The following is a 60948-nucleotide window of genomic DNA, read 5'->3' as shown; positions in this document are numbered from 1 at the left end:
AAATTATTTTTACAAAATGGTTATTATTAAATTTAATTAAAATATATTTAGTTTAATAATATTAAATGACTGAATCAATAAAATGTTTATGATTTAAGAAATGTAAATATTATCAATTTAATAAACAATCAACTAATTTTTAAATTGTTTTAATGGATTAAAAAAAATACCTGATTGATTGCATATTTATTTAAATCAATACTTCATAGATAGGTACCAAAATTCATGTAGGTAATCATATATATCCCACAACCCACTAACCATATATACTTACAATTTTTCTATATCACATTATGATCTATAGTGAAAAAAATAACCAAGTTTATTATATTTTAATGAATTTGTTTATTAATAATTTACATAATCGCAGATTTATTTATAAAAATAATAATCATAATAGATATACAGTTTATTTTAAATGTATAAATACAATTAAAGATGCATACATAAAAAATTTAAATCTGTAGATAGGTAAATATAATTGTTATACAATACAATATTAGATCAATCTACCTATTTAGGATGTAGGTATTACTTTGTTATAGATGTGGGGGACGCATTTTAAATAGGTAATTTAAATAATTATATACAAATTAAACGAAGGTATCTGTAGTTATTTGAAAATAGAAAATGTATAATGTCTAATAATACATTAAATAATTATAACAAAATAAATATATGTTGAAAAACTAACAGCTACTTGTTAGTATTTAATTAAACATTATAAAGTATTATATTATAATATTATACAAAAGCAAATTACCTTTAACTCATAAATTATAACACTAACTTCATTAGAAAAATAATTAAGTATATGTAAATAGTAAATACCATTAAAAATGAATAAGTTTTGAAAATTATAAATTATACTATATAAAAGATAATATAGAAAATAAGTTGAAAGAAAATAGTTAAATAATAATGAATGGGTTATGCCCTAGAACCTTTAATTTCTGAAGAAATTTGTTTTATCAAGGCACATGACTTGTCATACTTGGTATTAATATTATAAAAAAAAGTTTGTAGAAATAACCACATATCCTCTGATTCGCGTGGATATTCAACATTAAAAACGTGAAATATTTTGAAGCACACATCAAATGCTTTTAAAATTGTAAAGGCCATGTATTTGATTGTATCAAAATATATCATTATTTGTTTAGGCTCAAATAATGAACCAACAATTAATATACATGGTTGTATAGGGCCCTCTTTCTGTACCATGTTTTTTAGAAGTGTTTCCATCTCTAATGTTGTTTCACAAATTTTAAGTACTGAGTTTTGTGAATCTTTGATTCCATATTTTATGATCGATTTTTTTCCGTTTTCATCTTTCGTTACTTTCCTTGATGAAGGAATTAGTACACTGTGTAACAAGTACATAATTATGAGGTATTTTGAATCTGAAATTACAGTAATTTATAAATGGTTAAAACTGAGCTGAATAGTATATGTAATTTAGTATTCAAAATGCTGACTTCAGTGAATAATACTAATACCATAGTATGCAGCTCCCAGTATTAATAGGTACCTAGATATTTATTATATAATTTTAAAATCTTATCTCTTATTTAGTATCGATTAGATACTAAATTATGAAGTCTCTTGTTTTTACTATATATTGTAGAAGTTCTATTTAAAAATCCCCTTTCATAATATTGTGAATTTGTATAAGCACAATCATTTACACAGACCATAATAATTTAACAAGCATCTCAATATATCATTAAGTATATATCATGATGTTTGTTACAATAAGTGTGAAGTGCCTGAACGTGACTGAATATTTAAATTTGTAGTTGTACACCAATAAAATAAACTAAATATTTTTTAACCTTACCATTAGTTAAATCTGGTGTAGCTTTCAATTTCTCTAAAATGATTCTGCTTCCACTATCTTTAACCCGTTCATCCAATATTTTAATAAGTTTTGAAGACACTTCTTCAAATTTTAATATAAAACAACTGCTTTTATTATACATTTTGCGAAAGTCAATATCTATCTAAAATGTAAAACAACAATTTTTATTAGTCATTTTTAGTTAAATATTATTATTCAGTTGGTACTTTAGTGCCTGTATCTATATAACTAGGGACCGGATTTATATGCACAAAAAATCCTCAAAATATGCTTCTAAAAATGCTGTAATATGTTATAAAATATGTATTTATTTCTAAATATGTATTTAAATATGCACTTAAAATTTTGTTTAAAACTATGTAAAAATATGTAAATGTATTATGTAAAATTATGTAACAATATTTATTAATTAATATGGTATTAAAAAAGTATAAAAAAGCTTTTAAAGTATTTTTTCGTCTTCGTCGCCATTCAACATTCTGTATCTTCAATCTATAAAGTATTAGCTCACATTAATAAAAACTGAAACAAAAATTGAATTCATATATTACCTTATTGCATTGGATGATCAGAAGTTCCTTAATTTTTACTTTAGGCATTTCAAAGTTCCGAATTAAAATTATATCTAAACTCACTAGACGCACTCGGGCACAATTTTAAACATCAAACGCAAGACACGGACTGACATCGAAAACTGACCGTCTAACACTTAAATTCTATTATATGAGCAACGAATTTATCTATATTTATATATATATATATATATGCTGCATAAGAGTATATGACTATATGAAGTATGTAATCTTATCTTTGGAAATAACGACCGATGTCAATTTTATCGATTTTATGTGTCTGTAAACGTGAAAATACGACGAAAAACGAATATATGTGTTATAAATAATAATATGCACTTTAAAACTACAAATATGCATGCAATATGTATTTAATAGGTAAAAACGTTGAAATATGCAAAATATGCAAAATAAAATTGGTGTTATTTTAATAAGAGTGATCGAAATCGGGGAAAATTTTCATCAAATTTCGAAAAGCTTATTCCAATACATATATGCATTTGCATATAAATCCGGTCCCTATATATAACCTACTAATATTATATTATTATCTAAAACCTTATAACAAAATTAAAATACCCAAATTGTTTTGGTGTTAAGTTACTTAAGTTATTTTACTAATTATTATTAATAATAAAATAATAAGAGAAGGCTGCTATTTAGCATTTATATTTCAACTACTGTTTTATGACTATTAAGTAAATTTTAGTTGTAATTAATTTAATAAATCCAATATAGATACTTATATTATTATAGTTTAATTTCAGATATTGTATCAATAAAATATTTCAGAGTTGTAATCAAAAAAATTGTATGTATTTAATTTTTTTGTGTTGGTTGTTTTTATTGTATTGATTTGAATTAGTTTAAATTCATAATTGTATTTCAAACATGAACTTACAAGCTTATAACCCATTGGTTTTGTGTAGTGTTGCCATTTATTGAATATTGCTGCAGTATTATTTTCTTTAATATACTGTAGCCTACAATTTACAGTATTTTTCCAAATGGTTTCAATCTCTGGCCATGTCATTTGTTGATCTGATAAATATGTAATTAAATTTTCGGATTCTGTTTCAATTTCTAAAAAAAATATAAATAGTCAATACGTTAAATAATAAATATTATTGTTTTTTAATATATCAAAACCAAGAGATACTAAAAATTATAATTATATTAATTTAATAGTATTGACCAGATTTTAGATAATTATGACAGTACCTAATGTTGTTTGTAAGTTATCCATTGTACGAGTCAACTTTTTGTTTGGAATGCTGCTTGAATCTTTTTGTGTAGTTGATATTAAGCCATTTTGTTTCATACAACGCATTGTATTAAAGTACTTAGAATATAATTTTCCTTTAGGACATTTATTGATACTATCCTTAACAAAATACACATCCTGAAAATTGAACCATTTTATAATTGTTTTTGTATTTTTAAACATTTATTTCAAATTATGTTATTAGGGTTAATACTTACTTTTATTTCGGATTGAAAAGCTGCAACAATAACATCAGCTATATGGTTTGCAAGTTTTATTGTCATATTTGTTTGATTAGTTATTAAATTGTTAATAATCATTTCAACCAATAGATTACGACAACTTTCATTTAAGACCAAATTTGTCTTGTAGTAATCTAATATCAAAGAACCCTGTGAATTATTTAATAATATCTTGTCGAGTTGAAATGGCTCATTAATTTTTTTAGCATCTACTATCCCAGGTAAAATCGAATTTGACATAGATTGATTTGCATTTGTACTAAGATGAGAATTTAACTTTGATTTATCATTTTTATTTAAGCTTATTTTGTACTGTTCAACATAATGCTCAAATTTAATACGAATTCCAAGAGAAAAGTTCATTAGTAGTATAGCTATGTGGTTCTCTTTTATGTATTGTAATGCTTCCATATCTATTTGTTGATCTGAAAACAAAATTGTAACATTAATTAAAAAAAGAAACTAAAAATACTTAATTACAAATGTAAAAACTAGTCTCTAAAATAATTCCTGTATAAAAAAATAAAATATGAAATTTGTAGTTAATTTTTATGATTTCATATTTAAGTGAAATATTTCAAATATATTATATTGTTTTTTTTTTTCAATATTTAATATAAAATTAGTAAGCCCTATACCTCATATAGTTGGTATAATTAGTTATTTTTTTTTTAATGAATTAAATTTAATACAATTTAACAAAATATTTGATTCTAGTTATGCTTACCTAAACATGTTTGGTACACAGTTTGCAATTTCCATTCTGTTAAAAGTTGTTTTAATTGAGCATTTTCATCGTTGTTTGGCATTTCAATTGCAGGCACATTACTGTTGTAATCATCAAACAAGTTGTGTTGCGAGGGATGAAATGTATTATGATAGCTACTTGATTGTAAATTAGTAAAAGATTTTTGACTGGTTAATGATTCATCATCCACATTAAATAGACTATTGTTTAAAAAATTATTTTCATAACTGTTGCCATCCATTTTTGAATAAATGCTATAATTTATATTACAAATTTAATTCAGCTAATATTATTAAATATTTATACAGAAGGTAATTAAAGGGTTAATTATGAATCTTAAAACAACACAGTAGATACTTATTTTCTAAAATAAGAAAATATAATAATAATTAGTTACATACACTATATACAGCAACTATAACAATAAGAATTAAACATTTTTTTTTTTTAATATTTACAAAATAAATTATTAATATACATAATTATATTATTAATTAATAATATTCTTTTAATCGGATCATTGAATTGCCATTATACGTTATATTTATATTAATTGGTGGTCCACTACAGTCATCTGGGATCAAAATATTTTTTAAATTAATATCATTATTATCAATGTGATATGCTCTTAAATGTGAATTGTAGTTATGTATTTGAAGTTGACTGACAATAAATTTAATGCTACAGTTTTTTTTAATGAACAAAATATCTAAAATTTCAAATAAATAAAGTTCATCCATAAACTTGGTTACAAAATAACCTACTTTGTAAGTTGTACCTTTTAATTTTATTTGGGAATAACAATCAAATTCATCTAATGACAAACCTAAATTTCTTTGAATTAATTCATTATTTTTACTTTTTATTTTATGTTTTGATTTAACTTCATAATCAATGTTACCAAAAGAGTTTAATAATATGTTGTTTATAAATTTATATTGAAATTTTTTGGCCAGTGTTAGGGAAATATTCTTTCTAGAAGTTATTGCATGTGCATATATTTTCATTTCTTTATGTTTAGCTTCATATCTAAAGCACCAAAAATTCCTAGGAGGTCCAGAGTTTAAAATTATCATTGGATAATGAATCAAAAGGTGGTGTTTAGGTTTTAACGTGTCCTGAAATAATATAATATAGTCTGAGTGATGTTTCTTAATCAATTTTTTTAAATGAAAAACTAAACTTTGTGTAAACTGGCCAGAGAGTAATATTTCTATTATTTCCAAAAAAATTAAAAAAAATTTCCATACTTCATCATCCTCGGGTACTAAGTCTCCAACCATTAAACTAAAATAATATACAAAAGTCATCATCTCTCGAGCTGACATTTTTAAATGAAACTTCTTAAGATGAGACATTTGAATAGGTGGAGAAATATTACCAAATTCAATACAGCCATAATTAAAATGTTGTTTTCTAAAATTTAGAACATCTAATGTAAAAAAGTTTGCCACTCCTATATAATAGTTTATAATATGACACATATTGTAATGGCAAATCCCCTCAAAAATGTCATGCATAATATCTATACTATAGTTTTTTACAACATGGAAAGATGAAATATTGTTTAATATAGAATTTTTATAAATTCCTGTTTCTTTAAAATCATTTTTATCTATGTCTTCTAAATAGTTTGTATGGTTACGAAGTAATATACTATCTTCTTCGCATAATTTGTGAGTTTTAGATTTATGTGCTTTACAAAATCTACAAAAGAAATTCGCCGAAAAAGATTTACTAAATTCACTAACACTATTTAAAGCTAAATTGTCTCCAAGAAATAAACCTAAAATAAAATGTACTTCTTTGAAGCCATCTTGTGTATTAATATAAATACCATTTGTCTCTAAAATATTTAATTCTTGGATTAATTTTTTAAGGCATAAATCATTACCAAAATCTTTCATATCTACTGTTTTTATTAATGCTGCTAAATGTATATTAGAAAGTTGTGATTGGTCACTTAAAGGGAAGCTATAATAAATTGCAGAAAGGGAATGGAACGATGCATGAGATCCTAAAGGGTTGTTTAACTCAAAATCATCAATATACATAAAATATGGCACTACTATCTTATTTTGGTACTGGGCAATTTTATCTTTCCATAAGCTACCTTGGACAAAATTTCTTAGTGACGCATTTTTGTCATTCATTAAATCTGAATAACGTGTTAGGGTTTTATTTAAATTGTTATTGGATTCAAAAAACGTTTGAAATTGAAATTGTAAAGGTAAAATAATTCCTTTAATATTATTATCATTATAAACTGTTTCACCAGAAACAGATACCAAGTTAATTTCTTCATTTATAGTAAACTGTTGAATTTGATGAAACATGTTATTATCACTTAACCATTTATTTAAATTATATTCTGTATTACAAAACTCAAATGGATTAGATAATGCTTGTGTAATTTGATGAAATGATGATAATATTAATGGATCTTTTATTTTGTCTTTTGTGAAACTATTTAGTAAATCAATTATTGGTTGTATTAAAATTTTTTCAATTTCTCTTTGGATATTAAATGAGTCTTTTCTAGAAAAATTATTGTTACTTAATAAGGATATTGTAAAATGTACAGCAGAAGTATGAATACGATTAATAGCTGTAATTAGATCAAAAGAATTATGATTTTCTTGAGGTAAAGACTGATTTTTGTTGAAAACTTCATCACACGTTTCATGAATTTGTGTTAAATTGTTGATTATAATATTATTATCATCATGTATTTGAAAATCATCATTATGAGCATTATTTAAATATAACATATTGGAATTAGAAGGTTTATGTGAAGCTATACTATGTTTTCTGGCCAGATGTTTTTTAAAACTACTTAAGTTGGGAAATATTTGTGTGCATTGCTGTTCTATACATTGATATGTGCTGGATGATTTCAGTAGATGTATACATTTGTAATGAACTACCAATGCTTGTAATTCAGAAAATGTTTGCTTACAAATAAAACAAATCATTTTATAACTTTAATAATATAAAAATGTTAATAATGTACCTATCTAATAATTAATTTTTTTAAGTGTATTAATTTATAATTAAGATTAAAATTAATTTAGCTTAGTTTTGAAAGCATAATAAGTACGGCAGAATATTGATTACTTGTATTTGATGTAACTGTGTTAGTCCATTCTCCTAACAGAAATCAAAATAAGAATTATTTATTCATTCAAATTTTTTTAATTATTTACACAAAATAAGTAAATTGATCAAATAGCTTTTGTATTGAAAAAATAATATAGATAGGTACTAAAAATAATGTTGGATAGTTATATTCTGTATCTGCAAAATAGGTAGGTACCTAATTCTAGAATACTGAAACCTACTACCTATATATAAGTCATTATATTATTAAATTATTTATTAGGAATGTTATTGTATCTTATATAAACCATTAAAACCATTATTTAATTTATATTATTAATGTCAATTATTCCTAATGTCAAAAATATGTACTACCACTACTACCTATATATTATTGTAAATTTAGATAACAATGTTAGGAAACCTTAAAAGTATCATAAATAAAAATAAATAAATATATTAATCAAGGGAAGGGGGGTCCACGTCCATGAATGGCATAGTCGCAACGTGGACAATTTTTTTGTGGGAGTGGGCTAAGATTGTATCAGCACTACAAACCCTGATAATTAATATCTTATAGTAAAAAAATTTAGAAACTAGCAGGGGTCTATGGATAAAACTGGGGTCTAAACACGCTCAAGCCCCCCTAATTGCGCCTATGCTGGGTACATCACTGGGATAAAGGCTAAATTTTGAAACATATATAATTACATAAGTAGGTACTTACAAATTACAAGCAGCCAATAGGTAAAACAATTTATTCACAAATGAAATAAGTTTAGTTAATAAACAGACAACAGTTATGTTATAGAAAAGTAAGTACACAATACCACGATTTAAAACGATGAAACAGTAAAAACTCTGCAGAAATTGAGGAGAGATGATTCTTCGTCAAAATCAAGTAGAAAAGTGTTCAAAATTGAAAATATGGAAAAATAGTCATAATATAGATACGTATAATAATCACATGAAATACACAATGCTCGATTGTTACACTTGGATTCCAAGTATAATTTATGATCATTCCCGATAATGCTTGATAATATTATCCATATACCTAATATAGGTATTAGGTACCAGCAAGGTATGGAAAATAATCTTTTATAGGAAATCATTATGATTTATATAATCATTTAATTAGTTTATTCGTTTAGTGGAAGGCTCAAACCAAGAAATTTAGTACCTAGAAGCAAAAGGTGGTTATAAATATCAAATTATTTAATAAATATGTAATAATAATATATAGATATTAACATAATACAACAAAAGTTGTATGCTTACAACTTGCACAAGATATATTTACCTGTTACGAAAAATACAAAAAAATATTGATAAATTATTATACTTACCTATAGGCTATAGTTACCTATACTTTACCTTTTGAAGTTTGATAGTCCCTCATAATGAGTAACTTTAATATATGATTCTGTATTTCACCAATCACTTTGAATATTAATTAAAATATTAATTAAAAACAATAAGCTGTACCACACGTCTAAATTTCATGTTTATCATAATATAACAGTAAATAAAAAATATATTAGCTACAAAAGTACGGATATCAAAATATATGATAGGATTTATATTTAATAATATTGTGTTGAATTTAACAATAATATTGTTATATTAAATATTAGTATGGTTATTTCGATAAATACATTTTGTGATTTTTATGAATTTAATAATGATTAAATTTATTAAATCCGTTGTATAAAATTAACAAAAACCAATGTTGATTTAAAAATGCGTTTTTATAAATTTAATAAACTATTTATTAATTCAATGTATTTCTTTCTTAAATTAATGTTTGGGTATATTATTAATTATACCGATAAAATTTGTTGATTTTACCTATGAACTTTCTTAACTCAATAATATATTTTTCAGACTAAAAAAATAATTATTATTTTAACATAGCAGTATTTATTAATAAATGATAAATAATCATTATTGAATTTACTAATGAATTTTCGTTCAGTGCAATGGGAATGCATATGCAATTAATGGTCTTATTATTGATGTGTGTATCAGAAGTGAGCTTCAAATCTGATTTTTTAGGGGTTATAAGACTTTCAATCGTGTATAGGCTTGGTTTAATTTTTTATTTATATACATTTTCCATGCCAATTTTTCATCAACGTAAACTCCGAGATACTTGTATTTAATTAATTGGTCTTTATTATTCTATAATAATAATAATAGGCTGATTTTTTATTTTTAATTGAGTTAGATTTATATATCTCTGTACACGTGTTATAATACCTTAAAAAATATATAAAGGAACAGATCAATAGATTATGCTGTACCTATAAACTATTAGTGAGAGATCGAAGGATATTTGAAAATAAATATATTTTCTCAACTTGTTACGATAAATATGATAATAAATCATTAAATCTACAGCACGATAAAATATAATAAAATATAATAATCGATAATAAGTTAACATAATATATTGATATAGGTATTGATTTTTAGCGTAGGTATATATATATATATATATGAGAGGCAATATTCCGTGTATCAGATTTGAGTTTAGCTCAGTTGGTATACGTATCAGTTCTTATAATTATTATTATTTATTATTATTGAAATAAATAAAATAAATACAAATAAATCTAGCCTAAAAAATTCACTTGCCTCTATATTGAGTGACAATTCTTGTGCATTGCCATCTTAAACATATTTAGGTAATTGATGCATTTATAAAATCGGTGTATTTTTTTTAAGGATTTAACTACAGAGGTTTTTAGCCTTCATTAACTTGATAAGTTTAATAAAAAATCTTTTTAATACATGTCATTATATCTTAATACAAATACTGACATGTTAATTACAGTTTTTGGCTTGGGATTATAATTGGAAAAATGTACTGATTGTGACGTTGTTATCTTCATTGATTGCTTTGAGAAGTGTGAGAGCCGCGTTATTAAAGATCTTATGAGCTTTGGTGTATTTGGAATAGTTGATTGCTATATACTCTGTTGTTAAAATTGCATTACAAGTATATCGCAATATGGTGCTGGTTCCTATCTGATGAAATAAGCATGACGTGTAAGTGAGATTGGTCTTTTTTAACTCAAGTAATGGTTACTTCCTCTATTCTTTTAAATATAGTTTTATCCTATGAACTTAAGATAAAAATATATATTTTATTGGACTTATTATAATTATTATAAAATGTTTTAGCACACATAGTGCTATTATGAGTATTTTTTTTTTATAATATATTATTTTAAAAATTATCAAAAACTATGCCGATTATGGTAATTATTTATTAATGATTAATCATCACATTAATAGTAATCTACTTACCGACCTTTATTATGTATATATTATTTATTAGATTAGTATTATATTAAACTATAAGTTAGGTTTAATAAATACCACTAAGTCTTGTCGAATAATGTAGTAGAGTAGAACCTGCTATGTTATATAATTAATTTATTACACTGTACATCAAAGTATGACATGTTAATTATTATTATATACTAAGTATCTACTATGTTGGTTCAATATTTCTTACATTTATATAGTGGTGTTATATAGGTACATATCATTACGAAAATATATTGTCTTAAATTAGTGCCGTTTTCACACTTATGAGCAGTATTATCATAAATTCGTCGATTAATCTAAAGTTGGAACCAGCTGTTTATAATAAAATATGATTAAACAGAAACCTTGTGTCTTTGAAAAAATTAAGGGAAATGTAATATGAGATAACATTAGGTAATGAAAATTAAATACATTTTTAGTAGATTTGTGATTTATTTAACTTTCTGATTTGGATTTATTTGTTAATGTTATGTTTTTTTTTTCAATAAATATATTTTTAATGGAAGAAATCACCTTAATTCCCGGGTTAAATATACTACGTATCATTTTTAATTTAATTGAGAGAATATGAAAATGTGTGCAAACAATTTAAAAAAATTACAAGGGTAACTATTGTTAGTAAATTTGTGCGCGTTATTATTGAACAGTAAATAGGTACATACTCTGAACTTACATGTCACACCTATAGTTTCTTGTACCTATCTATTATCGCTTAAATAGATTAAAGATGTCCGTGAACGTGTATATTTGCAGTGATGAAATTGTGGTAAAATTAAGAATATGGTTGTCTTCGGATTTTTTTAATTATAAAAAAAAAAAAATGTTCAACCAATATATTAATATAAAGGACTTCTTTATATATATTTATAATCTTATAATTTGTAGTTTGTACCGATAACGTAAAAATAATCTTTTTACTTTTATCAAATACTCAAGTTATAACCTAATGAATCATTCTCGTAATTAAAATTCATTTTTTTGTTTAATCTATTTTACTGTACCTACCAAATCATGTTGTATATTCAACAATTTATATGAATCGTATCCACGAGTGATAATTTCTCTTAATTAAGTACTCAAAATAAATATTATAACTCCAATACTAATAAAACTTATTTATATTTAAATCGTTTTAATTTCTAAAAAATATGATTTTTGTGGTATTTATAAAGCGAATTTTTGTTACTGTCTCTATATGTGCATTGAACTTGTAGACTACATTAAATCGACAAATAATATAATATAAAAACGCTCGCGGCGTCATTCTAATATAGGTACCACATATCGAATAAAATGTCAACCCATTTCGACAGTCGTATTTTTTTAAATTCTGTCGCTGACTTTGTCAGAACATTTTGCTTTGGTTCGGACCAGTGCCATACAAATACTGTCAGTGGCCCCCAATATTCAAAATAGGTAGACATTTAATACCATTTTTCAAAGATTAGATTTCATACGTATTTGATCAAAATGTTAAACACCCAGCAAACCCTCCAAAAAATAATAATACAAAAGCCAATAAGTATGCAATATATTTTAATTGATATAGATACTAAAATATACGCGTTTAGAATGCTCACATTTCTCATTCGACTTTATATAGAATTGCTTTAAGTACAATACTACAATTAAAAAACACAATAAATAAATAAAATAGTTTATACATTTAATGTATTTAATTCTTTAGGTCAAACTGCCTTAGGATCATGAGTTATAACTGTCGAATGTATTTTTAGTCGTTATACCTTTTCACGCATTGTTTAAAATAAACAGACATTGAGTATTAAAACTACTTTTGATTATAAGTTATAACCTTGATTATAGTTTATAAATTATAATAATATAACAACAAAGTTTTCAAATGTATTATTAATATAATATTTATTTATTAATTTTAATAACTTCAACAAGGAAATTATGATGAATAATTAATAATTAATGAAAAATTGAGAATAGGTTTTTAAGTAAAACTGTATAAGTGTTAACTGTCAGAATCTAAAATGACTATTTTATGTAATTACACTTTTAGTTTAATATATAACTCGTAGTAGTGATTTCTTAGAAAAACATGGCTTTATAGTAGTTTGCTATAAAGTAACAACAGTTGTATTGTACTTACGTCTTCATATTGTTATATTATAATTATTCGTCAGTCATGACTCATGAGATCAAACATTTTTCGATTTTCAAAAACCTCAAAGATATTAATGCAATTTACTCAAGAGTTGGTTAAAAAAATTTATTTTATTTCAAAAATAAATAAAATGATAGTTATAGCCTGTATGTATTAAGTATGTTTGATTAAGTGCCTCGCCATTTAGTAATTACTGTAATGTATTCAATTTTAATTAATAGGAAAAATCATTGTAAAAAAAAAAAAACGATTCTGAGTAAATACGAGCAATCACACTTCAGCCTATATTACCAAATACCTACCTACTGTAAATTGCTATTTATTTTACTATTGGTTATAGGGTAGCTATTATATTTTATTTATGACATTGCGTTTATTATTTTTAATTATTTTATCTAATAGCTTATATTTATATAATTTTTATTATTATTGTTATTAAAGCATGAATCGATGCCATCTTACCATAGAACGGTGAGAATAAATTCATAGTATAAAATAATATAGGTGATACCACTCCTTTCTTATTTCTAAAGAACTCGCTACAGTATGTGATGTATGCAAGGAAAACCTCTCGATCGACCACATCATTATCAAATGTAAAAAATGCGCTGAAACATAGAAAATCTTCATGAACCCGCAACATATCTCTGATTAACTGTAAACAAAGAAAACACCAAACCAATCTACATATTTATTGACACCTACATCTAAACTAAAATTATAAGAAACTGTGAATATTTTATTCTTTCTTTTCTCAACTCTTTATCTATGAGTTACAACACGGTAGGCTAATGAGTTGTTGTATATAATCCACGGTAATTTAACGTTATCAAGGATCAAACTTATGTATTTAACACTAATAACCAATGGTATGATATTAGTTGTCAGATAGACCTAAGGAACTACGTCTTGTATGAGAAATAAAGGCAATATAAGAAGATTTTTCAGTATTTATTTTTGTTTTATATTTGGAGTACCATATTTACATATTGTCAATAGAAATAAAAATGTCTTTTTCGTCGACTTCTTAGATGTCTGAAGAAAGTGGTTGGTTAACTGCATAATAAATTTAAATATTTTTTATCACAATATGATTTTGTGAGAAAATCCTCATTTTTCTTCCTAATTGTCAAGATAAGTAGGTACATATTTTTACTTAAGATCTTCCAAAGTATAAACTAATTTCACTTTTCTACCACCAAATATATAGAAGTTGAAAATCTAAAAATTTTTTTGATCAAAAGGGTGGATGACGGACACGAAAGAAAAAAATTGTACACTCGTCATTACAAAATCAACACATTCATTGCTCGAATCAGATTCTAAAAAATAGTAAATAGGTACTAGAACTACACCACTAAATTAAGAATGAAATAATAATATTTTACTATACGTTTGGGATGGGAGAAAAATTTTAATATTAATAAAATTAAATGTTTATCACATTTTAAAATAACGAAAGACAGTTGATATACAAAGGCAAATTAACGAATGTGATGTGAAAGCGCCATGTGAATGCAGATATATAACCATTATAGGATGTACTCTAGGTATATTTAATCTATCTGCGAGGGTGAGATACTTGTAAATATTTCAGATGTATGATATTTTATAGGTATACAGTACAATTACTCAAATTGAACCACATCGTATTATTATAAAATACGCGAATTATTTATCGGATGTTCGTTTATATCATACAGGATTTTGTTTGAAAATCGGTATTGAATTGAAAGTGGTGGGATCAATTATTATTCCGAAGCGAAATCCCGGTGCACAGCCTAGGTTTAATAATAGTTTTAATGTTCGTCAGTGACTGAGCCATCGCGGTAATTTATCATTTCCCACGGAGATAGCACTGCGCGAAGGCCCTAAATCCGACCGATATACACACAGTTCGGTATCCCTGCTTAATCGGATAAGATAATATTATCGTCGGTAGGCGTTTAAGTGTTATTATTATTATTATTATTATTTTCATTGTGTGTAATAACGGTCGGGGAAATATTATTATAAGCATCGTTTTGCAAAATTCTGCAATCATCGGTGGTACGAGATGATGAACGCATTTTTTCGGTCTTGGAATATCTTGATCGATCTCCGGTAATTATATACAGCTAAATATATTAATAAATTAAAGCCTAATACTACTACTCACTCGTCACCTTTGACGGTCGCGCGGGCTCGACGTAGATGTCTTTTCCGTTTCCGGTATCCTATACGGACCGACGATTCAATATCATTACATAGGTACACACACACTGATTGTGCGTTATTGCAAGGAGGAACTTACTGCACTCAGTGTTGTGGGTCTCCGCAGCTGCAACACACGCACAATATCATGATACAAGCTTATTGAGCTGTTATTATTAGGTACGGAAACCGGTAGAAAAAACAAAACCAGTTTCGTGTAATGTTATTTATTTTTTACTATTTTTGTCGCGGGTCGACGGGCGTAAAGGTCGCCGACAATCCTTCGCCGGCGGCCGTCGACGGCCAAGCTTATAGTTCTTCTCCCGCCACAGTAATCCACGAAAAATCGTTCTGACTGCACAGAATCCATCGTCTATGGTCTCTAGTGCCGGAATAGTTTGCATCGTCATAATCCGTCGCACAGTCGTAAGCCGACCGCGTGTACCTATATTGTTATTTTCATACCATTATATCGATATATAATCGAACGCATCGTATTATAATTTATAATACGTTGAAATCTATTGCATGACATCGTCGTCGTCACCGCGTCGCCACGTATCCGAATCACAAAGATAATAATAATATTGTGCGACCAGACGTGATAATAGTGTATTTAATCAATATTTATAACACCTGCACGATGAAGGTGTTCATTTCGAGTTACTATATTATATAATATTATTATAAAACAAACTGAAGAACTTTATCGTCGTCTTCTGCTGGTGACCGACGTATAAAATACACTTGAAATGCGTGGTCCACTAGTGCTATAATAATCGCTCTCTATATCAGAACACTGACGCCGATATCTTATTGTTAACATCGATAGTGTTATGTACAGTTCGATTTTTATTTTTTTATACCTACGCATCGACATCGTTATCACTAGATGGCAATAACAAAAAATTAATATTACATCATAATATCTCTTCCAAGGATAAATTCCTGAAACCGCGGTCGTTTCGGTTTTTGATTCATCGCACCGTGAAAGGTAAGGTATTTGACCTTTTCAATATCATGTTTGGTGTTGTTATTATTATTATTATTATTATTATCACTATGCGAGTTTTAATGATAATATTTCGTTGGAAATATTCACTGTTCCTCTCCTCTTATGTCATATATGATACTAAATATTCGTAGTAGCGTGCATACTAGGGCACTTACTCATAGCAGGTATATAAATTATTATTTGACAGAAAATGGTTACCTACGTACATAATATTTTGTTTGATGATGATAATAATAGTAATTACACGGAGAGCGATGGTGCATTTATGTAAAAACTTTTAGCCGATGTCCGATAGGTAATATGAAAACCACGTGTAACTTTGGCTCTGTAGAGTGCTGTAGGCAAGTAAACACCGAGTTATTACAATGTGCATAATTATACGGTCAATTATTTCGGTTCGGCTTAAATAAAAAATAGTGACGACGTGCAACCGAGATTTTTCCAACGATGTATTTTGATTAGATTATTGTCTTTCTCCGTTAAACATTCATGGTCACCACACAAGGTATTATTAGTTATGTAATATTTGTTGAAAATAATTACATTTTTTTTCAATTATATTGCGCTTTGTTCGTTTTTTTATAAATAAATGAAAAATATTCATACAGAAATATATTATGTTAAAAGATTATATAATAATTATGGTATTAACTCAAATGTGTGAATTAAAAAAAACATTATGATATAGTTTGTTTAATACATGTATAATGTATATGGTTTATTGAATTGATGTGTTATATGATTTAAAACGTTTTATATTTAATAGCATTATTTTATTTCTTAAAATAAACTATGAATAAAACGGCAAAAACATGTTTTATATAAAGCGGAAACGTTGAAATTTTGGTTTCATAATGATGTCGTGTGGTTATCTGTTCGTTTAATACTGTTCGAAAGAATCTATCTGATTATAACTTCAAGGAACAACAGTTTTTAATTAGGTATCTACCATTTATGTGGTAAAACACTTAACCGAGATCCATTCGTAATCTTTTTTTATTTATTTAAGAAGTTCACGCTCGGGCCGATCTGAAGAATCATCAATCTCTAGTAGTGTAGCGAGTGTAGACGTAGTGTAGTCATGTGTACAACTTGTTGATATTCTAGTATAAACTTAAATAATATGTAGAACATGTACGTTTTAATATTATTAAGTGAATTTTGATATTTTAGTTTTTATTTATCATAATAATGTAATATGACATCATGTATTAATAGTATACCTATTATGTGCGAAATTAATTACATTTTATATCACCTGTGTTACATATAAACATATTTCACATTTCATAGTCATTAGACTTCAATTATTTAAATTTTAAATTTAAATACTATTATTATTGTTATGCTTATTACATTATTTTTCATGTTCATATCTCATGATCATCAATCATCGCCAAACTAAATGTTGTAATTGATGTAAATATTGAATTGTCATTAGTATTACTTAATCAAATATTATGTTAAGTTATAAAATGTATAGTTTTTTTTTGGTACTACATAATATTAAATTTCCAAACGAAAAAAAAAAATGCTCAATTTAAAAATAAAAATAATATAAATTGAGGTTACGAAACGAAATATTAACCTTAACATGTCAAGTAAAACCTTATGACAACCAAATCTATCGTTCTAAAAATCAGAGGATAAAATATGTACACCATATACCTTACATACTTAGTAGTTAGTTGCTCCAATTTTTTTAATATCGTGTCAGTTTATCTGATTTTTTTTTTGACGAAAAAAGTGAATAATTTTTTATGGTTGGTCTTTTTGCCCATTCCACTCTTTCCCTAACTTGAAGGCATTGTGTAAACCCTTTAAAATGTCGACACATAAATCTTCTCCATTTTGGTCCCTGAATTTTGTAACAGTCACGTTAGCTAACCGAATATTAAAAATTCTCTTTTCATGTGCTGTCCTATGCAGCATACGACGTTTCATCATTTAACTACGCTGAATGTATACGCTATATACAGAATAATATTATACAAATAATAGCTATTACGATGTGTTGGCATATTACTTGCCTAACTTTTTATTAATCTCACTGTTGAGTTAGATCGAGTAAAAAAAAAATGTATTATTTTTCTATTACTTTAAGAAAAGACGGCATAATAAACCATTACATTATTTTATTGGTTCAAAATACTTATGACTAATGGGTAGTTGTAAAATAAAATTACAATATATGAAGTGAAATTATTATTAGAAATAAAATAGGTTATTATTTCTAAATTCTACAGCTGTTCATTTAATTTGAGTAAGGTTAGTATTGGATCTGACATTTTTCTATATTTTAATATTTTCTCTACTATAGCTAGAGCATACAGCACAAAAAAAAAGTTTTATTAATTTAATTATTATTTATTTTTAAATTATTAAGGTTAGAACTATGAAAAGCCATTTGTCAAAATCCGATGTAAAAAATAAAATTATTTTAGTATTTAGGATGGCCGCGTGCCGTCATTGATCCGGGATCGATATAACTTATCTTTTTAAGTTTAAAAATTACTCACTATATACACAATTTACCAATTTAAACATTTTAAATTTGATGTTTGATTTACATAATATATGTATATGTGTGAATTTTCGTGATGAATACTATAGGAGTATCAGAATGTTAATAAAATGTTTAGTTTTTTTTTACGGCAACCCAAGTAAAATGACATCACGCACTTTTATTCAATTATTTATAATTCATTGAACAATGTGAGAGAAAACGTTAAATGTATACCATATTTCTTTTTATAGAACATTCTTTCAAATTAAAAAAAATTATTTTATATTTCTTTAAATTGGCAATAAAAACAGTGGATATTTATAAAAAATAAATCGTATTTTTTGTTTCAATTACTCGTATTACTATTTTGTATTAGAGTAATTTAATAAATTATCAATACAAATTAAAAGTTGTTATTAGTTGGACGACTTAACCTAACTACTAAGCGTAAATAATGGGAAAGAAAATATATTACATTTCGGATTTATCACTAGACAATAAATCATGTGAAAAATGTAACTTAATCACATTCTTAAGCAAATTATCTTAGAGTAGGTCTACATAATATTATAAAATATATTTTTTTTTCATGCTGTTTAATTATAATATAATTGGTGGGTTACTATGTACCTATATATTTAATGTCTATAATTGTAAATTGTATATGTAAAGGCGCATGGAAATTAATTGGTAATTTTTTGCTAAATATATAATTTAAGATTGTTATAATTTATAATTCATGTAAATATATGCTTAGGTTAGTATTTCGTATTAATGTTAACTGTATATGTATGTATCTCTCATCGCATGTACTCATTGTGCCTCATAGGTACTGATTGTATATTCTAAATAATGAAAAAAATAATATAATATACTCGTATATATTATATTATTATAATATCTATGCGGCATTGAATTTAAACGAGCTTTATATCATACCATACCTAGTGTATTTTTATATTTTATCTATATACCTATTAATAGTAGTACTTCAACTTAGTAATAATATGATGCACTTTGTACATTCATTCAAGTTTTAATAGTATAAACTATCAAATATTAATATGTACAACTATCAGAGATCGCTATAATAATTGATAATCGGTTGACATTTAAAACGAGTTAAATAATAAAATTTGTTTTAATTTTTTAATTACATTTTTAATCAAACTAATTTGTACTTAATAAATAGGAAATTGGTCTATGGCTGTAAATATATTTTGAAATTTTGAAGTACACGATTTAATGTAAAATAAAATACAATTATTGTACTTGCCCTTGTAAAAAGAAAACTAATGAAAATTGAACTACATTTTATTGCATATTAACAAGTTCTCCTTGCTGAACATTAAAAATTATAATTATTCAACTATCTATATCTACTATTTATGTAGTTGCATAAATTGTATTCAATAATAGTAGGTTGCATAAATTGTATTCAATTTTGAAATTAAAAGATACTAAAGAGCCAAAGAGGTACCAAGTAGGTAGTTACTATATTACTATAGTATTACATACTCTTCTATGATCTGTTTCATAAATGGTATTCTTGGTCTACCTCTTCCAGGTGGTTTTCCGTCTATCTTTCCATCTATTATCGTCGTCATCTATTCATTGTTTCTCATAATATATCCGATCCATTTTTTCCTCCTTTCTCTGATTATCTTACATATTGTTTTTTGTTCGTTCATTTTTAGGTATTTTCTTCATCTCTGCTAACTTTCTCTGTCCAGGGAATTTTCAGTGCTCTTCTCCAACACCATGTTTCAAATGCTTCGATCTTTTTTCTTTCTGTTTTGAATATCGTCCATGTTTCTGCTCCGTTAAGGGCTATACTCCATACAAAACTCTTTAAAAGAGTTTTCCTGATATTTAAGCTAACGGTGTTTTCCGTAAATAGGTGCTTCTTCTTGTAAAATGCCTGTTTTTCTTGTGCTATTCTGCTCTTTATGTTCATTTCGCTTTTTCTATCGTGTGTTATTTTGCTTCCTAAATACGTAAAACATTGGACAGTTTCCAGCTTCTCATTTTCAATTGTTATGTTCGAAAACAATTTCTGTTTGCTGCATATTAATATAATCTTCGTTTTGCTCTTATTTATTTTCATTTTGTATTTTTTACAGCTATCGTTCATTTTTGTTAACATGTTGCCTAATTCTTCTTCACTTTCTGCTATCAATGCTATGTCATCTGCAAAACGCAACATTTGTACTAGCATACCATTAATTTTTATTCCTCCAATTTCTTCTTCCCTTAATTGATTCAGAGTATTTTCAATCTGCAGATTGAATAGTGTTGGTGATAAGTTATACCCTTGTCTAACTTCTTTTTCAATATTTGATTCCTCCCATGATTTACTTCCTTTGTCTGTTATCACAGTATTTTCATTTGGATATAACTTATGAATATTTTTTCTGTCTTTAATATAGATATTTATGATTTTCATAATATTGAATAATATGTCCCAATTAACGTTATTGAATGCTTTTTCTAAGTTAATGAATGCATTAATGAATTAATGAATACATAGACTTAATTACTCTATACATCTTTTCCATGATCATTCTTAAGCACAGTATCACCTCCTTAGTTCCTCTATTCTTCCTAAAACCAAATTGATCTTCCTTTAGGTTGTCATTTATTTTTGCTTCTATTCTGTTGTGGATCATTTTTGTTAATATTTTTGATGCATTTGTTATTAAACAAAGTCTCTTTTCATTGGCTTTCCATTGATTTTAACTTTTTTCCACATATATTATGTTACAATTTATAACTTATAAGGTATACAATTACGAGACGATATATATAATATATAGTTCCAACATAAAACAAATATGGCACATTCAATAAATATACATTAGAAAAATAACCAATTCCCCATGATAAGTTAGTTATAAAATCCTAAAAACACTAAGCGTCTTTATTAAAATCCTTAAAAATTAAAATTTTCCCTCTCTTAGTCTAAAAATACGATTCATAATCTAAAAAAAATATAGTCCAGATACTTTTTAACTTATTTAATAGTTATACTACCTACCATAGTAGGTACGTAATAATAACGATTAAAAAAATAACTCAAATAATTGCTGTACCTATTTTCATAATTATTAATATTATATACCTATAATATTCTTCCTCTTCTAAGTTTTAAGTATTTTTTTTTTTTTTTATTGATCTTTATAGCTTCGGCGACATGGGCCATTAGCTTTAAACATAATTTACATTATACTATTCTTAAAACTATATTTATTCTAATTAAATGTATTTATCTATTTTGGTTGTCCTGAGGAATGATATGATTTTTTCGGGTCGACAGTCGGGTCCGATTGATTCGTATAAGTTGGTTGATATATCTAGTTTTTCTCTTTCTTCTTCATTTGATCGGCATTCTGTCATCATGTGTTTTACTGAGAGGTTTACTCCGCATGTGGTGCATTCTGACGGTGGTTGGTTCTTCATGAGGTGTTCATGTGTGAGGTGGGTGTGTCCGATTCTGAGTCGGTTTATTATTATTACGGTTTTTCTTTAAGTATTTTTGAAATATCATCTCAAATTGTAAAAATTATAAACATGAAGCAACAAACACAAAAACCGTTACAACCCAACCTTTACAATAGGTGACCCCGCACTCAGTTCTAAAAAAATATAGAAATAATCATACATTAATATCACAGCTAGTGCATCAGTTCAACCAGAAAATACAATCTCTAAATTCCTCGAGAACTTAGGTCTATTACCCTCTATTCTACTATACTCTTATTAAAAACATTAATTTTCCCATCGCCTATTATTTAATTTCATAACATCTTTATCATTTTATTATTTATAAAAATCTATATATATAATTATCTACAACTTTTTATATACCTATTAAAATGTACAAAAAAAAAAAAATAATAATATGAAATGTATTATTTTCTGTGTATATCAGTAACTGTTGAAATATAATAGTTATAAGCTGATTTTTTAATAAATTATGAAAAAAAAATGAAAAGTACTGATTATTATCAATCAACGACAATTTTCTCTACTAATATCATTTTTGTTATTATAATTTTGCAATTAGATATTATGAAATGTAGTTATATTATTTTAATTATTTGATTTATAGTAATCATAACTTAAATTTACATTAAAACTTATTAATCTAAATATGTTGTAATTAATGCTGTGACATTTTAATTTTTGGATTATTCAATTTTATCAGTAGATATATTATAATATAATTAATAATTGTTATTAAAAAAAAAAATCAATTATTACTTATATTATTAATATTTTACTTGTTACTTTCTAAATGTGTACAACAAATTTAACCCTTCAAATACTATTTACTTATTCGAATTCATTAATTAGATTCTAAAAACGTTAATATCACACTATAAAGACCTACATAAATTAACATGACTGTAGACTTCTTAAAACTACTAATATTAAGTTCTTGTGATATATATATAATATTTATAATTTAATTTGGCATTATATATTATGATAATGCAACATTGAGAATAATATTAACTAATAAGTATGAAATATATATATATATATATATATATATTTAATAATATTACGGCTAGATTTAAACCGATGAACGTTATTAACAGTATTTCCGTAACCCTCAAGGTCATATTAAATTAATTATTTGGGAAATTGCATGTAAATATCCAGTATATAAACAAATAATTCATTCTAAAAAGTTAAGATGCATTGAAAAATACTATAATACTACTATTGCAATTAATGGCATTAGATAATATTGGAATAAAATAAAAATTGATGTATATTTTCAAAACTAGAAACATATGTATAATGGTAACTTTTGTTATCAATATTATCATTCATGCAACAATAATAGTAACTTAATTCTTACATAAATATTTAATTTATTGTTATTAACTATGCATTGTAATGGATGGAGTTGTAGGTAGTAGGTACACATTTTGTTAAATGATATTGATAAACGATTGTATAAATATAAATTAAAATTTTAAAATAATATATTACCTTAGTTCATATTATTAATAAATACCTAAAATAGTCAATAGTATTGTTACGTATTATTTATTATTACTATCATAGTTACATACTAATTATAATGTATGCTGGTATAATTTAAAACAAAAATAATTTTTTTTTTTTTTTTTTTTTTTTTATTAGGAAAAAAATAATTTAATAAAACAAATTTGAATCAAAAAAGCACATATTTGTATGTTGTATGTAAACAACATGACTTAATAAATGATATCCATAAATATATTATTTAATAATAAAAATTATTCTAAATATTGTACGTACTGGTAAAAATTATAATAGGTACTTCAGTTCTTCATGTTACATATTGAATTAAGTAGATTCTAAATTTATAAATATGTTTATTTTATCAAATAACTGCACTTTTTTATTTAATATAAAACATTTAAACATTTTTTTTTTAAACTGGCACCTAAAATTTGTTCTTTACTATAAGTTAAGGTCACGTAAAAATCCGTACGTCATTGTTTACGGTTTACGTAGTTTTAATTATAATAAATCGTTTAAATCGTTTTAAATAATAATTTAAAAAAACAATTTATTGTAATTTGTAATTTATTTCTGGAAGAAATAATAACGAGTCACGTAAAATGATACATATTTTAATTAGATCAAATTAGTTCAATACATTAAATAGTGGTAAGTATTCTATGATATGATTATGGTAAACTGAAAATTAGCTGTCACGTAATATGTATAGGTATGATTTTATCGTATACCTATTCACAATAGTTGGAAACTCGCATCCATATATTGTTATTAGATTTCAAATTAATTTTAAAAATGGTTAATTTAATAATCTTCTACTACATTTTCTTCTACTAATTTATCTTCATCTTCTTTATTTTACTTCCCTGAAAAATAATAATATGATCGTAATACACGTGTATATTGTATACATGTCCCGTTGATCACCGATCACTGAATATAAAATGCAGTATTGAAAAGTGAAACGCGCGGTTATCTGTAGCTCATTTACACGAGTTCTGTGTAGTCAAGTTTTAGTCACCACCCACCATCTACGACATATTGTGGTACGTACAATTATAATTCATTGTAGGAACATAGATAAATTGAAAATCACAGCATCGGTTGGCTTCTCGACTCCACCGCGTAATAATATTGCTTTACTTCCAACAAATGTTTCAAATGGTTGATTTCGTAGCTACCTGACATAAAATCTACGTCCTGCGTGGTCTCGTTGCGGGTGGGTAACAGCGTGGATTGTTCTGTGGTTTTTATTCGCAATAATACACACACGTACCTATTTACAACTCGTAATAATAATCTGTAATGTGCCGCATAATTCCAGCTCGTTGTTCGTGTCGTCGGCGAGGTCGACCGTACATATATATATATATATATATATATGAAAAAACAATGCAACTATAAAAACAACGTGTCAACATTTGGAGTAGGCGATATTTAGCTGATATCACGCGTGTCCGTTGTTCGAATATCACATTATTATTATACGCCGTATTCTCATGATATATTATATTAAATAACATTATATTAATATTATATATAGGAAGCGGCGCTCGGTGTAGGTACAACTACGAGTATGTGCATTTTATTTTTTCGTTGACCTCTAAAATACACGTTAGGTATCCGACCAGTTCTCCTCCGCATATATAGCTAACAAACACGTTCGGACTCATCGTCATCGCCGTCGTCATCGTTGTTCGCGGTTTCGACGACCCTCTGGAGTCCGAACCGCGTTTTCGTGAGCGTACATTTATCATATTATTATATAATCAACGAGTGCGTGTACGTGTACACTATACACGCACGCCGTGTGTCGAAAAATTATTGCTCTCGATAGCTCAACAATATTATTATAGTCAATTGTAATTATATCGTCTCGATCGCGTTTTGCAGGCTGCACGGAAGTCGTGAACATCGGAATACCGATCACCATCATGGAGGACATTGCGTTGGGACCATCGGTGAACCGATCGCAACCGCAGGCCGATGAGGTGTGCATCAAGATTAGAGACGCCGTGAAGATATATGACAAGCACAATGTCGTGTTCAGGGGTCTAAACATGACCGTGCCCATGGGTAAAATGTAAGTATTTTTTTTTTTATGTCAAATTCAAGCCGCTAGATAGAGCACGAGTTATCGTTGTCCGTTTTTAACTACAATAACACCAAAATTAAACCTATATAAAGATTGTATTGCATGCATATTGAATTGCTCGAATTCGCTTCAAACAGTCTTCAGCTGAAAATTCTGAATTTCAAAGATTTAGCGAATAAGAGTACCTATTATAATATGATTATGAGCTTACGGAAGCTAAAAAATGACAATTCATGATTTGCGTTACGATTTTATTTCTTAACTTATTTCCTAACCACCGATATTGTGTAACAAATAAATTTCAAAATATAATAATACCATATATTATATGTGCAACATTTTTGCAAGCATATTCAATACCAATATTAACTCATATCGTTATCGATGGAACATTATTAATGTTTGTGGGACAAAGTTTTGTTCACCTTTTTTTACCCATCCAACAAAGATAATATTATAAGAAACATTGAATATTTAAACCAAAACATTATGATGGATGTAAAAACTAAAAAATTTGTTTTACTTCCTATAGCGCCTATTTTTGTTGTCAGTTTTGCAGTTATAATCACTTAGCTGATATCTATTCAAATGAATTTTTATCTTTACCCCCCCCCCCCCCCCCTACAAGCAACTTGTGTAGCCATATTATTTTTTCAATTGGATATGATATAATAATACAGCTTTAAAATATATAATATATGAAACAAATTTAAATGATTTAAATATTTTATCATTATCTTGTCAATGTATGAATAGTTTGAATGAATATCAAACAGATATGATTTAAAATATTATTAAAAGGTTAGCTGATGTTACTGTAGATTTGTCCATTTCAATGGGCATGATGTAGTTATAATTACAAAACATAAAAAAATTAGATACCAGAAGGATAAATAACTATCAATTATAATCTATTTGGAATTACATTTTCAATGTAGGTCTCATTGGAAAGGATAGCGGACCTCTAGTTTAAGACTAATGCATAACACCACTCGAAGGACTTACCTGCAATATATGATATTATTTTACTGCTAGTAGGTAGTAATTGTAAATATAAATCGGTGTTCTTGATATTATTATATTTATAATATATCATAATTTTAATTAATTACTCTTATGAAGCGTATAATAACGCTGTATGTTGCAATCATTATAATATATTACACCGATGATTACAGCCGAATTTAATGGGATCTAGTTTTATACACACTGAAGACAAGCAAGTAGGTATCTATCTATTTTATTTTGGCTGTTTCCGATTGGTACCACATCAATCGTTTATAAGAGCTGAGAGAACACTTTGGTTATTTTTCCTTTTTCCAATTATTTTCATCTTGCCATAGACAATCAGATTAAATATTTGTTTTTTTTTTCATTTCTCACTGACATTTCGATTAAATTTGCACTTGACAATATTTTTTATTGCCAATTACTATATGTACACCGTAGACATCGGTAAGATGAGCTCGATAAGACTAGCTGAGGTCAATATTTATTTTAGTTTGAACCTTCTGATAACAACTCCAATGAAAATATATTTTAAACAATAATATATTATTTTTATTTTTATAATATATTATAGTTTTTTTCTCGATTAAAATTGTGTATGTTCAAATATTCCAAGATAGTATTATACAAGCCTCATAAAAAATAAAAACATTTATGTGATGAATGTGAATTTATTTAAACTAATAAACAATATATAATTTTTGAACTTCGTAAACTTAATTATTCTAATTGTACACAACGTTTTACTCGAATTATTTCTTCAATTTGAATTTTACAGCTAATAAGTCATTTGTTTTTTAATCTGAGCAAAATATGTTTTTATTTTTATCATGATAATGCCTTTGAGGGCAAACTGTCGAGTAAAAATATAAATAATTTGTCATACAATATAGAATACATATTTTAACATAATATGAAACACAGAGGAAATAAAATATAATTTTACCAACTATTATTTTGAATATAAATTATATAATATCTTGTCTTTTGAGGCATTAACATGATTGATGAAAAACAAACCTAAGTAAAGAGTTACACGAGTGTAGCAGATGGTTAACTGGAGAGTAATGACTATAATTTTTCCATTCAGTAGGTACATAAAACAAAGAGATTGTTCTTAAATTAATTGATGGAACTTAAAAATGTATATTATTAAACATTTTTAGACAATAAACTTTATTGTTCAATAAATTATAAAACCATTTTAATTAATTATAATTTTTCCTTAAAGAAAGAATTATTATACCGAGGTCACTAAGTAATATATAATTAGAGTAGTTTGCTTTACTCAACATAAGAGTTATTTCAAAAACTTATTAGGTAAGGATTTTATTTTATTGATTTTTTACTATGAACTAGACACGAAGTAATAGATGCATAATATTTTAGAAGAATAGGCCTAACTTAAGTGCAATAAAATATTTTAAGGCAAAATATATTATTACAATGTCCACCTTTTTGACACAAGGAACCTAGGAACTAGGGTACGTGATGCTTTATTAGAGATATTAATGATTATTTTATGCTCAGCTCAGAAAGAAAGTCACATCAAATATATACCTGATACTTTGTTGTTTTTAAATTTTTTTAAATTGGATTTAATTATTTTTTCCAAGTGAAAATAATTTAAGACCATTTTTTGCATAAGTTAACAATTATTAATTAAAGCCAATTTAAATCAAACTCAACTCTAAAAAGTCATAATTTGAAACAATTAGAATGCACAATTTAAGATCGTCCGTAGGAAAAAGATATTTAAAATATTACAAAATAGGTCGTAAATCATTAATGATATATGTACAAACACGAGAGGTGACAAATTAATACCCTAAAGGAACATCAGATAATACATGATTAATTTAAAAAATTAATTTTTGTCTATATTTACTTATGTTATTGGAATTCGTTAGTCACTGCCTAACTAATGTTAGTAAATTAATTTTTACAATGCATTTTCAATTACTTTTCTATCCGGCAATTTGTAACATAAGCCACATTTTTTTTAAGAACTCTTGAAGACATTCAGATAGAAACGGACAAAAAAAATACCACCACGATTAATAATATTACGAGATCATAATTGCAATTATTTTTATTAATTTATTATTCGATACATTTATGATTTATTTATAATATTTAACAAACAATTATAATATGTCAAATATAAAACTGAGATAAAATAAAATAATATTGCACGTATAGTCAGTGACGTTAACACTAAATAGTAAATTTAATAACTTAATGCTTTCGCAATTATTTATATTAAAATTATTATATAATATTAATATTTCAATATAATATATACTCTGATCAGTTGATTATTGTCAGTGCATACGTATTTGTCGAAAGCAAAATTTCCAGCGATGCCGATGATGGTCAGTTTAGTTGATCATGGATCGTCTCACGGACAACACGTGTTTGACGTTTAATCGTATTGTACAAAGATAAGCCAACAATTATATAGATAAAAACTAGATAAATTAAAATTTTCACAGTTTTTAAAATAGCCTAACTTGATCATATGCATAACATCATAAAATAGACAAAGTTTAGATGCCCCAGGGATACGACCTGTAAATGGTATAAGAAATCTATAAGTGTTTGAGTATACTTGAAAATTACAAAAATCAAAATCAACAGAGGCACAATCAAAGAATTAAAAGGGATATGAGAATAAACTGGCTAAATTGTATTGCATGTCTATAATTATTGTAATCATATACATATATGTGTACCGTGTATGTAATATGCGGAAAATATTCGTTGTGCACGAAGATGACAAAATATTGTATATTTTTACGATCTTTACGACCTAAAAATCACGCATTTAATACTATAATACCATGTCACCAGTAAATTATTAAGATCGTGCCGCTCTGAGGTTCATGGTAATAATTCTAAATATTTTACTATCCTGTATGATGAATGTGGTTTGTAGACCCAGCACTACGATCGTTCAATGACGTCGTGTAATTTTATTGGTATCATATTACCATACTAAATAATATAATGTTTAACGCGGGTGGCAATAAAAAAAGTGACAGCAAATAATAAAAATCATTCACTATTATACCTATAATTGTATATTATATAACGTTTATAAATGTAGGTTAGAACGACTGTGTATATATTGTAGATTGAGTAGGAAAAGTTAACGAACAGCAAATGGATTTTTCGATTGCCGGATGGCTAGCGGGTATATATACCAATTTTCCGTGTCACCGTAAAGTCATCCCCACGCGCGGCGGAGCAAAGTGAATTTCCGTAGACGTAAAAATGTCATTCGATTTTCTTACATTATAATATTATATATTATAATAATTACATTTAGTTTTTAATCGCCGCATCCTCTAAAAAACAATTTTCTTCAGGTTAATGGATATTTTATGGTATATAAATGAAAAAAAAACAGTACACACTAAATCTTAAAACTTTTTACTTTTTACTTTTTACTTATACCAGATTACATTGATACCAACCTATATATTGTGGTGATTCGTAAAATAAATATAACATTAATGTTTATTATTTAACTATTTTAACTAATCATAATACTATATTTTAGAAACGAACCTTCTACAAAAAATATAACTATATATTTATTGATATCATATTATTTATCTTATATACTTTTCTTCTTTATACTATAGTATCATTATGTAAATATAATTAAACTGTAACATGTATATCTTAAACACCAATAACCCTGGTAGTTGAGGCGTATTTTTAAATAAAAAAAAAAAAAAAATATACTACATTTTTCCCAGTACATCAATTCAATAACTTACTATTCTTTATTTTTATTCTTGGTGTTATTTGATTTTTTGTTAATTTGTGTCTGTTATTTTAAACGATTTAAATCAAAATAATTTATCACTAGGTAATAAAAACTTAAAAGAAGACTGACGTCATTACATAGGTCTTTTCTTAAATCTAAAAAATATTCTAATTAACGAAGAGTCAAAGAATAAACTACATCTACTGGAACTGGAGTAATGTATACTATGTATATGTTATATTATTTTAGTTAACGGAGAATATCAAATTTTAATAATATAGATAAATATTAATTTAAAAATAAAATTCTATCTTCAGTATGTTAAAAATAACATAAATATATATTTAAAACAAAATCATTATTGTTTAAAGTAAATAAAGCAGAATTTAACGACTATTTAAAAATTATCTTAAAAAAATACAAATTTAGCCAAGAAATTTAGTTTACTATAATGAAATTGCAATGGAAATCACTCTGTTATTTAAACTTACAAAAACGTGGAAAGTATTTATTTTGTACTTTTGACTAAAATCTAATGTTTCTAAATACTGTATATTCCAATATTACATAATATTTATAGATTTATATCACGCTGAACAAATGGAAACGTATTGGAAAATAAAAAAGCTGATGAGGCATTAAATAATGTAACAATTTTATTCATTTTTTTCTTTTTAAAACATTCGCACTATAGCGAGAATTTAATATTTATATAAAAAGACTTTTTTAGTAACTGAAATTTTAAAAATGTAAATATTATGATAATATACCTATGACGCAAACTTTATAATGTTATTATGTATATTATTTATTTTATTATTTTTGGATTAATTTTACATAAATCAAATTTAATGCCACTACTAGAAAATATAATTAATATTTTAGATTCTGAACGAATTTCATTGATTTTACAATGATGTATGTTTTTCATCTAGTTGGTATTTTTTTTATGAGGTTATGGGGGGGGGGGATTAAAAGTAAAAAAATTTCAGTAGTTTTCAAAATCGTCAGGGAAACCCCTAAGAAAGTAACGAAAAAACGCGAGTTTTTACGCATAGTCAGTTTTCGACAAAATCGATCTTTTTATTTTGTTGTAACTTAAAAACGAATCATTGTAAACACTTGAGATTTTTACTAAATGTTTATATTAGCGTTATATATTTACGATTAAATGTTCAAAATGTTTTGACTTTTTAAAGCTATTTATAGACAGTTGAAATTTTTGATTTTTCTATATATTTTTTTTTTTGAAATGTCCATAAAAAAATTTGGCTATCCAAACATCTTTAAAATTTAATACAAGTATTATTTTAAGTTTTAAATATCGTAGTAAAAAAAAATCAAAAATCGTTTGTCACAATTTTTGTTTATAAGCATTTGAAGTTCAAATGTTTACGAAATATTTCAAAATCCCAAAAATTTTCATGGAATTATGAAGTTGGAAATTTATAAAATTGTTGTGATTTATACCTAAGGTTAAAACCCCAAAACAAAGTTCTCCATAACTTTTTCTTCAAATAACTTTTTTTTTTTTTAAACTCCAGAGTTAATATAAAAAAACATTTCTTGAGCGTATAAAATGTATATTTAAATATTGTTCGCGTATAAAATATATTGTAGTTTAAATATAGGTAATATAATATATCCTAGACTAATAAATCATCTCCGTTCAGTATCGTTTTTTGCATACAATGATAACCAGCATTATATTCAAATTTAACACATCCATTATAGTGACTTAGTCTCCATCTCCATCTACTATACAGCAAAGCGATACCCTCTTGCCCACTTTTTTTATTTATTTATACTTCGAATGACAAACACTTTCAAGTGACCGCTAGGATAAATATATTAATCGATTCTAGTTTTATGAATTTCCTATCGTATTAACAGCACATTAACATATGGATACGAATGTGTGTAGTATACATTTTTCCTTTATAATTGTATGATTTCAATTAATTTTATAAAATAATGGATTATTATATTAATGCAATACGTTATAAATTGGTAACTGATATAGCGACACGTGTAATTTTGAATACAAACACGCTATAAAGCTATACATTTTTGGAATATCTCTCGTGTATTGATATAATAATATTATGTATCTTCAAACATCTTAGGCTTTGAAACCTTAATATATTCATATTATTCGAAATGTGTATTAAATAATTGTTATATGATACAATTATGCTTGGAGATCGCAAAATTTCAATAATATTAAAAAATATATACCTATATATTGAAAATATTGAAAATTTCAATCTTTTTAAGATAGATTTTTGTAGATACTAAAGTTCAACAAATTTATCTTATATTCATTGATGTTTTAATTGCGTTTTCTAAATTTAATTGTTTTATTTGAGTTAATAAAACAACTGGTGTCAACAATTTAAAATATTCTGCATATTTAGTATAAATTTACTTCAAAAACTAACAACAATAAAAATAAAATAATAATATAAATAGTCATTATTAGTTGATATTCTAACATGGTCTATTATTATGGGGTGGATGTTCCGATAATGCTATAAAATCACTTTAATTAGTTTAAATTCAACAAAATCATGCAGTAAAAACATGTCTAGGAAAATTGAGTTTTATGGCTAACTTCCTCAAATTTATAAAGAGCTTAGAGTTCTACCGGTCAGGTATTTATACAGGCAGTTCTCCATCACATTTATAACAGGTAATATTACTACTAAACAAGTTAATAAATGGGAAAACAGGGCATAATATGACATGTGTGTTAATTACACAAAAAAAAAAAAAAAAATAATATAGGAAATAAGTTCATAGATTATTTAGGTCCAATATATTTTAAGGCTATACCACTTTAACTGAAAAAAGGTATTTTTGATAATGATAAGAATAATAAAATTATGAATTTAAGAAAAGAAACTATTGTAAACTATATAGTTGTCACTTGATCTTTAATTGTATACCGTTTTATGACACAAGTATCTTAAAAAAAAAAATGTATTTTATATTTAACATATTATTTAGGTAGCAATACAATAAGTATTATAACAACTCATTTACCTCGCCACAAGCTCGGCTTAATTGGGTTTGGGTAAATTAGTTTATGATTTTGAATAAAATAATAATTGTAAAAAAAAAAAATTAATTTAATTATACGCTTATAGGCACTCAAAGTACGTAAATACATATTCTACATATAAAAAATCATTATTATGCAACTTTTTCAAATCAATATTTTTATAATTTTCAGTCCATTATAACTCAGCTAAAAATATATATCTTAATAATAAAAAGTTAATAAAAGTCTATACACAGTGTAATTCACTAAGCATATGACTACTTTTATATTTTTATAATAAATTTAATCAAATTATATTACATAATAAATAAGATAATAATATCTATAATTTCATATTCTGAATTCTGTAAATTAGTAGATATTTACTATTTAAAAAAAAAGATTATTTGTTTGAAAATATCAACAATTAAAATGTTAGTTCTTATTTGGAAAAAATAATGTCTGTGTCACCGTAGACACCCTTCAAATATTACAAAAATATACATTAGTATTTGAAAATATCTAATGGTCATACTTAAAAATTCTAAAAAATCATCATTTTCACCGATCTATTGTTAAAGGATAACATGAGGCAATATACATATTCAATGAATCTTCCTGTAAAAATAATAACTCGTTATATAATTGTAATGTGTATAAAACATGCACTATCCCCAGCTATAATAGTACACATAAACCATACCTACTGAGGAGAGAACTCTCTTTCAGTTAAACGATCTAACCAATCTGTCACTTAGAATAGATTAGAATTCTATACACCGATGAACACGAAGATTTGAAAACTCCATTTATATAGTACTATATATATATATATTTTTATATAAGGAATATATGCAAAATCTCTAGAAAAAATGTATTTTCAAATAGAAATATAATAAAGTAAACCCTCTTTATCTAAACGCCATTATAGAAATTGAACTTTGAATTCCACACGAGTTTAAATTATGCAACATTATGAAGAAATTTACTTAATACAGATGATATTATATATTTTATCTAGACTTCTAGAGACATGCAATAAATAAATAAACAAGTAGAACATTTTACACAAATCTTTATGATTTTGGGTTGGACTGCATATATATAATAGATCACTATTTATACATTTTATAATAGCAATACATAATAATACAACTCAATACTTATTACACAGTATGATTATTAAAAATCATGTTATTATTTTTAATTTAAAATATAATAATTGGTGTATTTTAAGCAACTAAAATGTATGATTTTTAACGAGAAATGTAACGAGTTTATTATAAATTATAATTCCCATAAATCACTGGTACAATAATCGTGAAAATATATGTGTATAAAAATAGAAATTACCAAAGTAGTTATGTATTAAATAAATAAAAACTTTATGGTTAATAATTATGCTGCGAGTATCATAAAAAATTGCATTAGACTGGTCCCATATTTTTTTTAATATAAGGTAACATATCTGTATGACGTTTAAATTTTAAATGTTGCATAATAATAATATTATGTTTATTAGCAACATGAATTAGAATATTTTATGTTAAAAGTGACTGTAATAAAAAACCATGTGCAGCATTATTTAGAATATATTTTATATTTAATAATAATATGATGTAATATATAAGGTTTTTATTACATTCGATAAATTATTTAAAAAAAATAAATTGATATAGTTAATAGTTATTGTAGTTAATGATTAAGGTCAAATGAGATATTTTATGCACAACTGTCATGTTATATTTTATTTTATTAAAAATGTGAGTCGATTAATTCCAATGAAACGATAACGACAAAAATATATAATAGAAGAAAAAATTAAGAATGAATTTAAAAATAAAACTGTATAAGTATACTCTAAGTTTGGACTAGGAAATTGCTTAGTATAGGTACCTACTAATATTATAATTCATGTCAGTTAAATGTTCTATGATAAAATGGATTATTGGTTAATTATCAAAGATATATAATAAACCATTCTCCCAGAAGTTTTTTTTTTATCAAAATAACGTGTATGATTTTCGTATTATTGCCAAAGTGTTTTTACTTTGATACTCTTACTAATTATTACACCAAAGGATTGAACTAAAATTAAAATTAAATCTCGATTATTTTTTACTATTCGTATTTTATTTAAAAGTAAAGACAATAATATGTGCTATAGGCTACTGCTTTAATCGTATTGAATGTTCGTAGAGATCAATTTAGGTATCTCAAATTTAATTTAAAGTGTAACTTCTCCTATTCACCGTGTTTATTTAGCTTATATATTATAATATTATATTTAAAAAAATGATTTCAATAACACTCAATCACATCATACAAAATTTCCTGTTGCGCTACTAAATATAATAGTGTGTCAGCGATGAATATAAAATATTATAGATTATTCCAATCCAAATATGAAACTTGGCACATACATGGCTGACAAGAATTTTTATTTAATTTTTTGTCATTAATAAAATAATACAATAATAAAATTACTACCATAAATAAAAAAATGCTTAAAATATTTTCAATGTGTTTTTTTTCAGTTATGGACTTTTGGGACCTAGTGGATGTGGTAAAACAACACTTTTAAGCTGCATAGTCGGTAGAAGTGAACTGGACTCCGGTGACATAATGGTGAAGGCGTTTAAAAGAGAAGATATCGGATATATGCCACAAGTAAGAATTCCAAACATTATTTTTTTGAAATCATATACGATGGGCGATAAAATAAAGTACATTTATCATAAGGACCAAATATGGCTATTGTTAAAACGGATATTATTGGATAGTGGATACCCATAAATGTCTAAGGGGTCAGTTTTATGTTTATCATTACACATTCAAGTGCTACCATAAGGGTCGAAAACCCGTAGAATTATTGTTGGTCCCGATTGATATATTTGGTGTGAATACATTTTCTAAATGATGGACACAAGTATATTATCTATTTAATCTATAGTATAATATTTTCATATTTTATCTTTTAAATTTTAGATTCTCAACGAAGTGATGAATGTATTGATTTTACAATGATGTGTGTGTTTTTTTTTGTATGTGTCTGTGTACAGCATAATTATAGTCGAAATATTGCTTCGATTTCAAACTTTGAGGGTGGTTTCCGATGTAAAAGTGAATATACTTGGTGCATTATAAAAGTAAACATTTTTCAACAGTTTTCAAAAAAATCGAGAAAAACAAAAAAAAAATGACAGAAAAACGGGAATTTTTACGCAAAACCAGTTTTCGACCAAATCGATATTTTTATATGGTTGTAATTCAAAAACTAATCACTGTAAATACTTGAAATTTTCACCAAATGTTTATGTTAGTGATATATATAGGTACAGTTTAATTTTCAAAAAATTTTGACTTTTTTTGAGTTATTTATAGACCACTGAAATTTTCGATTTTTTTGAGAATTTTTTTTTGAAGTGTCGGTAAAAAAATGTTGGATGGCCAAAAAAACTTGAAAATTTAATACAAGGTTCCTTATAAATTGTTATTATTGTAGCTAAAAAAATTAAAAATTAATAGTCACAATTTTTTTTTATAAGCGTTTATAGTTCAGTTTTTACGAAATCTGTCGAAAACGCGAAAATTTGCAAGTAATTTTGAAGTTGAAAAATTATAAAATTTTTTGTGTTTGTTTATAACTAAAGATCAAAAATACAACACTAAGTTTTCCATAAGTTTTCCTTCAAGTAGCTATAGAGAAAACTTGAAGCATAATTATAGGAAAAATTTTAAGTGCGTTTGAATTTTAAATTTTTACGAAATAGCGTAACGATAACGATTTATCCTCAAACGATTTTAAACATTTGTTATTATTCAAAAAGTATAGGTAAGTCATAGATACTTAAAAACTTTATCAGTTATTTAGATTGGTATTTTCTTTACATGATTTAATTTTCAAAATATTTTGACTTTTTTTGAGATATTTATAGACGACAGAAATTTTCAATTTGTTTGAAAATTTTTTTTTGAAGTGTCGATAAAATTTTTTTGGCCCTATCAAAATAATTGAAAATTTAATACAAAGTTCCTCATAAGTTATTCTTATAGTGATTAAAAAATTATAAGAATACATAGGCACGATTTTATGTATTAGGATTTGAAGTTCAAATATTGACTTAATACGTAAAAATTACGGCAATTTTCAAATTATCTTAGATCGAAATTCATAAAAGTTTATCTTTTTAATTCTAAGATTTGAGAATTCAATACAAGGCTCATAATATATATTTACAATAGCAGTTGAAAAATAAAATAAATGTATAGCCACAACTTTTTTTTTACATGTATTCAAATTTTAATTTTGACAACATACGTAAAAATCACGAAAATTCGTAAATTATTTTATCCTAGAAGTTCATAAAAACTTTTCCTGTTATACCTAAGATTTGAAAATTTAATACAAGATTCCTTACAAATTTGTCAATCTTTGTCACAAAAAAAAATGTCCACCGGAAATTCAAATTAAATTTTTATTAGCATTTGAATTTCAAATATTGACAAAAATTCGTCAAAACCACGAATATTTGCAAATTATTTTGTAGTTCAAAATTCATAATATTGTTTATATTTATATCTAAGGTTATAAAATTCAACACTAAGTTTTCTATAAGTTTTGCTTCAAATAGCTATAGAGAAAATTTGAAGCGTCATTATAGGAAAAATGTTTTGAACTTTTGAGTTTTAAATATTTATGAAATCGCGTAATGATAACGATTTATCCTCAAACCCGGTATAATATGTATATATCAATGATAATATAAGGTATTATGAATTATGATAACCACATGTAATGTTTTTGGAAAAATTGATTAACCATGCCTCATTCAAAATGCGTCCTAATTGAAAAATAATATATTTGTTTCAAAATAGAATTATATGACAATATTTAAATATAATATATCCTAGACTGACAAATCATCTCCGTTCAGAATCGTTTTTCGTATACAATGATACCTATCATTGCATTCAAATCTAACCTACCCTAGTCTGAGGTCCATCTCACCACCTAATGTACAGCAGAGTGATACCCACTTTCCTGATTTTTATTATATATTATACATATTTTCTCAACTCGATCTTGTTCACCTTAATTTTATTTAATTTTTTTAAGGACAAAAGTTTAACACAATTGTATGTTTGAATTAGTTATGGATATGCCTGTTACATATTGTTATATCTTCGATTTAGTTTGAGTAGGAAATCAGATCAGGTGATAATTAATACTTGTAAGACGATATTTGTTTAGGAACTTCTATCTGAGTTTATCAGTATACATAGTATGACGAACACAACTGAATAATTTATCTAGCCATTTAACTAGATATTCGATTTTAACACATTAATATAAATGAACATCGAATGACTGAAACAAAATGTAGATAGGCTATATGTTTATATTTTAATATTACCTATACATACTGACATAAAATTACTTGCATGTCTATTGTTATAATTAAAAATTACGATTATTACGTATTTTGCTAGAAAACGCGTAAGACATTTTAAACGATAAACCAATTAATCATGTGAATATTTATGTTATTTCAGGATTTAAATTTACATGAACATTTAACAATAGCACAAACTTTTAAGTTCTATGGTGGTATGCTCAACATGGATCAAGAACAAATCGCTAAAAGGACCAAAGAATTATCATTATTATTGGAACTTCCATCTGATAATAGATTAGTTGAAATTCTTAGGTAAATATTAATGAAAATCGTTATCAGAAAATATTCGTTTCAATTTTAGTAAAATTGTTCTTTTGAGTACTGTTAAATCAATTTTCTTTTTAAAATAATTTTTTTTTTCAATTTATTATTTACTATTATCATAAGTCGATACTTTATGAGAATAAATTACTAGTTTACTATGTATACGTTTTACCTCAAAAAATGTAATATGTAATTTAAAAAAAAAACACGAATACTTTGGATGTATAGTATGGTCATTTTTTTATGGTTCATCAAATATATTATAATATACGATATATATATATATTTAAAAAGCGTTTCATTCAAAATAATTTCTGGATATTTTAAGAGTTATGCTATGTTACTAAAAACATTCCTATACTTGTTTTTTGTCATTGATCTTTCAAAATAAAAAACGACATTCTAATTTGAGCTATATTTTACTATTTTTACATTTAAAACTACCTAATGAATAAAAATAATTATCTTGATATAAGTTTCTAATTATAATATTTATTGTTTTTGTAAAAATAAATATCATACATATTACATATTGTAATTACTAAACCACTAGGAATTTAAGATTATCGGTACTTCCAGGTTAACTGTATAACCTCTTTTTTGTTTTTATTTGCTACTAGGATGATAATTGATAGCTAAACAACAACAATTAATGAAGATAAATTATTCAATGTTATAATATTACACTGTGATTGAAATGATTAATATATTATGGAATATTATTGTTGGAAATAATATTAATGGAGAAAATATTAAACAAAAATAGACTTAGGAGATAATGTATTGTTCATAGTTCATAGTGATAAATACATATCGAATGGAAGAGAAAAGGATAATTTTTAAATAAATGATTAAATCAAATTAAAAATTAATTGTGACAAATATTAGAAATAGATTCTGAATATAAATTTTGCGTTTTTGTTTCTTCTACTTATTACTTCTTTTTTCATAAGGTATAATCTTAACAATTTATAATTTTAGATTCTGAGCGGAGCGATGAATGTATTGATTTGACCATGATGTGTGTTTTTTTTCGTGTCTGTCATCATGTTTTGGGGCAGTAAAAGTGCTTCGATTTTTGACTTCAGTACAGTGCCGTAACTAGAGAGTCAAAGACCCAGGTGCAAATAAATGCATATGGGCCCCCCTTTTTTGAGATACATAAAATGTCAGACTAACTTCATATTATTGGAATTTTTACTTCTTAGATAGGTTAGTATTTGTGGATGTGTTACGTTATAAAGAACCGATACATAATTCTCACGTTGAAACAATTATATGTAGAGCTTAAATGTAGTAGGTAATAGGTATACAGGATCAAAATTTTATATTGAGTAGATTTTATTAACACAAAAAACTTGTAAAATAATCTATATAGGCACATAGTATAAATATAAGTTAATATTTAAAATATATAATATGATTATTGTTCCTACAAACATGATTTATAATAAATATAAAAATAACAATTTTAGTTTTCATGTAACACCAAAAATAAAAATAAAAATAATAATTTCTATTATTATATAATATAGCTATTACATATTTTATATTTTTATAATGATTAAGTGTTAAAAAAACATTTTCTTTCGAGCCTTAACATTTGTGAAATCAACAATAATTTTTTCAATATTTATTTCATCAGTACGACCACTTTCAATGCTTAATACTAATAATATATTACTTAATCTTTCTTGGGAAGTAGAAATCCTCAAGTAATTTTTATTAATTTAAGTTTGGAGAAAGATCTTTCAGCTGATGCCACAGTTACAGGAATTGTCAAAAAAATTATACAAGCTGTTAGAACATCTTAATTTTTGTTTATTAAGAGTTACAAAAAAATGATTAGCCAATAGTTAAAACAATATAATTAATGTCGTATTGTCGTCTGACGATCGGTATTCGCCATTCGGTATATTATATCGACAGGAGTGAATAACGTAGTTACGTAGAACGGACCGCTCTGATTCTCGAGTACATTGTTAGTTTGTGTGTGCATAGGTATCGCGTATAATAATCAACAAATCTATTTATGTCACTCTTGGCTTAGTAAATTTTCTCAATATTTTGATTAACGATTCCAAGTAAAACCACAGAATATAACGAACCAGGCTTTACATTTTGTTATATGAAGTTAAATACAAGATAATAATAAAATTATTATGAATCAAATTTAAAAAAAAATTGACATCTATCCACCAAGGGCCCTAGGGGCCTTACGGGCCCCAGTGCTGTGAACCACCTGCACCTATGATTTTTACGGCACTGCTTCAATACCTTTTTCGATCACAAAGTGAATCTAGTTGGTACTTTGGGGGTTCAAAAGTAAAATATTCTCAATACTTTTCTCGGGATAAATAAACTAAAATTTAAGGAAAAAACGGGAATTTTTACGCACAATCAGTTTTCGAAAAAAATTATTTTAGTTTTTGATGTAACTTTAAAACACATGAAATTTAGACATTTTCTATATTTGATGACATTTTCAAAATATTTTGATTTGTTTTGAGCTGTTTACTGACATTTTAATTTTTCAACTTTTTTAGTTTTTTTTTCTATAAATATCGATAAAAATGTATGTGTTCGGTAGAAAATCTTGAAAATTTAATGCAAGGCTTCTAACACATTGCAACCATAGCAGTTAAAAAATATTAAAAATACATAGGCATGATTTTTTTTATAAGCATTTAAAGTTCAAATTTTGACTAAATACGTAAAAATTACGGCAATGTTCAAATATTATCTTAGATAGAAATTCATAAATGTTTTTCTTTTTAAATCTAAGATTTAAAAATTTAATACAAGGCTTCTAATATATTTTTACAATAGAAGTTGAAAAATAAAAGAAATAAACAGTCTCAAATTTTTTAAACAAGCATTCAAAGTTTGAATTTTGATAACATACGTAAAACCACAAAAATTCTTAAATTATTTTAAGCTTGAAATTTATAAATATTTTTATTTTTAAATCTAAGGTTTGAAAATTTTTAATAATCTATAATATATCTTTTATATTTATTATTATTATTTATTTATAATATAAACTGTCTCCACAATCGTTTTTCGTATACAATGATATAATATTATCATTAGATTCAAATTTAATTCCATCCATTACAGTGACCCACTTATAACCTATTATACTGCAGAGCGACATTCACGGCTTACCCGATTTTTTTCTTATTTTTGTTTTTTATTTTTCTATTTTTACCATTTATACTCCTTCAACTTATTAACTATAACGAAATCTGTAGGTGACATTTATATAAGTTTCAAATATATGAACTTTTATAATTTAAATCATGATAAGTTAAATTTGTGATTAATTAGGTTTTATTTTCCTGGAATTGTGTTATGTTATAATAAGTATTTAAAGTTACTATTATTAAACGGATTTTGGTCCGAACATGTGCATAGCTTAACGTTATAAAACCTAATGACCTTCGTTATTGTTATTTCGATGAAAATCGTGATATTTTTTTTTTTTATATAGATCCTAACATAATTTTTTTTTTTTGTAAGCTCTTAATACTTTTTCGTAAAATTTTTTGTCATAATTTATGTTATTAAAGAACGTGACTTTATACATCGAAAGAACTTACCATGAAATGTAGATATACTTATTTTAAGTTTGCTAATCCATAATATTAGTTATAACTTATAACAATTTATTACAGAAAATACCAAGACCGCCATTTTTAAAATAGTCATTTTCACGGAACACTGTGTAAGGCTACAGCTTTGCATTAAAATTCCAAATGTGTAATTATAGTAATACAATAAATTATAATTATTGTTTATTTTTTTAGTGGTGGGCAACAAAGACGAGTGTCATTAGGAGTTGCTCTTCTGCATGATCCAAATATTTTAATATTAGATGAACCTACTGTCGGACTAGATCCAGTGCTAAGTCATAGGTATATTATATATTGTTGTTTAAGGTGATTTATAAATTAAACTTATCGTGATGTTTTCAGTATTTGGAACCATTTAGTATCATTTGCTGAAAGAGGAAAAACAATAATCATCACGACACATTATATTGAAGAAGCGAGACAAGCTCATACAGTGAGTTTTTAAAATAATATAGTTTAATAGCTGTTTTATTATAATAATAATTTAATAAGTCACTTTTAATCTAAGATCGGAATGATGAGAGGGGGTATTGTATTGGCTGAAGATTCACCCGAAAATTTAATGGCACGATGTAATACAGCTACTTTAGAAGAAGCCTTTTTGACACTAAGTTATAAACAAGAAACATCTTCCAATGCTCAGGTGCCTTTAACTGCATATACATATGTGCTTAAACAATTATATAAGAAGAAGAACATGACCAATAAACTTTTCGGTTGTTGGATTTCAGATTGATGATTCATACAAAAAGTTAGCTTCCAAAAAATCCAACATAAAATTAAAATTAAACGATGGGTTCTTCCGATTAAACAGAATGAATTGTCTCTTATACAAAAACGTATCGTTGCTTGTGCAACAAAAGATGTAAGTAAAAACTCGATTTATCGAACAAACAATTAATTTGTCGAACGATAAATATTATATAAAAATAATGTATATTTTCAAATGCATTTATGTTATTATTAGACTAAACATTAAAAGCCACATTATAACAATCATGATTAGATATTTATTATTAGGTTTTTATTCGGTATTTAATACCTAAGTTCTACATAATATATGTATATCTGACTTAATAATATTTACCATATACAATATTATAATTTATTCAAAACATATTATTATAACAATAAATTAATTAATAATATGTGTATTACTTATAAATTTAAATAAATATATATATATTTTTTTTTTGTAGGTTTCTACTTTTTCTATTTCTATTGCCTCTAGTGCAAACTTATTTTTTTAACCTAGCAATTGGACATGATCCCAAAGGGCTGTATATTGCAGTAGTGAATAAAGAAATTCAACAAAGACAACCCGGAGAATGTAAACCTGAATACTACAAAGGATGTTTCCTCGATAATCCTAATGATGTAATAATGAGTTGTGCATATGTCGATCAAATAAAAAATAAATCAATGAATATTGTAAGTAAATCGTATTAGTAAAATGATAACTTAGCGAACTGGTTGCAATCATTAGATTAAGGTACTCATTTTATTGTTTTGATTATTTACCTACCGGCTACCTATGGACAAATGCAATAATAATTATTCTATTATTATGGTTACAAATTAAAGTATTAAATTATGTTTAAATACTGCAATATTTTTTAGTTTCAAAGTATTTTATTCGTCCTCAAGTACTATTTATACGAATTTATATACACGTATATTATATTTATAGGTCATTCAAATTGTACATTACAAAAATGCTGAGGATTAAAAGTTGGGTATAATAATATTACGTAGGTACTTAATATCATAACCCTTATCATTTGTGTTCGGTATAAACATTTGAAGGACACCCGGGTGGATGTGTGTGTGTGTGTGTGTGTAATAAATGTATAATATTCTTTGATAAAGGAAATATATGCACATAGTTGACAAGGTATATATTAAATTCCATTACTTTGTGCTGTGTATAATAAGTACAATGGAATGATATAAAAATATTTGCAACAAATATTCTGTTTATTTTTTTTTTCATTTCTTTTGGATCATATTTGGTTAACAACGTTAAGCCATGTGTGGTCTCAATGGAATTCACGCAAGGAACTACCATATTCTTCCAATGTCTTTAAATTTATTTTGAAACTTACAATATAAGATTTGTTTTCTTATATGGGTACATCATAACATTTGAATTGCTGATTTTTGATTTTCAATATCATAAAAAACAATTCAATACCTATAAAAAAATATATCAATACGTTGAATAATACAGTATCTATATTCTATATACATCTACCCAAAATTCGCTCAAAAATAATCCGGTGTAAATGTTATATGTTGTATTATGTTGTAATTTTCGGTTAGTTGTCATGTATTTTTCTGGTTTTATGTTCAGGATAAATATATTAATAACCAAATAATTAATTTATAAAACGTCTAAATTACAAATATAATATCATCATAATATTACGCAATTTTATTTATTCATAAATATTTGTTTGCATTTTTTATAAATAATTGTGATTCATTTATTATTATCTGAAAAATATTATGTAACCAAAATCATTAGAAAAAAAATTTGTATTCAATTTCATATTTTTTTCCTTAACAGTTACATTATGACGATATCGATTCCGCTCTAAAAGCAGTGAAGAAGAATGACGCTTGGGGTTTATTATATTTCCCGACTAATTATACCACATCCATGGCTGTACGTTTCATAAACGCCTCTAGGACTTCAGACTTAGATGTCGAACTAAGTACAGTGCAGGCTTGGATAGACTTGTCTGGTAAGTGATTGAAAGTTTCCATGTTAAAAGCACATTACCAGAAATAAAGTTTAAAATACATAAACCCTTAAGTAGAAATTGGGAATCCTAGCTATTTTTTTTTTTTTTTTTATTTAAATAAACTTAAAATTAAAAATATTTAACATAATGGCATTCAATAATAATAAATAATCAACTGTAAGTATATATATTTTAAATTATGCATTTTATTTAAACTTTAAAATGTCTTTAAATAAATAATATATCTATTCCATTTAAAACAGTCAAGAATAATTTATAAAATTAAAAACAATTCAATTTGGAATATTTTTACGTTATAATGCGTTTTTTTTTTAAACATAGATCAATACATTGGGAATATGGTAAGAGCAAATGTTATTTTTGGTATGCAAGAGTACTTGGGTATAGCATTGACTAAATGCAATGTTAGCACTAAAATTGGAACCACTCCTATTTCGGTTTGTATATTTATTAAAAAAAATTCACGATAAAATTAAAAATTGAAGTATTAATATATTTTTTGTATTATTTTAGTTTAGAGAACCGATATATGGCTCGGTAAATACAACTTTCATCCACTATGCTTCAGCAGCTATACTGTGTCTGTGAGTATATTAATATTATTATAAATAAAATATAATAAGGTAGTTATAAATCTGTAATCGCATAGAATATTAAATTTTAAGCTAAAAAAATTATAGTTTTCTTTTATGATGCGGAAAAAAAAGAAAAGATAATATGATTTTCATGCCTACTTAATAATTGTCTTCGTTTTGATAATGCAATTTTTATTAAATTAAATTTTATCGTTCAGTTTTTAAAACACTAGAACAAAAGGAAAATTTCCCAAAAGACCAGCATTAAAATCTGTTAATACAAAAGTTTAGAACAACTTAAATAGATTGTGGGAATATATAAAAGAATAATAAGAAGGTTGGAATTCTTTTGTTTACAATCTTACAGCGTAAAATACATATAATGTGATAATTTTATTTATTAGGAAAACATTTTTTGAATTTCGCATGAAATAATGCAAAATGTCTTCATTAAAAATATAATTAATATTAGTCATAGATAGGTACATTAAATGGCATATATTTTACTATAATAAAATATTTCTTGATACTTTTAGATTCTGTGCGAAGCGACGAATGTATTGGTTTTACAATGATGTTTATTTATTTTTTTGTAATTCGGTTAAAAACATTCGTAAAAACTTGAAATTTAGGTTGTTTACTTATATTAGCCTTAAATAAACATGGTAAAATTTTCAAAAAATTTGAGCGAATTTAGAGTTTTTTTTTCATTTTTATGATATTTCCTAATTATAAATTATAATTATAATTATATAAATCGTTCTTAAGCTGTTCTTATAACGCTTTGTTTATCACCATAGAAATGAATAAAATTAAATAAAAAAAGTTCCCTCGTCTGCTCAGGATCGTTTTATATCGAATGCAATCATTGCGTTCAAATCGAATACAGTAAAATTATAATGTCCTGTCCGAGAACAAAAAGAAAGATCCACCACCGAAATGCTGATCTAATTTTAATATATATATATTATATTGGTTTGTTTTGTATACCTTGAATTTGAATTTAATATAACAATAATTTTATTTTTTCAATTTAGTGCATATTATGTTTAAAAATATGAATATTATATCTTATGATGATGTAATTATGATGCTATAATATTATTTTCAAATATATGAAAAATATCCAGAAGTATTAAAATATTATTTACAGAAGAAACTCAATAGTATTCCAAAATATTCAATTAGAAAATAATTTTTTATTTCATACTCTACGTTTGAGATTTTAAAACGAAAATTATTTTAGGTGTCCGATAAAGATACTCTTACTATTGATATATCTTCAATACGTAAATGTTTATAAAAGTTTCATATCCAACAGTAAACAACCGTAATCGGGTTGAATATATAATATATTACACAACATTTTTTTTTAAATTTAGATTAGTATAGATTATAGTTTATATTCGAATATAATATCAACTTTGATTTTTTATCGTTTGTCTACTTGTACAGTTAACATTCAGTCTTGAGTTACTCTTATTTGTATAAACCGTATTTTTTAACTTATCAGTTCATTCATCGTTGTGTTTATCCTTTCAATTTTAAGTAAATAAGTGACCGTACACTATCTTTTTTTTATACAAATTGATCAAAAGTCGTTTGAGGGCGTTGAAGATAAATATAGTGATATGGAGCATGTCGGTAAGATTGAGTGTTTGTAAAATGAAGTATAAAATAGCAGTGGATTCACGAGCAAAGGAAATATGTGTTGACAGAAAATACAAGACATCTTATTAAACTTTAGGTATATTACTATTATAATACAATTTACGAGTACCTATTTATAGTGCATGCGAATTAGATATCTTCAAAATAATAAAATCGTTTATCGTGCACTCACGGTCCATATTCGCGTAATGGATTCCTCTGTTTAGAGATATGAGTGCATTATCGTTATTCCAAAATGGTATAATGATAACTTTGTTTGTACATGGAAACGAGATAAAGTATCATATGCATTGTGATACAAATGATAAAACTTCAACTGTGATTTGTTTTGACAGGTGCTGTTACTATTTGCCGGTACTGTTGACAGCTGGTTTGATTTTAACTGAAAAAAAAGAGGGAATGATGGAAAGGATGATGGTTTCTGGTGAGTATACTTATATAATATAGGTATATATATTTATATTACATATTCAATATGCGAATATAATATTTTTTGCCCGTATATTTCCCAACGGGTCCAGCGTGGTTACGCATGTCGATATTGGGAAACATCCAATTATAATCCCAAATTGTAAACATGCTCTTTTGCTGGTAAACAATATAAATAATAAATAGTGAATTTGGGATGGACCATAAAAAAATACCTGGAACGAAAATCAAATAAACTAGATAATTACTGTCCGTTTGTCACCACGCCTTAGTTTCGTATTATAATGATTTTTAAACCATTAAAATATAATTGGTCGTGTTTATTGCAGGTATTAAATTCAGTGAAGTGTTAGTGTCTACAGTCATAATGCAAATGATAATACACGTTATACAAACGGCCATATCCATGTATGTGATGTACATATACTTTGACAATCCTTATGTAGGAGATCATTTTCCCACAATTCTCATACTCATACTTCTAGGAGTGGAAGGAATGATTTTTGGTAAGTCGACAAATTAATTACCGAAAACTATAAACAGCTATATTTATTATTATAGTCAATCAATTGAAATGTACTGTATTAACACGTATGCATAATTAAAATTAAATATGTTTTTATAATTATTAATTACCCACTTAATATTTAAATAGTGTTAAAAAATAAAATGTAATTAATTTAAGCAACTTATCATATAGTCATAACAATTATTGACTGTAAAAATGTTTATTGAATTCTACAGGTTTCTTAATCGGTGCTTTATGCAAAGATTTCATATTTGCCACGTACATAGGCACTGGCAGTAACCTAATGATGTCGTTCACTTGTGGTAAGCTCTTTTAATAATTTTAATTAACACATTAATATCTGAATTTTTATGGTGGACAATTTTAAAACTCTATCACACTAAGGAAATTCGGGCTTACTTACTTAATAAATAATTTTGTTTTAATTAAAAATATTAATATGTTGTCTTTTTTTGTAAAACAGGATTGATATGGCCTTTAGAAGGTGCACACTATTTACTGAAATTCACTGGTCCTCTGTTTCCAATGACTGCACCGGTCAAAGCATTGCTGGCAATAACCGCTAAGGGCTGGTCTTTCGATTCTGAGCCTGTCTACATGGGACTAATATCCATATTTGCGTGGTCAAGTATTATGATCATAGCCATATTCATTACTAGCAGATTAAACAAAGATCTGTGGATCTTGAGAAAATAGGGTGAAGATACGAATTGGTTATATTTTGTGTAATTCATGGAGCGTATTTTTTGTCATAATAATTGTATACAGACGGACATCGGGTAGTTTATTCGAGTCCGATTTTGTACTTAAAATTGACCGTAATGCAGTATGAATTATTTATTTTTAATTTTGATAGCAAAGCAAGCGAACTAATTTCGGTCATTCTATACATTGAACCCTATATGCCTAACTATTTAATACCGTATAGTATATATGGTCTATAATATATATATACATCAGCCATATAAATATGACCGATAATAAAGATATGTTGTATAATAATCGTAAACTGTAATGGTTTACTCACACATTTGTGATTGGTAACAAAACTACGTGAAAATAATGGACAATCTAAGTAAATTGTAAATTATTTAACTTTGAAGTATTGAAAATATTTAGGTGACTTGCTTTTTTAAATATTTATTATTGTTAATATTCTTGTATTTATTTCCTTTATAAAATAAATAGGTGTAATTTATTGATTTCATAATATCGTTTAAATAAACTTTATTGTGTTTGTTTTTAGTACTTAAAATGTTAATTTATACTTAAATAACCAAACCAACAAGATAATTACCTATAAGAACTTATTTCTACATGATGTACAAAAACAAATATGGTGAGTCCATGATGTAAGTTTCTATAGAAATACTTGCAATAGATATAATATATTATATACTATTAACATTTTGACACAATCGTTATGTTATGTGCTTTATAAACTTACAAACTTATAGTGTTTGTGTCATTTATAGGCCAAATCTATAAAAGAGCACTCATAACTTTGCGCATTCGTTGTATTGGTTTCCATACTTTAAAAGTATTTACTTAGTATACTGTAGTTCCCTCCAGTTCTTTCGTACATAAGTGATTTTAGAGGTTTCAACACTTCTTCAGAACTTTCCAACTCGTATTCTACAATGGGGTCTATGAAAAATTAAAATATCTTTGACATATTAAACCAATAGATAATTCGATTTCCGTTATAAATAAAATGTGATTTTCGTTCATAATTTTATAAAATTTTTGAACATTAATTTATTATTGCGTACATTTAATAACTTGGATATGACAATGATTTTACCGAAAATAAATTCTAGAATACTGCTATTATTGACGTATAAAAAATAGTGTTGAATAGTTCTTTTTTTGTCACTTTTTTCATAAAATATCAATTTTCAGAGAGTAAAATACAGTAATACAAAACATTGTGGTATTTTACTATAGTGATATAATAGCCATAATATATATATATTTAAGTGGCGGAAATTTAGGCTAGATAAAAAAATGAACATTTTAAATGTTTATAAATAGTTCAAAAAAAGCAAAAATAGTTTGAAATATATTATCAATTATCATCTAATGGAAGTCAGAGGAGAAGTAATGCTAACGCGGTTCCTTCTCTTGCTCTCGATATAAAAGAAAAAAAATTTATTATTATCCACAAATACGTCTTTCTTCTGCTATATGTATCAATAAAAATTATATTTTTCAATTTATTATTGCAAAAAATATTGAATAATATTCAATATAATGCAAATATACGTACAAATTATACTGATCATATCTTTCTAAAATACTAAGGACCTTATTTACATTGACCTTTAAAACAACTAGTATAATAATTGTTAATAAATATTTTTCAGTTATGTAAATAGTTAAATCATTCATAGTTTTTGTTTTTAAAGAAAAGCTTTTAAATGTATTATTTACAGCGTAAAATCTGTGTGGGTAATTTCATTACCTTTACTTTATTTGTTTACAAAATCGTACGATAGTTTAATGGTGTTTTCTTTGAATATACAAAGTAACACAATACCTACCTATAAATGTGTTCCACTAAAAAAATTATTTTGTTTTTTATATTTCTAAAACATATTATATTAATTATTAAAGTCTTACCATAAAATTATATTATTTCTGATAAACCTAATTTTTTTGTTTATTAAACAAATATTATTAAATAAATTGCATAAATCTTAAACAATTTAAAATCTTTAGTTTACTCCTAAATATCATGGACCTGGTTTGGTGTGACAACACTGACAACATATCACCGACACTAATGACATGGCGAGGTTCATTATAGTTTCGCACACTACTAGTGTTATTCAATATTTGTTATTCATCTGAAATTCTTATATTATGGTATCAAAACCAGGTCATGTCTAAATTAAATTTTTAAAACTTTTAGTAGTCAATCAAACGAATTTCACAATTTAAAATAAAATTAAAATACGTATATCGATCCTTTATATTATCATGTAACCACATGGGACATAACTCACGTGTTTGGGATACGATTGGAAACGTTACTATTCTAAGTAAATTAATATGAAAAGTTTTAAAAGCTATTAGATTATTAGGTTTAGGTTTTGCATACAGAAACGATAAGAAACTTGGCTCATCCGTTTTTTTTTTGCCACGAAGAAAAACATGATTGAGATTCCAAAAACCTTCTACAGAAATACAAACTATTCTCTAACCACGTTCGCGCGTGTCAACCGGCCTCCATATCTATATACGCTTTGGTACTAACCATTGTGATTTGGGTTTAACCTAATATGTTTTCATGTGACACAAGCTTCGTAATAAGCGCACGTCGTAGTTCTGCTGTTGTCATGTGTATTTTTAGACACGTCAAGAGTACTCTTGAAAATAGCTGTTTTTAAAGTGTCACAAAAAAAAAAAAAAATAAATAAATAAATAAAACCAATAAAAAAATTGAAAACAAATCTCTAGCCAGCTCATTTTGTGACCTATAGCGACAGTCATCGGAGTGGACAATGAGAGCGCACATACAGACCACACCAATGGCAGAAATCTAAAGGTATTTTACGTGAAGAAAGCGATATAAAACAAATACGCCGTGGGCCAAAAATAAAGTTTTGTTTGTAAAAATGAGTTTAACACTTAGTCCACGGTGAGATGAGACTTTCGTTTGTATCTTACGGAAATCGGCGATTCAATCCGCGATAAGTAAATAAAAGGTTTTTGGTAGGAAGGAAAGAAAAAAGGGGAATAAGAGAAAGATAAACTAAAATAAAGATCTCCACGGAAAACAAACCGTATTAGAACCACGTGTGGTAGTGCAGGTAGTAGAGGGGAAAAAAGCAAAAGTCAGTTGCCATTGTGTGCAGTTGCGTTTTCGTTTATCATCGTTTGGGCGGAAGATAATATTCTCTTTCAAACTCTTCATCTTCACCTCCTTTTCTCTCTCTGTCTTACTCTGTCTCGTGTTCCCTTTTTCGGACTTGGCCTTACCCTTTCCTATATTACACACCTCCACTGCCATCGTTTTCGTTGCGGTTTGTTAGAAAAGTCAATATTTTATAAATTTCATCGAAGAAAAGGGACTTTTCAACTGCCGTAACAGCATCCGTATAATTCTTTTTCTCTTCTGTTTCCCGCATCCGTTCACTATACCACACACAACGCTCATATAGGTACTATAATGTGTATACCTACACTGTCCCGCACGTTTACCCCGTAAAACTGCAGTAACACACTGTACTCAGCACACAGTATACACATAAATACATAATATCATACACCCCCAAAACGTGTGTTAGTTGTGTGGTGCACGGGTGGGAGAAAGGTTAGTGAATTACGATGAAAATTATATACAACCCAACCGCAAAACATAACCTTCAGTCGACCGAACAATGCATATATATATATATATATATATATATATATAGGTTAAAAGTACACAAACATATGCACACAAGCAACAAAACGTATATATAAAATAATATCCATGCACGATAAATATTCTGCATTGAGATAAAGTTATCCTAAGAAATAATCAGTTTTTACGCAATTCATCCACCCCATCAACGTCCATCAAATGATTAGGTGTACCTATAATATTATAATATGCAATGTTAATATGATGAGCAGATGGACGATATTTATATACGTATGTTTTCACAAAACCACTCTCCAAGGTTGTGTTAAAGGGCAATACAATTAATACACTATTATTATCAACAAAACTGTTTATAATTTTCACTATCATTACTACCTAACTTTATTTTATGCTGCACGTTATGTAGTTTAATTTTTGAAATTTTTATTCATATAATTGATAACATTTATAAACCGTGAAAATAACACTAGTAATGTACTACAATTCCATTATATGAGTTTGTTATCAAAGGGTCCTTGATAATCTATGATGCTACATAATTTGATAATAATAGTAGTTTATTATTTTTTTATTTATAGTTTATACGCCTCAACTGCTAAAGTTATTAGGGTTTTAAAATATATCCGATAATATTAATAAATACATACTTTATCTATTTTTTATAAGTATCAATAATTTATGATGTGATTTAAATGTTATGAAATAAAAAACTAAGCAGTCCCTGAGAAAAAAAAACTGTTTTTGTTTTCATGTTATTACGAAAAATAAATCATTTGAAAGTTTTACGGATAATCGGTAAGTTTAAAGTGATAGCCAAAAAGTTAAAATAGGCAACACATAAAAAAAACGTTAATAGGTACTAATAAAATAAATGGTATATGCACCTATACTATATCCTTAAACTCTTATAATCTTGATGAACTTTGTTTATTCAAAATCGGAAGATTTTTTAAAATTAATTTATGATAAATATATTATTTTTTAGCCTATCATTCTACCTACACATTTAATATTATAATTTTAAAGTATTATTTATTGTATATAATTTGTTCTATGTTAGTATACAATTAAATATTGTATATTATTTGGTAGACATACTTAATATAATTAGGTAAAAAAACTGTCACAGTGATGTTACCTATATTTTTTTTTTTTTATATTTTAATGGATTTTTAATAATATTGAATTAGGTCTTTAAACAAACAATCGTTTAAAAATATTTCTTTGAAATTTAATTAATAAGATTAGGTAAGTTGTATTTGATCTATTCTACCTAGTGAATATATTTGATTGCTATATTTAATTAATGGAAAACTAACTGCAATACATTACGTTATTAGTTTCATAATGTTACTCAATATAAAGGAATACTACAAAAATGTTGTTGGCGTGTATCATAGCTTTTATTTAGTGTGAATATTTTGAATATTCTGTTTGAGCTTAAAACTGATTATTGTAAAAAAAAAAACTATGAATTTTATAATGGCATTGGTTATTGGTTATTACTTTACTGGCAATTAGCAATAATAATTATCACCGTGATATTTTCATATTTTGGATTTTAGATATCACATATAAATGATGTACTATTCGCCATGTTTGGTATTGCCAACTATAATTCCAGACACCATGTGTCCAATTTGACATTAATTATATAGTTTAGTTATATTAATTTCCATGAAGTCTAATGAACATAGTTATTTTCAAAGGTGATAATTAAACCAGAATCCCATAAATATGAAAGTATATACAATTTAATTACTTATTCATAATCATAATGCACTCAAAAATAATTTGCACGAATCAATACTTTAAAATAATGGATATAAATACGAATAATCTTAAACTTTAAGTAGATAATTTGGATGATATTGATTTGCATAAGAAACAATACAACTTCTCAACAGAATAAGCTTAGGTGTTTGTTTTTATTTTTTATAAATAATACGGTGTACAAAAAAACTGCATGGACTCGGATGAAATATTAATGTTGGGTAGACTTAAACTTTACGTAGCATGGTTAGGTTACAACCACACATACGACCACATATTATATACATTTTAGTGAGTATCATATTATAATGTATTATGGTACGGCCGGTACGGGAATGTAAACTGAGCGATTGTATATTGCACCTATAGTAGATAGGTAGTAAAAAGAGTTTACTAAATATTTTAATTATAACATACATATAAATTTATACCTGGAATTTATTTAGTGATATTTACGTTTGGATTTTGTTTAACGTGAGTTTGAACTGCTTTTATTGTAATTATAAAAATAATTACAATATAAAATATAAATTGAAATCCATATGATTAAGATAAGTAGAAACACTAAAAAACTATGCACAGGTTTCGTATACTTCAATTCTGCTTATTTGGCTAACTAATAAAAATTATTATACACATTTTCAAATAATTAGACTATTTTTTTGACAGTAAATTTTGGGCATGCGCACAATAACTTTTAAATGGCATGATCTATTTTTGACGCCAAATTATTGTATTTTTAATGAATTTTAGTGGTTAAATTTCTTTTCTAAGTTAAAAAATGACCGAGTTATAGTAATTTTATTTTATGTTATTTGAACGGGTATAACAGATTATAAAATACGTAATAATAAAAATAAAAATAAAATATTGATTTTTTATTCATAAAAGTGTTATTTACCTATCTAAAAAAATGTTCAAACTGTGCTCATGAAGGTGGATTGACATACACTACCGTCTTCAAGTGATGCCATAGCAAGTAATCTAGTGGTGTAAGATCTGGTTGGGTTAAGTTCACAAAAAACGGAGTTTTATTGTGGTAAAAATGGATCATTCCGTTTAAAAAAAAGTTATTGTGTGCACGCGCAAAATTAACTGTCAAAAAAAAAAAACAGTCGAGTTATTTGAAAATGTGTATAATAATATTTATTAGTTAGCCAAAAAAACAGAATATTGAAATATATGAAGCCTGCATATATAGTTATTGAGTGTTTCTACTTATCGTGATCACACTGTATTTGAATTTTCAAAAAAAATTATCTCTTCTGATAAAGCCTTCACAATATTCCGGTAATTTTTTGTAATTTAAATTTAATTAAGTTCAAGATGATTTTTTTTGATTCTCATAAAATGTTTAATGTACCGTTGCAAATTTAAAACAATTTTTTCACATGTTACGTACCATATTTTGGTGACGCATAATAAGATGAAAATTATAAATTTATCGAAAAATAATTTATTCTACGATGTTTTAAGGATATTATTACATAAATAATTGTAATATTGATTTTACAGCATCATAAGAAAAATAAAAAAATCATTTGAATTATCTTTAAAAAAATTATGTGTTACATTATCGTCAAGCTAATTATATAGTCGGTTTACCATTTGAATAAAATAATAAATTTCCAAATGTGTATTTTACAGTTTTATTAATAACATAATAACAATAATGGTATTAAGTTAACTATAAATCTAACAGCATAACTAAACGATTTAGTTATGTCAATATAAATAAATCAAAAGTGATAAATGTTAATATTATCTTAAAGTAACGAAGTAATTATCGTCAATATAAATTATTTCAATAATATTGTTCATTTCATAGCTGGATTCTCTGATTTCAATTTATTAATATCAGTAAAATATTGCAGGGCGTAACTGAAAAGTTTGTCTGAGGAAATAAATTCAACTCGATTAATTATAATTTACAAAGAACAGAATATTATAACAAAGAAAAAGCATAATTGTGTTAATGCTCGGAACAAGTTAATCGAATCTAAAAAATAAAATCAATGATGAATAAAATGTTTAATATAATATATCATATTGTATAGTTTGTATTTGAAGTTTTTGAAATGCAATAAAAATAAATAAAAACTTAACATTTTTTACTGTGTGGAAAAAACCTGGTAATATTATATGGGAGGAGGATAGGGGACCAACAATAGTTTAAAAAAAGAACAAAAAATATATAGCAAAGAATTGAAAAGAAAATATAGCTTCAATTGTGCACCTGAACTTGATTCATTTTAAGAACATTATATTTATATATAGAATATATTTTGTTTTGTTATATTGTTAGAAATAATATGCTCTATCGACATAATGTAATAGAAATTTTATGGAATCTAAGTCTTTTTATGTATTTATGCGTATAGTGTATAATATCTAATAGACATTAACTATTCGACAAGTCAACAGAAAATAAAACCTAGATAAGTCTATAAAGTTGAAAGTCATAATTTGATTAACAAATATTGTTCACAGAGTAATTTATTCCAAAGTCATGTCGTGTACGAAGAAGTTTGTTTTTAGTTTTATCATAAACGAGTTTTGTAAAGTAATATTATTACCTATTTTTATTATTATTATGTTTATAATTACGACACAATATATTATGAGCCAGTGAACGTTATAAATATATTACGGGCAATTTTATTAAAATATGAAATTCTGTAATAATAATACACTAAATAAACGATGGCGATAGTATTACGTAGTTAGAAAATAAAATTATGAAGTATGGACTGTACTGCTCAGTGGATTTGGGTCCAGTCCAATTAGCCTGTGGTTTTAACCTTTCGCCGACACAAAATATATTAAGCACCTATACCCATTCTGATGTCTACTACAGTGTTTGGGAAATTCTTTGTTTCGGTGAGATTTTATTTTTTGTGTTTTCTCATCTTGACACATGTCAGTCTGACATCTCTCGTGCTTTCCTCGCGTACGGCATAACACTGCAGTCAGTCCTTATTACGAGTCACACCACGACAACAAACGCGAGGGTTCAAGACGTTGTTGCCGCCATTGACGTGGTGGTTTTGGGATTTTTATTTTTGACAAGAAAATCCTATGCGTTCTGTATACATACATAATATTTGTATAATAATATAATGTTATGTTTTCGGTGCTTTTCCTATGTCATTAATGTCAACAAATCGTCTTCCTCCTCCTGCATTCGTTTGCAGACATAAAGGGATTTCATGTCAACCGAACCTGTGAAACAATAGTAATAATAACTATTATTGCCAGGTGTATGCAATATTTTGTGTTTGAAACCCATTACGTGGCTCGGTAGAACGACTAAATACACTCGGTGTGCACGAAATGTTATTATTTATTGCATTTTTCGTGTATACCTTCGATCATTGCCGCCATGGCCCGAGATTACGCCACGTGTTAATACAATGTACCTACAACGAGGCTACACGTTTACGATAAATACAGTGAAGTCGTTGCAACAAACTGCTATTATTATTATTATTTTTATTACTATTATTATTATTGTTATTTGTTATTATTATTATAACTGTTATTTTCAAATACATACAGGAAATAAATAATGTTTACGACAGTTAATTGATTATTTGTACTATTGCTTTTTGAATTTATTAGGTATACGGCTAGTCTGTGTAAAAGCACATTCGATACTTAACGAGTAGTTTCGTTGCAATTTTATTGTAAACTTTCGAGTCACTATATTTAATTTTTGAAGTCTACTATAAAGGTCGAGATGCAGTGGATCAATATGGAATGATTTGGAATTTTATTTGCTCAAAATACTACCAACATTTTTCACTGGTAGGTATTAATTTAACGCAGTGAAGTTTTGTTTAGCACCTATTGACTTTTAGACAAAACTGAATGAACTTCAACCAATAATATTATAATCTATTGTTTGTTATTTTACTAAGACTAATCAAAGGTAGTTTGAAATGAGAATATTAATAATTTTAACGACTTACATAATGTGTTTGAACAAGATTTGTATTTTCGTTAAAGTTAAGCAACCTAACTATATCACAGTTTTTTTTCGCATTTAAAATCAAATTTTTGAATCAAAAAAATAGAATATTTTAACGAAAAATAACAATTTTAGTGTTTTTTTTTTATATAACTTACAAATTTTATTCGTGGAAACATTTGACGTACATTATACCAATAAACTCTTTCCTAATTCATCTTTAAAACACAAAATATGTTTACTTTTATCATAATATATTTATAACACATATCATGATTATAGTTTTAAGTGCTTTGTAACTTAAATTAAGTTTAATAGAAATCGGTGGCTGTAAAAAGTTCTAAATGGTAGCTGAAATGTAATAACTTCTAAACGTCAAGATAAATCATATTTAAATTAATTTATCTTATAAGTAAGTTAAGTCACATTTAGAATATGATACTTACATCATATGCGTGAATCATAATAAATTAGGATAACAATTATAAAAGTTGACTCACGTGTTATAATTACCAAAATATTATAAATAAACAATTTAAGAGACAAATAGATCTCTATAGATGATAGATTTTATTAGTTTAACTATAAGTGAACAAATAAAATAATAATACAAGTCGAATCACGCCGTACATATTATTATGTATGCACGTTGCAGTGACTTAGAGCATTGAACATGACTCTGCGGATACAATCCATGAATATTTATATAATTTTTACTACTATGAATAAGGTGAGTGAATTAAAATATATGCAGTTAAGATGACATTCGTCAGTAAAACTTTATGAATAAAAAAAAAAAAAAAAAAAATATATATTCACATCATAATATGTAATAAAATACAATAAAGTAGACGAATGACTTGCCTACCATTTAAACTAATAAAATAAAAACACTATCCGACCTTGAATGACGCGTAAAAACACATATGCTTATCCATAGTTCATCATATTATATAATTATAACTGAATTTACAAATATTGAAATAATATATACTAATTTATTACACCATTTAACATGTTGCAGAAAAGTAGCATGGGGCCCCCCATGGGTCATGGTATCTTCTCATTAGAAGGACCATATTCGAACGGATAATCAATCTCATCCCCATACAAACCATATATTACGTATTTTTCTCCCGCATTCCTTACACACCGTAATTCGAACTTCTACACATTTCTGTATTTTTAATCTACTAGATATTGCTCAGCTACGAAAATAATTTTCAATTTGTATACAGCTAGTATATATGTATGAATAGTTGACAGTTATTCGAGAAGATTTTCTTACTGTTGTACCAATTCACAGTCTAATTGGTCTTGTTTTGGCAAACGTTTTACAAAATGCATTAAAATAACTTGGTTTGGACTTGTATAAATACACTACGTGGAAAAGGTTATGGGAATGCTTCTATGTATGATAAATTTCATAGCGTTCAAGCAATAGTAAAAGAGAGTTACCGAAAGCGTTATGTAATCACTGTGTCTCTCATCACTTGAATCTTTGATTATCAGATATGCGGTAAGCTAATATTTCAGCTAATGATTCAAGTAGGTCGGAGCTTGTTCAATAAATTATTTTATATTCAC

At 25.9% G+C, this 60948-nt stretch overlaps 2 protein-coding genes across 3 annotated transcripts; one reads left to right on the top strand and one right to left on the bottom strand.

The window, feature by feature from the left end:
* Positions 1 to 336: 336 nt before the first annotated feature.
* Positions 337 to 9236, bottom strand: LOC149058700 (uncharacterized). Its single transcript, XM_089221397.1, has 7 exons — positions 8514 to 9236; positions 4667 to 4941; positions 3916 to 4364; positions 3655 to 3835; positions 3335 to 3516; positions 1841 to 2003; positions 337 to 1403 (listed from the first exon to the last, which is right to left on the bottom strand). The coding sequence occupies exons 2-7, from the start codon at positions 4926 to 4928 to the stop codon at positions 931 to 933; spliced, it is 1710 nt and encodes a 569-aa protein (XP_089077523.1). The 5' UTR covers positions 4929 to 4941; positions 8514 to 9236; the 3' UTR covers positions 337 to 930.
* Positions 9237 to 15797: 6561 nt separating this feature from the next.
* Positions 15798 to 50494, top strand: LOC107170845 (ABC transporter G family member 23-like). 2 transcript variants are annotated; one of them, XM_089221389.1, is made up of 16 exons: positions 15798 to 16446; positions 25886 to 26075; positions 36454 to 36586; positions 39473 to 39627; positions 43449 to 43556; positions 43617 to 43707; positions 43783 to 43917; positions 44006 to 44139; positions 44474 to 44705; positions 45844 to 46021; positions 46364 to 46479; positions 46556 to 46626; positions 48624 to 48712; positions 49047 to 49223; positions 49462 to 49548; positions 49710 to 50494. In XM_089221389.1, the coding sequence occupies exons 2-16, from the start codon at positions 25927 to 25929 to the stop codon at positions 49940 to 49942; spliced, it is 2088 nt and encodes a 695-aa protein (XP_089077515.1). In that variant the 5' UTR covers positions 15798 to 16446; positions 25886 to 25926; the 3' UTR covers positions 49943 to 50494. The 2 variants fall into 2 exon arrangements, with proteins under 2 accessions (XP_089077515.1, XP_089077516.1); XM_089221390.1 differs by lacking the exon at positions 15798 to 16446 and adding an exon at positions 25708 to 25730.
* Positions 50495 to 60948: the final 10454 nt, after the last annotated feature.

Source organism: Diuraphis noxia, unplaced genomic scaffold, assembly GCF_037042655.1.
Source record: "Diuraphis noxia isolate RWA-SAM2 unplaced genomic scaffold, SU_Dnox_SAM2 contig0002, whole genome shotgun sequence".
In the NCBI taxonomy this organism is placed as follows: Eukaryota; Metazoa; Arthropoda; class Insecta; order Hemiptera; family Aphididae; genus Diuraphis; species Diuraphis noxia.
Note: the sequence above shows the minus strand (reverse complement) of the source record. Positions and strands in the feature narration are given on the sequence as shown.

Excerpts from the sequence above, each read along its gene's own strand:
- LOC149058700 (XM_089221397.1), bottom strand. The coding sequence starts at position 4,928 with ATGGATGGCAACAGTTATGAAAATAATTTTTTAAACAATAGTCTATTT. Across the intron at positions 3,836-3,915 it reads CTTTTCAATCCGAAATAAAA|GATGTGTATTTTGTTAAGGA; the intron begins GTAAGTATTAAC and ends TTCAATTTTCAG. Across the intron at positions 2,004-3,334 it reads AACCAATGGGTTATAAGCTT|ATAGATATTGACTTTCGCAA; the intron begins GTAAGTTCATGT and ends TTTACATTTTAG.
- LOC107170845 (XM_089221389.1), top strand. The coding sequence starts at position 25,927 with ATGGAGGACATTGCGTTGGGACCATCGGTGAACCGATCGCAACCGCAG. Across the intron at positions 43,557-43,616 it reads GATCCAGTGCTAAGTCATAG|TATTTGGAACCATTTAGTAT; the intron begins GTATATTATATA and ends TGATGTTTTCAG. Across the intron at positions 48,713-49,046 it reads GGAAAGGATGATGGTTTCTG|GTATTAAATTCAGTGAAGTG; the intron begins GTGAGTATACTT and ends TGTTTATTGCAG.